The following is a 72,089-nucleotide window of genomic DNA, read 5'->3' as shown; positions in this document are numbered from 1 at the left end:
CGACAGTTTAGGGCCTGGAACCTGCTTTGGATTCTGTGTCTCCATCTCTCTCTGCCTTTCCCTGCTCGTGTTCTGTCTCTGTCTCTCTCTCTATAAAAAATAAATAAACACTAAAAAAATTAAGAAAAAACAGGGTCAGACACTTCACTGACTGAGCCACCCAGGAACCCCAATGGGTCTTCTTTTTAATTTATTCGGTTATTCCATATCTTTTGATTGGAGCATTTATTTCATTGACAATCAAAGTAATTATTGATGGATATCTATTATTGCCATTTTGGTACTTGTTTTGTGGTTGTTTTTGTAGTTTTTCTCTGTTTCTTTCTTTTTTTATTCTCTTCTTTGTGATTTCATGGCTTTCTTTAGTTAATATGCTTGCATTCCTTTCTCTTTATTTTTTGTGTATTACAGCTTTTTGATTTATGGTTACTGTTAGGTTCATCTATAACATCTTATGCATACAGAAGTCTGTATTAAGTTGATGGTCACTTAAGTTTAAATTCATTCTAAAAGCCTTAAAATTTGACATCCCTGCATTTTGTGTATATGATGTTGTACTTTATATCCTTTTATTGTGTGAATCTCTTGACTGATTTCTATAGATATAATTGATTTTACTGATTTTGTGCTTTAACCTCTGTACTAGTTATCTGGGGATGTCTTAATTTCTCCTTCACTTTTGAAGGACAATTTTGCTGCACATAGATTCTTGGTTGACAGTTTTTTTTTTTTTCTTTTTCTATTTTGGAGACTTCTGGCCTCCACAGTTTCTGAGAGAAATCTGTTGATAATCTTCTGTTCTGTTACTTCTCTTGCTGATTTCAAGAGTCTGTCTTTGTCATTGCCTTTTGAAAGTTCTCTATAGTGTCCATATGTGTTGCTGAGTTCATCATCCTTGGAGTTTGTTGAGCTTTGGTTTTTATATTCGTGTCCTTCATCAAATTTGGGAAGTTTTCAGCCATTATTTTTTCAAATATTCTCTCTGCTCCTTTCTCTCTCTCTCCTTCTTCTGGGGTTCCCACAGTGTATATGTTGATTCACTTGATGGTGTCATCCAGGTTCCTTTAGCTCTGTTTATTTTTCTTCAATTTTTTTTTCTTTTTGTTCCTCAGATTCCATGATTTCCACTGTCCTGCCTTCAAACTCGCTGATTCTTTCCTCTAGATTCTCAAAGCTGCCTTAAAATCCCTCTAGGGAATTTTAATTTTAGTTATTGTAATTTTCAGCTCCAGAATTACTTTTCGGTTTCTTTTTAGACTCTCTATCTTTTTATTGACATTTCTATTTTGTTCATACACTGATTTTTTTTGGCTTTTTTTTTTTTTTTTTGCTTCCTCCACGTTTTCCTTTAGTTCTTTGAACTTCTTTAAGACAGTTGTTTTAGGGGCGCCTGGGTGGCGCAGTCGGTTAAGCGTCCGACTTCAGCCAGGTCACGATCTTGCGGTCCGTGAGTTCGAGCCCCATGTCGGGCTCTGGGCTGATGGCTCAGAGCCTGGAGCCTGTTTCCGATTCTGTGTCTCCCTCTGTCTCTGCCCCTCACCCGTTCATGCTCTGTCTCTCTCTGTCCCAAAAATAAATAAAAAACGTTGAAAAAAAACATTAAAAAAAAAAAAGACAGTTGTTTTAGAGTCTTTAGTAGATTTGCTAACATGTCTTTCAGGAACAGTTTCTGTTGATTAATTTTTTTTCTTTGTGCTATTCTTTCCCATTTCTTTGTATGCTTTGTGATTTTTGTTGTTGTTGAAAACTGGACATTTGGATCTAATAACTTGTTAACTCTAGAGATCATATTCTCCTCCTTTCATAGGATTTGCCGGGTTTTTTTTCATTTTTGTTCATTGCTTTTTAAAAAATGCTTTACACTGTCTCTGTGCCAAGGATAATTCTGAGGTGTAAACTTAGGGTCATTTCAGGTGTTTTATGAGCCTGCACCTTTCCCTGGGTGTGTATGCTTACTTTCTAATTTTCCCTGTATATTCAGTTGCTTTTGAATATTCTAGTCTTTAATATCTGGCTCCCAAAAGGGGAAAAAAGAAAAATGAAGAGGGGGAAAAAACATCAGCCTTTTAAATCTCCTGGAAATCACTTCAGCCAGAGGGGAGGGGCTTGCCACATGGGTGGAAGTACGACAACGACTGCCTACCTCTTCATCTGAATCTCAGTGATTAGAAGGAGTAATCAGTGATGAGAGCACTGATCCCTGAAATGAGGAGGACAGGGTCCTTCTTGCCCATCCTGGCTTCTGCAAGCTGTATACAGATTGTTCCATAAAGACATGCACAGCAGCTGCTTTGGAGCTAGGAGTGGGAGACAGATAGTGCAAGAGCTAAAAGTGACTAAATTAACCATAATTTAATATCCAAGCCTTCCCCTGGAAGTTGCGAGCCTTCCACAGACTCCCAAGTTCCAAAATAGTTATATCAAATAGATTCTGCCGGTGCAATTATTGTCTCGGTTAAGAGACACATTCCTGGTGCTTCCTACTCCACTACCTCCTCAGAATGCTCTTCCAAACCCCAAGATTTTACACTTGAAAGTCATATGTTGTATGAAGTGGGAAAAACAAGCAAGATAGAAAACTCTATGTGCAGTATGAACACGTCTACATCAAACAACCACAATACAAACTAAACACACAAAAAGGAGAAGCCAATAAATGTAAATGTGGCAGTCATCTTTGGTTTAAAGAAAAATTTCTTTCTCTTTTACCTTTCTGTATTTTCCATATTTTCTATATTGAAAAATAAGGCAGAATACATTTACATAATAAACATAGTACACGGATGCTATGCCATAAATCTGTTCCTGGGGCACATGGTTCATCTAAAACATGTGCATAGGCTTCCCATGGTGAGACAACTCCACTGTCATTAACTCTGGGCTGGCACAGAGTAGGTGCTCAATAAATATTTGTTGAATGAATGAATGATTACATGTGTGTGTATGTGTGGGTACGACTTGGCTCACAAATAACTGAAAGCCTAGTATAGGTGTGGAGTTTTTAATGGAGTGTTACTGAGAATAAAAAGCCTAGATTCTCCACTCTTGGCCCAGCATCAGTTGTTACTGGCCTCAGTGCATCTTTACAGGAGGAAGGTCTACACTGGGGAGAGATGGTTACCTCTTTCAGTAAGCAGCAGGAACCCTGTGTGCTGTTACTTTATCCTTCTGATACCCAGGAATAGCCGTGGCTAGAAAAGTTCCTGTCATTACGGATCTTCCAGGATGGGAACTGTGGAAAAAATTGCCAGACATATTTACTTTCTGAAAATCTCACCAGACAAGTTAAATGATTGAGAAAGGTCACCTGGCAATATCTTGGATGGGCCAAGAAAATAACCCAACACCTTAAATTCCTTTTAAGAGAGATTAGTAATTTTAGTTTGCTCTTTCACTTTGTTTTTTGGAGGATGGGAGAGGGAAGTGGTTTAAGGAGGAGAGAAAGAGGCATGGCCATTTGTCCACTTAATTTTAAAAGCCTGAAAAATTGAGGTGGTAAAATGTTAGAAGTTGAATTATCTGTTGTGACACCCAACTGGTACTTATAATGGCATTGGGAAAGAGAAATCAAGAGAAATTACTGGACCTGCAGAGAGTGCAGGTTTTCAGTATTATTAAGGTATTGGACTTTGTGAGTTCCTCTAGTTATTTGGTGCTGTGACTCTAAAAGGCTTTTGTGAGTTTTGGAGAAGACTATTTTATAAAAGCTTTGATCATTTCTCATTCTCCTTAATGTCTTTTCTGATGACCAGGCTTTTAAAACTCTTAAAAGAGTTAAGGGGAGGGGTGCCTGGGTGGCTCCGTCGGTTAAGTGTCCGACTCTTGATTTTGGCTCAGGTCATGATCTTATGGTTAGTGAGTTCAAGCCCAACATCAGGTTCTGTGTTGCTGGCGTGGAGCCTGCTTGGGATTTTCTGTCTTCCTCTCTTTGTGCCCCTCCTGCTCACTCACTGTCTTTCAAAATGTGAAAAGGAAATTATTGATAACATATTCTTAAGAAGCCTCCCTCTCAGTCTTACCAACATCTGAGTCCTCTAGTGATATAAAATATGATTCAAAAAATATCTACAAGCACTGTGTTAATTGTCTATATTATATGTTCATTGTGAGCAAGGACCTTGCCTATCTTGTTCTCTGTTTTCTCATTTGTTTTCTGCCATGTCTGTGGTTCTGAGCGTCCAAGAACACTCGGGTCCCCACCATAAGGTAAACAGATAACAACTATCATTATCTCCTAACACCAATGACCTTGCCTCCAGGTGACATGCTTTATTGTGATGGGACATGACACGGATAGAGTGGGTAGGTTAGGTCAGTAGAAGGAGAGCATGGAGGGGCGCCTGGGTGGCTCAGTCGGTTAAGCATCCGACTTCGGCTCAGGTCATGATCTTATGGTTCGTGAGTTCGAGCCCCACATTGGGCTCTGTGCTGACAGCTCAGAGCCTGGAGCCTGCTTCCGATTCTGTGTCTCCCTCTCTCTCTGCCCCTCCCCTGTTCATGCTCTGTCTCTCTCTGTCTCAAACATAAATAAAACATTAAAAAAAATTAAAAAAAAAATAAAGAGAGCATGGAGGCCATCAGCTTTGTCTGAGGAGGTCCAAAAAGTGGCATTTGGGGTGGGTATCAGGGTGGAAATGGTAGTTACTTGTAGTTACGATAAGGAAGTATCAGATATTTCCATTCCAATGACAACATTTAGTGAGAAACCGGCACAGCCAGTCAGGTATGGAAGACAAGAACTGGAAATCAGAAATGTGGTGGTTCTGATGAATTTCAATGATTGTTTTTAGTGGAAAAGCCCTGTGTGTTCTGGATGCCAATGTGGGGACATTTTACTGGCACTATGTGGCTTCTGTGCCCAGGCTAGCCAGAATGGGCATCTGTGTTACTATTCTGGAGGGAGGCCTGTCTGCTGTCCTCTCCACTTTCAGACTTCCCAGGCATATAGCGCTTAACAGATGGGAAAAGAAAAACTCTTCTACCTTGGGGAGAACGGAACTGCACTAAGAAATTCTGTTCCTCCTTCAAGCCTGAGATGCATGCCTTTTAGATTTACCTGAACACTAGCCTTTAGAAGGAGTTCACACTCCTTGTGACTTTAATAACAGGGACCTTTAGAGATTTTGTTTAGAAGGAAGATAGGGAAGTGTTCCCCTGCCATGAAGTCTTAATCCTTAGCCCTATTCCTTGCACTGACTTCTTCTGGTAGTTCTTGTTGGACAACATGTGTCTGAGAATAAGAACTCCTAGAAATCAGGGGCGCCTGGGTGGCGCAGTCGGTTAAGCGTCCGACTTCAGCCAGGTCACGATCTCGCGGTCTGGGAGTTCGAGCCCCGCGTCAGGCTCTGGGCTGATGGCTCGGAGCCTGGAGCCTGTTTCCGATTCTGTGTCTCCCTCTCTCTCTGCCCCTCCCCCGTTCAGATTCTGTGTCTCCCTCTCTCTCTGCCCCTCCCCCGTTCATGCTCTGTCTCTCTCTGTCCCAAAAATAAATAAACGTTGAAAAAAAAAAAAAAAAGAACTCCTAGAAATCAAAGTGTGCTTCAAGTTTACCAGAACTAATGTGTGGGATCCAGGGGCTCTGTAGTGGTCAGAACAGATGCCTGGAGCCTCAGGTACCTTCAGACTACCTGGAAGCAGAGCTACAGACAGGGTGCTATTCTTAGGCACCCATAATCAATGAACTAGTGCTCCCACATGCATGGCCCTAAGTGGGGCTCTGGGCATTCTCCCACATGAGGACTGACCTGTCCCCTACTCCTATTTAGACTCAAGAATTCCTACCTACCAGTAGGATTTGTTCCCATGGGTACACTGCAAAGCCAGCAAGGTCTCTGAACCCTTACTTCAAGGGGACTTTTATTTCAGTTGGTCTCTTGGCCCAGTTGTCCGTTTGGAAACCTTGGCTGGGATGACTGTATCAACATCATCTGGGAAGATTTTAATGACAGATATCTGGGTCCTTCCTTGCAGGTTATAATTTTGTATAAGAAGGTGGAAGATCCGCAATTTGTATTTTTAGAACAGATTCTTACGTGAAACCAGCGTGGAGCCAATGGTCTATTGCCTCTCTTTTGGCACTTGGACGTTTGCCTGGGGAAAGCTGGAGTCAGGTGCTCTCAGCTCTGTTGCCAAGCCGGTGAGGTACCAGGAGCCTCAAAACTCTCCAAATGGTTTGACAAGACTTTTATGTGGGCCATGGTCATCCTTGAGTAATTTCCATGTTCCCTTTCCCCTGGACACTACTCTTATCATGTTTAGCCTTTAAGGGCAGCTCCAACAAGAAGCCCTCTCAATCCCATGTAACTGCTCTCAAGAAAATAAATCAATTCTGTGTGAGAAAGATAGTTTTTTTTAAAAATTTAATTAAAAAAAATTTACATCCAAGTTAGTTAGGATATAGTGCAACAGTGATTTCAGGAGTAGATTCCTTAGTGCCTCTTACCCATTTAGCCCATCCCTGCCCCTGCAACCCCTCTAGTAACCCTCAGTTTGTTCTCCATATTTATGAGCCTTTTATGCTTTGTCCCCTTCCCTGTTTTTATATTATTTTCATTTCCCTTCCCTTATGTTCATCTGTTTTGTCTCCTAAAGTCCTCATAGGAGTGAAGTCCTATGATATTTGTCTTTCTCTGACTGACTAATTTCACTTAGCATAATACCCTTCAGTTCCATCCATTCCATCCATGTAGTTGCAAATGGCAAGATTTCATTCTTTTTGATTGCCGAGTGATGCTCCGGTGTGTGTGTGTGTGTGTGTGTGTGTGTGTGTGTGTGTGTGTGTGTGTATACACCATATCTTCTTCATCCATTCATCCACCGATGGACATTTGGGCTCTTTCCATATTTGGCCATTGTTGATAGTGCTGCTATAAACATGGGGGTGCATATGTCCCTTCAAAACAACACACCTGTATCCCTTGAATAAATACCTAGTAGTGCAGTTGTTGGGCCGTAGGGTAGTTCTATTTTTAGTTTTTTGAGGAAACTCCATACTGTTTTCCAGAGTGGCTGCACCAGCTTGCATTCCCACCAACCATGCAAAAGAGATCCTCTCTCTATGCATTCTTGCCAACATCTGTTGTTGCCTGACTTGTTAATGTTAGCCATTCTGATAGGTGTCAGGTGGTATCTCATTGTGGTTTTGGTTTGTATTTCCCAGGTGATGAGTGATGTTGAGCATTTTTTCATGTGATGGTTGGCCATCTGGCTGTCTTCTTTGGAGAAATGTCTATTCATGTCTTTTGCCCATTTCTTCACTGGATTATTTGTTTTTTGGGTGTTGAGTTGGATAAGTTCTTTATAGATTTTGGCTACTAACCCTTTATCTGATATGTCGTTTGCAAATACCTTTTCCCATTCTGTCAGTTGCCTTTCAGTTTTGCTGATTGTTACCTTCGCTGTGCAGAAGCTTTTTATTTTGATGAGGTCCCAAGAATTCATTTTTGCTTTTTTTTCCCTTGCCTCCAGAGATGTGTTGAGTAAGAAGTTGCTGCGGCCAAGATTAAAGAGGTTTTTGCCTGCTTTCTCCTTGAGGGTTTTGATGGCTTCCTGTCTTACATTTAGGTCTTTCATCCATTTTGAGTTTATTTTGTGTATGGTGTAAGAAAGTGGTCCAGGTTCATTCTTCTGCATGTCGCTGTCCAGTTTTCCCAGTACCACTTGCTGAAGAGACTGTCTTTATTCCATTGGATTTTCTTTCCTGCTTTGTCAAAGATTAGTTGGCCATATGTTTGTGGGTCCATTTCTGGGTTTTCTGTTCTGTTCCATTGATCTGGGTATCTGTTCTTGTGACAGTATCATACTGTCTTGATGATTACAGCTTTGTAGTATAGCTTGAAGTCCGGGAATGTGATGCCTCCTGCTTTGGTTTTGTTTTTCAGGATTGCTTTGGCTATTCGGGGTCTTTTCTGGTTCCATACAAATTTTAGTATTGTTTGTTCTAGCTCTGTGAACAATGCTGGTGTTACTTTGATAGGGATTGCATTGAATATGTAGACTGCTTTGGGTAGTGTCGGCATTTTAACAATATTTGTTCTTCCTATCCAGGAGCATGGAATCTTTCTCCATTTTTTTGGTGTCTTCTTCAATTTCTTTCATAAGATTTCTATAGTTTTCAGTGTATAGATTTTTCACCTCTTTGGTTAGATTTATTCCTAGGTATTTTATGGTTTTTGGTTCAATTATAAATGGGATTGATTCCTTGATTTCTCTTTCTGTTGCTTCATTGTTGGTGTATAGGAATGCGACCGATTTCTGCATTGATTTTTATATCCTGTAACTTTGCTAAATTCATGAATCAGTTCTGGCTGTTTTTTTGGTGGAATCTTTAGGGTTTTCCATACAGAGTATCATGTCATTTGTGAAGAGTGAAAGTTTGACCTCCTCCTGGCTGATTTGGATGCCTTTTATTTCTTTGTGTTGTCTGAATGCAGAGGCTAGGACTTCCCATACTATGTTGAATAACAGTGACAAGAGTGGACATCCCTGTCTTGTTCCTGATCTTAGGAGGGAAAGGTCTCAGTTTTTCCCTGTTGAGGATGCTATTAGCATTGGGTTGTTCATATATGGCTTTTATGATCTCGAGGCATCATCCTTCTATCTCTACTTTATTGAGGGTTTTTATAAAGAAAGGATGATATATTTTGGCAAATGCTTTCTCTGCATCTGTTGAGAGAATCACATGGTTCTTGTCCTTTTCTTTTATTGATGTGATGAATCACTTTAATTGTTTTGTGGATATTGAACCAGCCCTGCATTTCAGGTATAAATCCCACTTGGTTGTGGTGAATAATTTTTTTAATGTATTGTTGGAGCTGGTTGGGTAATATCTTGTTGAGGATTTTTGCATCTGTGTTCATCAGGGAAATTAGTCTGTAGTTCTCCTTTTTAGTGGGGTCTCTGTCTGGTTTTGGAATCAAGGTAATGCCGGCTTCATAGAATGAGTTTGGAAGTTTTCCTTCCATTTCTATTTTTTGGAACAGCTTCAAGAGAATAGGTGTTAACTCTTCCTTAAATGTTTGGTAGAATCCCCTGGAAAGCCATCTGGCCCTGGACTCTTGTTTTTTTGGGAGGAGAAACACAGTTTTTGATTCCTTTATTCCTATCATCAAAATCTACCCCTCCACTACCACTTCCTCTCAGAATGGTGGCCCCCTTGTACTTGTTTCCCATGACCTTGGTGCATGCCAGTGCTTCCCTTTGAGAGCAAAGAGTTGGGGAATGTGAGTCCAAATTCTAAAATTTTGGGGGTGCCTGGGTGGCTCAGTTGGTTAAGTGTCTGACTTCAGCTCAGGTCATGATCTTGTGGTTCGTGAGTTCGAGCCCCACCTTGGGCTCTGTGCTGACAGCTTAGAGCCTGGAACCTGCCTCAGATTCTGTGTTTCCCTTTAAAGAAATAAAGAAATAAATATTAAAAATTTTTTTAAATTTATACTTTTAAAAATATGTTTATTATTGTTTTTTTTTTTTGAGGGAGAGCAGAGGAGGTCAGGGAGAGGGGGAGACATGGTATCTGAAGAAGGTTCCAGGCTCTGAGCTGTCAGCACAGGGCCCAATGTGGGGCTTGAACTCACGAACCATGAGGTCATGACCTGAGCCAAAGTCGGGCGCTTAATCAGCTGAGCTCCTGTGAGTCTGAATTTTAAAATAATGGCTTTCAAGCATTTTTATTTGTGATCTACAGTAAGGAAAAGAAATGCATTTTATATTGTGATTCATTACAAACATAGATACCTAAAAAAAGTTATGTGTAACACTATTAACTCTTACTATATGCATACACTCCATTCTCTATACCCTTCTGTTTAATTAAAATAGACTCGCTTAGGTCTGCAAAGTTATTTTTGTGACCCACCAAGGGGGCCCAACCCAATTTTTTTTGGGAAAAAAAAACTGCTCTAAGGGTCTCCAGACATATGCCTGAAATAATGGTGTGGAGAGCATGAACACTGGAGAATTTAAACTTGTCACAGATTGTCGGCCTAGTTATCTGCTCTTACAGACATGGGACAATTATGCGGATGCAATACGTATTTGTTATAGCATATAGGCAATGCCTAACTCAGCATATCTAGGAACTGCTGGCATGCTAGCCTTGGCTGGGAGCAATGGCTGAATGTTCTGAGGGGGTTCTGCTACTGGAAAGACCATAAAGGAAGAGGCACATGGCAGACTGCAGGGCATGAGCCATCAAAGGCACTTCATTTTCAACAAGAAGAGATTGAGAAATCTTTGTTAAGAATCCGTATTGATTTCAAAAATCATTCCAATGGACTATATTCTGATATGATAGATTCCTTTTAAAAATTGTTTGACTGTCATATGTAAGATGAATCATTAAATTGTCCTCCTGATGAAACCAGGATTACACTATATTGATTATACTATATTGGCTAACTAGGATTTAAATAAAAATTTGAAATGACAAAAAAAATCCTTATGTATTAATTATAGCAATTATAAATAGAATGAAGACATAGAAATCTCCTATAAATACTAACACCTTTTAAAAAAATTGAAAAATAAAAATAGTTTGAATGTAAGTAGGAGTAAAGGCTAATAGTTAAGACCTCAGGCTCAGGAATCAGGTAAACTTTGATTTGGTCCCTGGCTCTACCACTGAGCTTTGTGCTCTTGGGCAAGTTACTTAACTTCTCTGAGTTTCAATTGCTTCATCAGTAAAATGGGGAGAAAAGTAGAATCTGCCTACCAGTAGGGATATTATGAGGATTAAATGAAAGAACATAAAGTGTTCAGCAGGGTGCACGATACAGCAGTAATCATAGTCCAGTGACATTATTTGCCTCCCATCAAATGCCAGATGTAGACTCAGTAGTGGATTTGTTTTTACTGCAGTTAGAACGTGTGGACCTCAGTTTGAGGATGTGTGGACAGTGACCTATCTAAGCTATCAGCATTATGCCATGATATTCTTGAGCAATTGGTCAGGCAGGACAGAGTGGCCAGCAAGACTTGCTTCTCCATGCTCAGTCTGTCAATCCTGGGTTCAAAGATAGGGGGCAGTCTTGTTGAATCCCTGATGAAGCTTCTCCATCTATTTATATCACAGTCTATCAATATCTATCACAGTCTATATATCCCCATCTGTTTATAGCACAGGAGTTAAAACTTTGCTGTCTGCTTGGTGCAGCTGAACCAAGGTGGATGGAGATGGGGTCTGAGTAATATAGGGCCTTGAGGGCAGACTAGCTGCTTCCGTGTCTCCACATTAATCAACCAATGAGGACATTTTCTCCACTGGAACTTGACAAGAATTCTACTCGACAAACATTTAGGGGACATCAGTAATTATTATAGTAATAATATTAGCAACACATCTTTAGCACTTACTGTGTGTTCTAGAAATCTTTACATATATTACCTCATTCAATGAGCACACAACTCATGGGGTAGGTGCTATTATTTTCTCCATTTTGAAGATGAGGAAACTAAGGCATGGAGAGGTGAAGTAATTTTTCCAAGGCTACCCAGGAAGTAAATGGAAGCACAGAACCAGAATCTGTGAGAGCAGACAGCAACAGCATTTAGAGCCGTCTCTTTTGGCTGGTTTTGGGTTTTTGCTGTTTCTTGGTTATGGTGAATGATGATGAGGGATAGCAGCTCTTAAGTGCTCAGCAGAATCGTTAACAACAACAAATAGGGAAGTAGTGATTCTTTGACCTTTACAGTGACGAGACAATCATACAGCTCCCCCTGTACATACCAGAGAAACAAGCAGCTGTCCCCAAGAAATAACACCCCTTGACTTGGCTCTTGCCAGATGGGGAGAAGTGTGAGAGAGAAGGCAGTGTGGTTCAAGGTTTGAGGCTCCAAGGACCCTCAGGGATTCCTGTAGGTGTTTGCTGGGTAACTGTAGAGCGGGCTGACTTAGAAATGTCATGAGCAAGGGAGTGTCCTCTTATGGCCTCCCCATTCCTTGTACTTTTCTTTTCATTGCTGGTCAACCTGTGTTATTTAGTACCTGAGAAGGTTCAGGCTTCTCTAGAGAGAATCCGAATACCTTGCTTTCTGCATTGCATCTAGGAGCTTTCCTTTTTCAAGTGTTGGGCTCAGGAAACCTCTTCATGCAAGATAAAACACAGTGACCTGATTTGTGAAATTGACTGCTTGTGCCGTATTCCCCAAATTTACAGCACGTCACCCTTAAAGCACAGAAAGTCTTCTCAAGCCTGGATTTGAAGAATTGGCCTTCAGAAGAGAAATACACAGGGAAGTGCCCGTGGCTAAGGGCCTCTCTCAGCCTTCCCCTGGCCACAGGGTAGGGTTTCCAGCTGACTGACAGCCTTTGAGGCCTCATGTGGAACACTGCTGCTCATTTCGTCTTGCTGGAGAGAAGCCAGCTGGTGGGAGAAGGGGTGTGTGTGTGGGGGAGCAGCCCTTTCCCCCCACAGTCCTGCTGCTCCCACCTACCTCTCTCTACCACGCCTGGAACTGGGCCTCCTCAGTCCTCAGCTGGGCTTGGCAGTGCTGCTGTGGGCACCAGTCTCCAAGAAGTCTCTCTGCCTCCCCAGCAAGTGGGGCACCCGAAAGGGCAGTGCTGGATAAGTCTCAGTAACACAGACCAGCCCGGGGAGAAGGCTGCTCCATGGGTTTTGGGCGGGCTGACCTGGAATGAGTTGGCAGGCTGTATTCCAGTCTTGAGGGACAGGTACCCACATCAGGAAACCACCATCCTAACTGGCCCCTTTTTTGGCAGTCTGAACTGAGAGGCTAAGAAGGGAAAAGGAGAATGTAGAATTCCACCCCACCTTAAGGGCAGGCATGTGGTTGCTGGGGAGTGGAGGTGGGCAGGCCTGAAGGGCCAGGTGGGGAAGGGGACAGGCGCGAGTCATTGCGTAGCACATGGGCCTTCTGCTGGGCAAGGTCTGTCTTTGTAGATGCTCATCCTGTACCTCTTCGTACACTCAGGAGGGGCACTCAAATGCAACAGAGAATGGATGAAGGAAAATATTTTCTTTCTCCAGCAGTAATTTCCTTCCATGACACTGGTTAGGACCTCCCCCTCTCCCTCTCCCCAGCCCTCCCTCTGGCTCTCGCCAGGAAGGAAAATCCTGCGTACACACCTGGAAGCATAGACCAGACGAAAACACTAAAGCCAGTCACCCGACTGTGCACACATTCTCCAGCTTCCCAGGGAAGCCACGCTGAAATGTCTCTCCTGGACCTACCTGTGACTGCGTGTGGGAGAGCGCTCCTCCACGTCCCCTACCTGCACCTACACACCTCTGCGGTGCCTTTTTGTTATCTCCCTCTGCCCTTGGCCCACCCACCACCATTCATCCTGTTAATGTGGCAGGATGGCAAAAGGGCGGAGGCTTTCTGAAAATAAGTCTGAACCCAAAGTGACGAAGGGGGAAGAGAAGCTTTCTGAATATTGGATTAAGACTGGCTCCAAGAATATTGATATTCCCATAAGAAAGCCGTTAGCTTGCCCACTACTTTAGATCCCCATGAATATTTCATTGGTTGATTTAAGCTCTGAGGTTTGAAAACACACAGACACAGACAAAGCACCTTGTCGGCAACAGGACCCTCATGCCATCCTCCTGAGCCTGGGGCTCAGACACAGCTCTGGGACGGTGCCATGTGGCAGCTTTGAGACAGAGTTATCCATCCACTTAACGGGACAAGCATCTATCTAAATTTATATCTAACCAGGGTCATCTCCTAGTGTGGTCAGAACAAGGTTTCCAGAAGACAAAGAGTGGTTTAACACACATTTGTGACTCACCGAGGAAGCTGACTTCCTCAGCTACCCATTGCTGAGGGGGGACCAGTTGTCAAATTAGCTTATTGTCTGCAGCTGAGTTAATGAAGGGAGCAAATCAGTTCTAGCACTTAGGGGTAAAGGAAAAATTGAGGCTGTGATTTATATTGCTCTGACCCTGGACAAGAATGGATGTTCATAGAAGGATAGGTTTCTTCAAAAAAAGGATAGATTTCTACATATTTCCAATTAATTTCAAAATAAAGAGTTTTTTCCTAGTTCCCTTGGTCAAAATGCCTTGCCACTATAATACTCGGAAATTCTCCTTTCTTCACTATAACAAATTCTCATGCCACAGGGGAAAAAGAGAGCAACCATTCAACACAATTTAGAAAAATCTTTCAGTCACACCGAAATCTACTAGAAAGAGAAATCTTTTTCTTCTTGAAGCTGAATAATGGCAGCCATGAGTGATGCTGCATTCATTAGAATGGAGTTTGATACAATGGAAAGAGCTGTTGTTTAGAGTAAGAAGACGTGGTGGATAGATTCAGCTTGGCCACAGAGACTTTGGGCAAGTCACTTCACCCATCAGTTGTTTTCTACCCTACGATCACTGATTAAATGTTATTATTTTGCTTGTCACTCTTTTGATTGTAAGTGAAGAAAATTAAAATCTAATTGTCATGAACAGAGAAAAAGGAGTTTATCATTTCACATAACTAGAAAGCCTAGGGGTGGTTTCAGGCTAACAAGATCCAAGGGCTCACGCGGATGGCATCAGAATTTGGTTTTTCTGCTCTGCTTTCTCTGCTGGCTCTGTTTTCAGGCTGGCTGTATGATTTGGGCAGCATGGTGACTACCAGCATCTCTGGACTTAGAGCCCGTCTTTTCAGCTTCATGTCCAGTGGGAAAATGATTCCTATTTCCTGGAAGCTCAGGTCGTGATGTGTCTTGGGTACAAATCTCATTGCATCAACTTGGGTTATATATTTATTTATCCAGTCATTGCAACCAAGAGGTCAAGCCTACTCAAAACATGTGTCATGAGAGAGGAGAATGGATGGCTTCTCAAGGAAAATCAGAGCACTGGTACTGTGAACTGGGGGGAAGGTGCCAGGCAGGTAAAACTTACATATACTATTTTCGAGGTTACCAAATGTCCTCCATGTTGTTGAGTCCCCTAGTCAATTCTCTTTCCTCCTCTTACATGATAATCAGCACTGTTTGACATACCGGATCACTCCTGCTTTCTTACAGTGTTTTCTTCGCTTGGATTCCAGGTCCTACCTATCTCTGCAGGAGTCCTTCACTGACTGCTCTTTTGCTGGTTCTGTTTTCTCTCCCTGATTGTATCAGTCAAGACTTAGAAACCACACCAGTGATTTGAACATAAAAAAATATAGTGCAAAGAGTTATTTTGGATTTTTTAAAGTTTATTCATTTTGAGAGACAGAGAGAGGAGGGACACAGAGAGAGGGTGAGAGAGAATCCCATGCAGGTTCCACACTACCAGTGGGGCTTGAACTCATGAGCTGTGAGGTCATGACCTGAGCTGAAATCAAGAGTTGGAGGCCTAACTCACTAAGCCATGCAGGCACCCCAGTAATTATTTTGTATTGATACATTGTTTTGTGCACTAGTAAAAAGTGGGCTAGAGAGGGAGTAAAACAGGACTCTAGGGGATAGACAAGGTACAATCTAGTAGGAATAATTAGACAGGTACAGACACATCTACAGTACAAGGTAGAATGTGATACATACTACATATTGAATTTAGGGAATTGGGAAAGACTTCATGGAGGAGGTAGTATTTGAGTAGTGTCTTAATTCTCCTGGATGGACAGCAAATGGAAAGCTTTCAAATGGAGGAGCCATCATAAGCAAAGGCCTAGGAGTGGGAAAGCACAGAGTATGTTTTGAAATGAGTGAACAGTCCATTTTGGGTGTCTCTATGAGTAGGGGGAGTAGCAGTGGGAGAGGAGAGTGGAAAGACACATCGGGACTAGGTTGTAGTTGGCCTTGCATATCAGGATAAGGAGAGTGTACTTTGAGAGCCACTGAGGGAGAGTGTACTTTGAGAGCCATTGAGGGCTTTTGAAGACGGAGGCTCTAGATGACTTGATCGTGTTTATGGTAAAGGAAAAGGGGCTAAGATGGGGTGTGAGGATAGATTGGAGAAAGAAGTAATACTTGAAGAACCAAGTCTAGAGAAGGTGAAAGGGGATGAGATCAAACACCAGGAGGAAATGACCAAAAGACCTTTCACAGATCCTAAGGAGAGATCCAAAAAATCTACCCCTCACACTAGATAATTTGGTATCAACCATTTAAAGACATGCCTCGGAAAATACGGATGTAGATAATCATTGAGAATCCGCAAAACAAGCAATTTTAAAACGTGGTCCTCAAAGTTAACAGTGTCTGGGTTTTCCAGTCAAGGCCATCTTGATCAAAGTCCATTTTATAGCCATCGTCTAACATGTATCCCTTTGAAAACACGCTCCAGCTCCAGCTCCAGCAGCATTCAGAAAACCGGCAGTTTCCAAACCTCCGTATCTGCCCCCAAGGTTGCCTCATTGGCCAAGGAGTCTTCACTCTTGGAAGAGGTGATGCCCAGCTGCTGTCCTCTGCTGATCCACATGGACCTTGGCTACTATGGCCACGTAGTCAGAATCTAATTGGAGAGCAAGTTAGTGAGTTTCCAAAGCAAAAGTTTTAAACCATGACTAGCAATCCAAGTATGAGAAATCCTAGTGGAAAGCCCTGGGAGCTTTTATTCTTATTTTACATATTTATTACTTCTTCCAGTCCCTGTAACCCTGGTTTTGGACAAGGCACACTGAAACATAAAGGGGTAGGCAAGCCAAATGAGTGGCCGGGGCTGGGGTCAGTAGTCACAGCAAAAACACAGACTATTCCACACACCGCCAATCAGGCTGCTTAGGCTGGGATGGTCCCCCAGGAATTCGTTGTTTTTCCTCAAATAAACATTGATTGAGTGTGAGTATGTTCATGGTCCTTGCTCAGACCCAGTGGGGCCAAAGATCAATAGAAGATAGTTCCTTTTTGAAAGAGGCTCAGAATCAAGGAGGGGTCAGATATATGCGTAACTAACACAAAAGAGACAATAAAAGGGACAGGAGGGAGTAAAAAGAAGGGTACTCGGGTTAAGAATGATGGTATCTAGGCTCTGGGTTCCAAACTGAAACGCTAGTGTTAAGAGGCCACGTCAAAATCCAACTCAAGCAATGAGGTTGATGTGGGAATCTATCCGGGATTTTATCAGGTGAATGGGAAAAATGGAGAGGCCTGCTTTCCATCCTGTTTTGAGGATAAGCAGCGAAAGTATCTTTGAAGATATTAAACCTTCATGTTACTATTCTACTATTTCCCCTTTGTGCGATGCTGTTCTTTCTCCAGATGTCCTGTGTGGCTAGAAAATAGGCCCAGGTCTTTCTCATTCTCCAGGGTAACTAAACTTCTATAGGCATCTTTTTTTGTTTTTGAAAATAAGAATAAATGGTAGAGTTGGTTGAGTCCTAGGCTATTGCTTCTCAGGGATGCTCTAACTTTATCCTATAATATACAAATCAAAATGTGAAGTATAATGAGGGTTGGATATATGAATATATCTACATCAATATACACACAGGGATATATATTCGGTTTATATAATATATACAATTAACTTGGAAATAAATACAGAGGAAAACGTGGCTAAAATATGGGAAATAGGGTTGAAATCCATCTGGAAACAGGGCTTTGGGGTAGAGGACTTAAAGGAGTGACTTTGAAATTGGATTTGGCTCTGAGTGTTTGCCCCCAAGTAGGCGCATGGCCTGGGACCAAGACCCCGAATCTCTGATGTTGTTTCCTCACCTGAATAACTGGGATGATAAAACTATCTACTTTATATATGTATTTGATATGTAAAGTACCTAGCATGGTGCAAGACCTTTAGAAAGCACTTGGTAAATACTACCAATTATCTATATTCTTTTGTGGATGGAACATGGTCGTTCAGACATGGTATGAAGGAAGCCCAGTGCGGCTCCCGTCTACTTGATACAGGGAGACCCAAAGATTCAGCTCTTCCATCCTCATCCTTCCTTTTGTCCTTCCCTCACCTTCTCCTGCCCCTCCCCTCTCCATCAGGACCCCGTGTGCATTGTGATAGGGTGTGGGAAGCACTGAGGTGGGAGTCAGGATGCCAGGTTCTAGTTTTCATACTGCCACTGACAAATTCTCAAACTCTGGACGAGTATTTTCACTTCTCTGGATCTTGGTACCCTCATCTGTATAGTGAGGTTGGCCACATGCTGTCTAGTGCCGTGTTTCTCAAAGTATGGATCACCAGCCACATTTACATGGTGACTCAGTATGCACACACACAAACAAACCTCCACTCTCATGAATGTAACTGAAACATAAGTTTTACAAAACAATAGTTACCGTTACTGTGGGTAATATACTCTGATTTTTTTTTTATTCTGCTATGTTCTATATCATTAAACAATTGATATTGTGTCCAAGCTAATTGATCTCAAGACCAGCAGTGGTTGTGATTGGAGTGTTAGCGTGCTCTTTATATACGGGTTCTAATTAGATGCTTCCCAAGTGCTATAGTTTCCAGAGCTTTGAGTCAAATATCTTTTCTGCATTCTTCATAAAAAGTAGCCCTTATCCAGAAACAACATGCTTGGAGACATTACCATATTGGTCCTCTAGGGTCTCAGGAGAGGCTGGTGACATATCCTAGTTGGTAGGTAAATGCCTAAAACCCATGGAGGTTGTACATCATTTGGGGTCCCGTGGCATCCCCTGCAGATTTGGAGTGAGCTCTCTGATTCCGTAATCCTTTGTGTCTACTCTCCCTGCAGAAGGCCAGATCATGGTAGGCTTATTTGCTTTATAGTCTAGGTTTACTGAATCTCCTTTCAATGGATTTCTTTTTTCTTTTTGGTGCAGAGAAATGAAAGGCTTGAAAAATTGGTGAAACCTCAGGTCCAGTGGCGACCCCCTGAAATTTGAACTTTATTTTATTAATTTTTTTGAAATTTGAACTTTATATTGATCATGGCATTTATAGCGCTATACGGTACTTACTAGCTCATAGAATTGTGTCCCCACTGAACTATAAATTCCTTAACAGCCAGGATTGATTTTTATTCAGCTATATTTATCTCTAGATCATATCAAAGTGCCTAGCATATAGTATTTCTATTTATAGTCAATAAATAGTTGACAAATTGGCTTACTTGAATTTGTGAAACAATTTCAGATAGGGGTGCCTTTTTCCTGACCTCATTCTATTCTAGCTAGAGCAGACTCTAGGAAAAGAGATCTTTGTCATCAGAACATGTGCTGCTTGGGCTGTATTACTTAAGGGTAAGTTCTCTGGAAGTTCGGGGAAGAGGCGAAGTTTCTTTTAGGTGTCCTTTCTTTTTTCTTTGGTTCCTTTTTTCCACTAATGATGGGCCTCTCTTCTGTTGAGGCCCTAGGACCCGTCTGGTCCATCTTCTATATCTGAAAGGAATTGACAAACTTTGCCCTATGGTGAATGTATTATCCTTTCCAGGGGCATTTAATAAAAACAAAAAGCACCAGTTCAAAGGAATTGTACACTTTTAGTGTTGGATCTTCAGTTATCAGTTAGCCTGACAAAGAAGTGTTTTGGGATAGGAAAGTAGGCTGGGGGAAGTGGGAAGGGTCTTTGTGTTATGCCGAAACTCCATATCAAAAATGGTTGTCCTTTCTGTTAGTGTAAAACCATCCCAGATCATATTTTGCGATGCAGATGTAGAATCATAAACCAGGAAATCTGTTGTCTGTTTGGCCTACGTTGGTCCTTGGTTATACATTGCTATGCATTTTCTTCCAAATATTTCATGTGTGTTCATCTTCTGCCCCCAGGGGTGCAAAGTCCATTAGTCCATGCAGATTGCTTGGGGCTTATGTTTGTCTGAAGTGACAGAGGCTCAAAGTAGCCACTACAGGCATCAGGAATTAGCTGGCTCTGTCATGGCTCAGTATTCCTTAGGGCCCTGCATTTTGATGGAGGATAGGAAGGTTCAAAGGACTCAGACCACTTGACTGTCCCACCTTATGGTCACTCCACAGGTCCCAGGGTCTGTCTGAACTGGAAGATTCCCAACATCCCCCAAATAAGGATTGTTTTATTGTTGTTACCAGGTATCTTAGGCCAAACTAGAGACTATCCTACTTACTGCAAAATGTCTGGTGACCAGATACTAGTCTCCCCAGCCTGATCACAAGTACTGGCTCTGCCTGTGGACTCACAAGGGCTGGGCCCCTACTGGCTTTGCAGCCTGAAGGAGAAAAAATGAGAATCTCTTCCATAACCTTATCAAAGGCTGTGAATTTTGAGGAGTTAAGGTAACTTTATTCCTTGATTAGACATTTACTACATGCTAGGTGTCTCTATAGAAAGGCTAGAGACTAAAATAAAATGTGGAGGGATAGGGACATCTGGGTGGTTCAGTTGGTTAAGCATCTGACTCTTGATATTGGCTCATTCCTGATCTCATGGTCATGAGATCGAGCCCCATGTTGGGCCCTGTGCTGAGAGGGGAGCCTGCTTGGGATTTTCTTTCTCCATCTCTCTGTGCCCCTTCCCACTCATGCTCTCTCTCTCAAAATGAATAAACATTAAAAAAAAATAATGGAGGGATAGTCCCTGCCCTCAAGGTGCTGATGGTCTAAGGGGGCCAGAGGGAATAGAACTATGAGGATAACTATGCCCTACACTATCTGTGGGCATATATGGGAGTCCTGAAGTAGAAAAGGCTAGTTTTGCTTGGGGGAGGAGTGGGGAGCTACTTTCACAGAGATAAGGTGACCACTGGGCTGGGCTTGAATGCAAGGGTGGAGTTAGGGGAGGGAGGGAGGAAGACATCTGCATGAACAGAAACATGGAGTTATGATCATGTTTGGGAAATACCAAGGCTTGGTGTAGCTTTAGCATGGGATGAACAGAGTAGGGGGAATGATGGAAAATGAAGTAAAAAATGTAGGTAGAGCCAGATGTGACAGGTGATGAATGTCAAAGGAAGTTATTTGAATTGATAAAAAGTGGACTTGGGAAAAATCAAGGTTGTTGCTTTTTAAATAAATAGTAAAGATCAACATATCAGAAGATCAGTATTGTTATTATTTCTATTTACTTAAAGTCATTTCTAAAATAAAAAAAAACGTCACAGTGGTTATGTATTTTGCTTCCATTAACGTCATTCTGTTTCGGGAAATTCACATATTCCTAAACTTTTACTCACGGCACTTTGACTCTGGTTTCATCTGATCTTACTGAAGCAGGAAAGTAAGACAAGAGAGATGAAATGATTTAGCAAAGGCCACGTGAGAAAGTGGCAGAACCGGAACATGAGCTGAGGCCTTCCATCCCTATGTCTGGCACTTGTCAAATGTAGCAGACCCCAGGCTCTTCTGTTCTTGGCAGGTGTGTGGGTGGATGCCCACAGGATGCTCTTGAACATGGAGCATGGACCCTGGGTCACAATGCCAGTGGGTCAAATGCACAAGATGGGAAATAGCAGGACGTGAGACTTGAGGATGAGAGATGTCTGTAAAAGTAGTAGAGTCAGCGGTGCTTACGGGGCAGGGGCGGTCGAGTCCCGCACTGTGGGTCTCACTGGGTGCTTTGCACGGGTCATGCTTAGGTGGCCGGAGAGCTGGCTCTTTCTCCTCCTTTCCCTGCTCTCTCTCAGCTCAGACAGAGTGTATGTCTCTTCATCAGCACTGCAGTGTCTCCAGTGAGAGTCAGGAGCATCTTCTCCTTGTTTCCAGAATATAAAACAAAAGTCATCATCTTGATGACCATAATGATGTGATATCCTGAGACTCAGGGAAGTGAAATAACTTATCTCAAGTTGTATAGTTGATCAGTGGCAGAGCTAAATTTGGGTCCCAGTCTCTATGACTCCCAAAGTCTGGTTATAACCATTACCCTTCTGCGTAGCCTAAAGGTGCTACCAGATCAGTGCTACCCCTGACTGATCTGGGGCTCTAGCCCACACCCCACATGATATTGGTAGCTTCTTAGAAGAGGTAGGCTGGGGTTGGTAATATGGCTGCTTTCATGTTGAAGTGCTGTACAAAATTGAAGGTCAGCTAGCTTGGACATTTCGATGATGATGATGATGACGATGACGATGAAGTAATCAAAACAAGGTTGTAATGTGGTTTTGGTTTTATGGTTTTGAAGCATTTTCATATCCATACTCTCATTTAGAACTGCTGGGTATTAAAGTTAAGGAAACTCATTGAGGGTTAAGTAGGAAGTTGGAAAAACTGAGTAGATTTCAAACATTTTTGTTACAATCCACAATAAAAATGTGTTTTGTATTGTGATCTAGATTCTAATGGCCTCTGATCTATTCTTTTTATTTCATTTCATTGCATTGATTTCAAGATGTTGGTTACAGTCCAACAAATTGATTTCATGACATGCTAACCAGTTGTAACTCTCAATTTGGAAAACACTGGAGATGATCTGTTGAAGTCTGTCTCACTCTGATGTGTTACTGTTCTATGATATAGTAAGTGTGGAATCATGAACTGTTTACCAAATGTCAAAACAAACTTGAATGTTGAAGGAGAGTGAGGCCAGTGACCTCTTGCCCTACCCCATGTCACTCCTCTTCCCAATCTGATTTTCAAGGGAACCACTTTCAAACTCTTCTTTTTCCCTTGATATTTGCTTCCCTATTTCTTTTTTTTTTTTTTTAAATTGGTGCTTGTCCACCAATGCCCTTTCATGAAAATGTCAAGATGGCCGCTCTGTTGCTTCTGAAGGTTGGACAATGTGGTTTAGGTATGAGGGGTTTGTGAATACCGGTCTCCTGCATATAATAGACTTCATCCTCAGTCACAGTTAATGGTACACCTCCCTTCTCAAGGGCAAAATCTGTGGCCTGGGAGCAGAGCAGCATACATACTCTTTGCAGGCAGGAAGATCCTGAAGAGACAGCTTAGGGTATATTCTGTCGTTGTTTCCAGATTTCCCATTTGTATAATCTCCTTCTCCCCGAACAAGGGGAAGTGAGAAGTGATGAGTGGCCAAGAAGGCTTTTCCAGGTCACGTCATCTGCAAGGAAACTCACGGTGTGGGAGACACACTTAGGCATACATCCATCTAAATTGTAAATAACCGTCCAAGAGAAAGCCTGCTTCTCTGGACCCAAAGCAGGAAACCGTACCCTGAATAGCTGGTTAAAGGAACCAAAAACATTTCTACTCGTAGTTAAGGGATTTTTTTTTTTATGTCATTGGCCTGGCCTTATATTTCTGTTGAATTATGTTTTACCACTCTGAAACTCACTACCAGATGCTCAGGTCTGGGAGATCCAATTGTTAACATCACCACATAAAATTAAATTAAGATTTAAAAAACCACACAAATATTAAGACAAAGCTATGGATATGTCTGAACATAAATTAGACTAAAATGTAAACTGAATACTCTAAGAATGCTAAATCCCCCAATTTCATTACATAATGCTCCAGTCATCTAAGGTGGGGAGTGGAGTCTGTTCGGCACCACCGACTGATTTCAGCATTGTTAAAACCCAAGCCGGGGACGGAATCCTGCAACTGACAATGAATTTGGGCTGTGTGTTAGCCTTTTATCTGAAGCCACAGACAAACTCTTGGACTCATACTTAAAGGTCTTACTGCAGTGGGAGGCCACACACAACTCATAGGCACAATAGTATCAGGGGCTTCCAAGTTAGGCTTGAGAAATTTGGGTCTTGCTTAATTACATGGCCTGTGCAGAAGACGAGATTGCCAACAGAACAGTGTTCTGTTGCATTTTCCTGACCCTTTGGGGTTTAAATTTGCAACCTGCATCAGCAAAACTTTTGGCATTTAATTCTATTAAAATCAAAGAGCCAAATTTCTGCCTTCTGTTACATGAGCACAGTTCTTACTGACGTCAATGAACACTGTGGATGCATAACTGAGGGCAGATTTTGGCCTGGGCTATAGACATATGAGAACTGGCACACCATTCTCACATCAAAACCCCGTCCCCCTCCTCCCCCCACCCGCACCTTCTGATAACACGACCTCCTCATTCGTAGCTCTCTGTCTGCATATTGGGAGCTGGGCCTTAACCCCAAACACAAATTAGAAGCATCATCTAATACAGAAATTTAATTCAGATGCAAATTTAATGTAGATCCGGCTGAAGCCACCTGAGTGGGTAACTGTCTAACCACACATTTCGCAGGCAGATTATGGGTGACCTCCCATTGAAATATACTCAGTGCAGTTTCTGATTTATGCATTTAATTCTATAGGAGAAGGAGGCTTTCACCTCCTTCCACTTTACTGTTTAGTTTTTGTACTAGAGAATGCACTGTCTACACTAACGAAACTCCTGCTGCTGGTTTAGAAAATGCTACAAGCATCCCAGTGCCTGGTGCAGTATCTGGGACAGAGGAAGCCACCTAGTGAGTATCTAGGGGACAAATAGATTCTATAAGGCAAGAGATGATGATGATGATGATGATGATGATGATGATGATAATGATAATAATAATAATAATAATAATAGCTCACAGTTGCACAGAGCTAACTATGTGTTGGGCATTGTCTTATATATATTAGATTATTTGATTTTTACCATACCCTATTTACTGTTTTAGAAAGGAGGACACTCTCCAGAAGTTTAGAGACTTAACAGTTAGTAGGTGGTAGGGCTGGGAATTCAATCCAGGCAGTCTGGCTCCGGAGGTCAGGCTATTATCTGTTCTCCTAGACTGCCTCTCAGTTAAAATGCAGGAATTGTTTATTATTAATTAGTTATTAGTCAAATAATGTATATGATAGCTGGGCAATCCTACTGAGAAAGGCAGAAACATTTTAGTAGTAAGAGCTTGTCAACAACTGTTTGTGTGACCTTAATTGTCTGAAAAAGGTTTTGTTTTGTTTTGTTTTTGCTTCGGCTTTCCTACATACTAGTAGCAATAGTGTAACCTCTCAGACTAAGCATTTTAATCTCATGGCATCTTTGTTATTTTTCAGCAGTAAGGGAAATGAATTTTTCAGTAAATTTTGAAGACAAATTTTATGGGTGCCACATCTAAACAAATTTTAAGGTGACATTTACCATTATGCACTTCAACTAATTTTTCTGCAATCACTTTAGTTTTTAAATTTAAAATTTTTTTGCCGAAGCAGTGACTTTTTTTTTTCAACGTTTTTTATTTATTTTTGGGACAGAGAGAGACAGAGCATGAACGGGGGAGGGGCGGAGAGAGAGGGAGACACAGAATCGGAAACAGGCTCCAGGCTCTGAGCCATCAGCCCAGAGCCTGACGCGGGGCTCGAACTCACGGACCGCGAGATCGTGACCTGGCTGAAGTCGGACGCTTAACCGACTGCGCCACCCAGGTGCCCCAACAGTGACTTTTCTTTTTATTGAAGTTGTGTAGTTGTGTAGTCGACACGCAATGTTACGTTAGTTTCAGGTACAACATTGTGATTGGACAGCTCCATGGATTGTGCTGTGCTCACCATGCTGAAGCGGTGACTTTTGAAGAGGCGGTGTGCTGTGTGGTGACCCAAGATACAATCATTTTAGGCAAAGGGACAGCATGGGCTCTTTTAGAGGGAGAATGAGGGAAGAGTGAAGAGAGTTTGGAAGAAAGCCAGGTGCCAGATCACAAGTGGTCGTACACACCTCACTGAGGGCAGCCGGGTCCCTTGTCCCACTTTCCAAATGGCGGCATGTCGGCCATGCTCCTCTCTTCAGGTTCTTGATCTCCAAAAAGGGTTTATCTTAAAAAAAAAATTGAACATTTGTTCACACTTCTGCCTTCTTTCTGCTCTGAATTTCTCTCTCACTTGTTTTTCCTGAACTGTGCCTAATGTCACCTTTCCACTGCTTTTTATTTTATTTTTTATTAAAAAAATATTTTTAGTGTTTAATTTTGAGAGGGAGAGAGTGCAAGCAGGGGAGGGGCAGAGAGAGAGAGAGAGAGGGACACAACCTGAAGCAAGCTCTAGGCTCCAAGCTGTCAGCACAGAGCCTGACACGGGGCTTGAACTCATGAACAGTGAGTTTGTGACCTGAGCTGAAGTCCCAGGCTTATGCTTCACCGACCGAGCCACCCAGGCACACCTCCTTTCCACTGCTTTAAAGTCAACTGTGTTGCCAGACTCTGCCGGTCTGAACACAGCTGCCCTGCCCCACATTGCCTAGCGTCCCATCACTGCTCACCTCCACATGGTCATTGCATTGCTGTCACCTGCAATAGTCCTGCTCCTGAGAGGCTTCTGCAGTTGCTGTAAAAAAAAAAAAATTAAGTGTGGGGCACCTGGGTGGCTCAGTTGGTTAAGCGTCTGACTCTTGATTTTGGCTTAGGTCATGATCCCAGAGTTGTGGGATCGAGCCCCATATTGGGCTCTGTGCTGAGTGTGGAGCCCGCCTAAGATTCTCTCTCTCCTTCTGCCTGTCTCCCCTGCTCATGCTCGCTCTCTAAAATAAAACTTAAAAAAATGTATCCAGTCTATGCATTGGAATGTTAGAAGTCTAATAACTGCTTTTTAATAAGGATCATCTTTTCCCTCTTAAGAATATATCTAAAGTTCTAATGAAGTTTGATAGATACCTATGATTTGACATATAAATACTTTACCTTGAAGTTTGAGGGAGACAGTTGCCACCAGAAGATGAACGCTTCTCCCTGCCCAAAATCCTATAGGCAAAAAAATGAGAAGAGGTTGGTCCTGCATTAGAACTTATCTGGCCTCTGTAGAGGTAATTTCTGAGCTTTCGTTTGGTTTTTGTAATGCCCAGAATAGACCTTTACTAGTCCTGCGGCTCAATGATAGACCTGCTTTCTTATTCTGGGTACCTCATTGTTTTTGGTTTCAAGTGGAAATTCCTTACCCTGTCCACTATACCAGGAACTTGAATTTCCTTCTTAGTTTATTGTTCATGATGTCATCTTGGAGCCCTCCCTTGTTTTTGTTTTTGTTTTTTAATGTTTATTTTTGAGACAGGGAGAGGTGGGGGGAAGAGAGAGAGGGACAGAGGATCTGAAGCAGGTTCTGTGCTGACAGCGGAGAGCCTGATATGGGGCTCAAACCCACGGACCATGAGATCGTCACTTGAGCTGAAGTTGGATGCTTACCGACTGAGCCACCCAGGTGCCCCTCGGAGACCTCGCGTGTGATAGTGGGCAAATGATAGGCTGCTGGAGTCTAGGAGGAGATTAAATTTTTCTGCTTCCTTTGACATGAGGAAATTAAGAAAGGGAGCTTGAGAAAAAAAGAAAGTGGGAATACTATTTTAGCAGAATTGAATTTGAAATGATGGCAGATCATTCAAGTTGTTGGATGGTGGGGGATGTTACTTGTCCACGGTCATATGACTCATGGAGTAACAGACCAAGGACAAGAATCCAGAACACTTAACCCCCAAAACCACACTTCCCTCATTCCAAACATCCTAAAACATGTCACAGGGCCAGGAAACCTTTTTTTTTCTCTTCTTGGAGCTAGACAGAAAGAGATTTGGATTTATGTCCATTAAAATCCTAACCCATTGCCAGAACATGTATTAAATATGTGTCTTCCGTGTGGTCTTGTCTACACTTAGAAATATTGTGTTATGTTGGCTTTCTCCACTGTCTCTTTCAGCAACGTGTCTAAATCCAAAGTAGGTTCTATAGTCCTCAAATGTTGTCTTCTACTTCCTTAGAATCTCTTTCAGAGAATATTTTCTGATCTTATTTCAAAAATTTCAGAGTCAGTCTGTAGACTTCTTTATGAGCTAGTCAGACCACCTGAATGCAGGATTCATTTCTACAATATTCCTTAATAATGACCATCAGCTTCTATTTAGTGTGTGCTTACTACCTCACAAAGCATCTACTGTATCATGATTGAAGAGTTCTTGTTATTATTGTTATTATTACATATAACTTGTTATATGTAAGTTATGAAGACTAAAAACTTGGCTCTCAAGAACTTTGATCCACTGGTTATAGTTTTACCATCCAGAGCAGACATTTCAAACTGAGGCCCCATGAGGGATCCCTTTCAAAATGGTATTTTGTTTGGCCCACGTGGTATTTTTAAAAAATAACGAGCCAACATTAAAGAAACTGAGAGATTTTATATAAAGATCAGGTTTTCTGGCTCTTATTGAAAAAGAAAGATCTTGCAATATTGCATCTGTATTCCTACAGGGCAACAATGATACGGACCTGAGTGGGGGCTGCTTCCTTAAATGGGGCATAAGTTCTCCAGTCGCATGGAGCCTTCCACTCCCTGTGGGTTTCCACATCCTGTGGCTGTCACTTCCCATTAATTATCACACATGCACTGTTGTTTTTCTAACATCTGGCCAGTTTCATTCCTTTATGTTACCTTTCTGAACCCTGTAGCTTTCTTTGCAACCCCTAGAATTGGGCAGCATAGAGTAAATATGCTCGTTCCCCTGCCTGAAAGAGATGCCTTTTGCCCCCTCCATTTCTTTAGTCCTTTTTGTAAGGTAGTAAGTTTCAGTTCCTTTCACCATACCTTGTAAGGTGCTGCTTCAAATGCCATCACTCCTCTGGACACTCCTTTAATTTGTCCAGGCCTCCTTTAAAACATGGTACCCAAAACTGAACACAGTGGTGGAAAGCTGGAACCACGGACTTCAATTATCCTTTCCGATTCTCAAGTGAGAGGTGTCTCCAGAATCCGTAAATGTTATAGGTTGAATGGGAAGGGTAGACATTTTCTGTTTTGTTTGCACAATATCCTTCTTTCCTCCTCGAGACAGTATTCTCTTCTCTTGGACCTGCTCCTTACCATGCTCTCTTCTGGGAATTGCTAACTGCTTACGAGACTTTGGCCACAGAGGTTCATCTCAGGGAGAGCACCTGTTACCAGCCAGGACAATAAGATTTTTGCTGGGATTTTTCTAACTAGAGCTTGAAATTTTGGTTTCTGAGATTGTAAGGATATAAGTCTGAAGCTACAAGCGGCCCGCCTTCATGCCTATTGGAAATGTTGATCAGAAAGAAACCACCACACAGAGAGAAGCAGAGAGGAGAATCATAAGAAAAAAATACCAGGAAGCATCACTGAAGTCCCTGGTGCCAGGGTACCAGGCACCTCTAAGGCTGTCCTTTCCACATTTTGGTTTTGTAAGCTGGTGTATTCTTTTTCCTTCTCTTTCTCTCTCCATTCCTTCTTTCCTCCCTTTTCCCTCTCTTTCCATCTTTTCTTCCTTCAAATTTTATGTATGTATGTATGTATGTATGTATGTATGTATGTATGTATTTATAAAGAAAAAACACAAGACTATTATACCTGTCACTAAGGGTAGGACTCTGCAGGATGGGGAGTGACTTCTGACAGCGGGGTGGAGGCCTCTATACTTGCCATCAGTGAGTGGGTTCTGTGGGACCGTGATGACTGAGTCTCTTCCCAGGAATGTCTTGGAGATGTAGTGGTCCTTGTTGACTGCCTTGAACTTCTTACCTTTGCTGCTCTTGGGGATCCTGGTCTACATCTCCTTCACATTCCTCAACACTGTGTTGCAGTGCCTGTCAATGGCCTTCACATAGCCCAGGAGCTCCTTGTTTTTGTGACAGTTGATGAGCCCTTAGGTGTTGTTCCCGGCCCACTGCATGAGCACGGAGAGTGGACTCCTATTCAACTCCTCTTCCTTCCACTTCTGTAGCTCCTCCAGGGTCCTCTCATTCTTGGGCTTGTTGGGTAGGCTTATGGTGATGGTGGCTGTATTCTCAGGCCACTTGTGTCTCCTCCGTGTTGTTCTGCTTCTAAAGAGTCTTATGCTAATTTAAAGTACCTTTCTGTAGCTGGCAGCCAAGCTAGAAAATCTTCTTTGGCATATTGGGTGACTCACAGGTGATATGACTGCACGAATGAACAAATGACTGCTTGGCTGAAAGAGAAACTGGCTTCTTGCTAGGGTGGACCATGAAATTCCTGTGACTTCTAGTCCATGGCAATCACTTTGGGACCGCATATTTGGGGAAATAATTATGTACTAAATTGACTTCAATTTTGTCTTATTAATCCTTGTGTTTAAAGAATAGTAAGCTAATAATAAATAATGGTTCAATGTAATGGATGAGAATTTCAGAGTATATGGCGAGTTATGCCACGATCCCAGAATAGACAATAACTTAATCTTTGCATATTCAGGATTCTGCCTCATATTTATTCTGAAGACTACAAAACTCTGCAAGACACACGCATTTTAGGCTAGTGGTTTTGAGTTTTCCCTGGGACTAGGAGAGGTGCATTTAAACACATCTAGTGTAGAAAAAGGACGGGATTGCTTTGAATGTTCTGATCTCTAGTTCTGTGGAGTATTTGTGAGCCCTCAAATTTGACTTCTAGCCCAGATCTGGCTCCCAGCTCGGGAGGGGAGACCATGGTGGACAGCTGTCTCCATCAGCTCTCTTTCATACTGCGCCTCTCTCCAATTCACAAGAAGGAGTTCTGAGGCTGAAAAGACCCACTGTAAAGAGGAAAGTTGCCCAACATTAGCCTTGTCACAATCCTTCCTTTCTGGACAGTCAGCCAACCCATGCTTTAATTTATGTTGTGGATGATAACCTTTTGAGTCTGTGAGAACATTATTGTCCCTGTCCTAGCTCATGGTAACTGAATAAATGCTTGCAACCTTTCCCTTGGTCTGAGTCCGTGATGTGTCTCTCTGTGTGTATGTATGGATGTATTTGGAGAGAGCACCATGTTCTTTCCATAATAAATGAGAACACCGTGCTCTAGGTTTGAAATGTTTTCTCCTTTGCAATTTAATTAGAAAAAAGAATCCTAAGATAAATGAGTATGTGTTTAGATGCACATGGATAAATGTACTCAAGTCAAAGGAAAAGTGACACCATGGAAAAATTTCACATTTAGAAATATGTCTATGTATGCAGAAAGTTGTGAGGTTTTGTTACCTTAATAAAAATAAGATAGTTTTCCAGATTTTTCCCCCAACCCTCCCCATTAGAAAAATTCCCTATGTGTTTTTTCATTTCCAAGTATTGCTGTTTCAAAAATAAGAAAAAAAGTGGTATCAGGAAAAAACCAAATTAAACGTAGTTTAGTTTTACATTCCTAAACAAAAGAAAAAAGTGTCTTTAGATCTGAAAGGAGACAAAAAGAAAAAAATTCAATTCCCTTATATACTTTATTTCCAAAACTTTTTTCACCGTAAGTTGATTTTTAAAGAAAATTCATACCTCTAAATATGTGTTCTTATAGACATAACCAGTTGACTTCGTACCTGATTTATGAGCTTCCATTAGTACCATCTTCCATTAGTAATTGCAATTTATGTCTATTTATCTCAGATTTCTTTTGACCAGCAACGTGAATTTGGAAAATTTCTGGCTTAGATTAGAGGTACATTCTGTAGCCATGCAGTAAATCAAATATAACCAGTTCTTGCTGGGGTTAACTTTTGATAATGACTCAATACCAATTTCCCCTAACCTATGTACACAATAGCATAAATTTAAGCCATGGTTACTGTTGACATCAGCAATATTAATTGGCTAATGTCCTTGAGAAATCATCCTGAAGCAGCTCACTTAAAATATTGACGAATACGTGCTTTACTTTGCTAATAGTCTAAACAAATTGCTTTTCTTTTATAGTACCTGGAAGGCTGTTGGGTTAGCATTAACTGGCTATTGTCAGCCTTACTCATTTCCAAATGTTAGTCATAAAATGATGCCTCAGACAATGTGCATACATACGTTATAAAATATAAAGGAAATAAATACATACCCACTCATAAGACTGATTCCAAAAGCTAAAAGCACAGAAGTAGTAGCAGCAAAGCAAATCCCAGAGTTGATGGAAAAGTCTTTTCTCACAGTTTTATTATCTCTTGAAGGGTAGTTTTAATGTGGCTTCTAATAAATACCTTCCTATATTTGTAGTGATCCCCTTACCTGTTTCTATTAGTTTGAATGGCAATTGCAAACAAACAAGGAGGGACAGAGCTTTGTAAGAAAATCTATTATCGCTGCAAAATTCTTCTGTGTAAAGATGTCCCATCCCTTCCATCCCCATCTCTGTCCCTCAGGCCACTCTTCCCCCCCACCCCCACCCCAGTCATTTCCTCCTCTCTTTCCAAATGGATAAAACACAAAACTACAGGAACTTAAAATGGGAGCAAACAAACTAATAATGAACCATTGTATCCCTTGGCATTTATGAAACCTTTTCTCTCTTGCTAATGTAATTTTCTAACCAGAGATGGGGAAGCCTTTCTCAAGGTTATGTACAAATGGTTGTAAAAGAGCCTAGAGACTCCCATTTCATTCTTTGTAATACAGAAGAGTGATTGCTTCCTTGACTTTGTGGCTCTGATCATTCTTTAAGTGGTTAAGTAAAAAACAACAACATGTCTCTGAAGGAGAGCTTCCTAATGGTTTTTCTGTGGCCCATTGCCCCTGGGGAGCTCACCATCACAGCAGGTCACCATGGTAATGCCATACTCTTCAGCATCCCTCTGAACCTTTTGTGATAGTGACGCCACCATCTCATTTATAAAATTAATGCACTGCGGTTCAGCTTCACAGTTGCTAATAAAAGACCATCTTTTGTGGAATAAATGAGTGAAAAAGTGATGAACGTAGACTAGCATAACGACTAAATTCTGGCGTAAGTTCTCTTTTAAGTCTGGATGTAGCTATTTTAAAAAATAAGCAGGACTAACACTTACTGTTAAATGTAGGGATGACCTATGAAGCAACTACAAAAAAAGTGAGTTTTATTATCCACTTTCCTTCCAACATCTAATTCAAGACATGCTAGCTGTCTGCACCATTCTTTCAGACGAATGGTTTGAGAGCATTAGGACGAAGCAATGATGCCCCAGACAAGGTTCTTGTCCATATTTCTTTACATTTAAATGACATTAGTGAAAGTGGTATTTGATGTGATACAGGCAACTATCATATAGCTGTAAGGATAGAGTTGGATTTCATTGTATTATCAGCCATTCTTACGCACTTACTTGTTCCCTGAAATGGTTAATACAAATGCTGTGATCAATTATTGATCAATTTTTTTTCTTGGAAAACTGTTTTTGTTGTTGAGTGATGCTAAATAATGTGTGTATTCTTTTTTTAAAAATGCTTATTTTTTGAGAGAGAGAGCGAGAAGGCACAAGTGGGGGAGGGACAGAGAGAAAGGAACAGAGGATCTGAAGCGGACTCTCTGCTGACAGCAGAACCATGAACTCACGAACCATGAGATCATGACCTGAGCCAAAGTCGGACACTTAACCGACTGAGCCAGCTAGGCACCCCTCTATTATTCTTAATAGTCTCTACCTCTGCCCCATTCCACCTTCGATGAAATAGATACTGCATCTGGTCAACATTTCAGGTAAAAAAAAAAAATATATATATATATATACATATCTAGTTATGTTTCACGTGGAGTGGCAAAAGTGCTGGGACAGCAGTGTGGTCTCACCAGATAGAAGGTAGAGAAGTCCTGTAGAAGGCTCGTGCAACGGCAGGACTAAGTTGTTTTTCTTACACGCAACTCATTTCACGTCCAACTGAAGCATGATCCATTTTTGGATCCTCCAAAGTTACTTGTGTGGCTTGATTACCAAGCGGACTTTCAACGTTTAGTTGCTTTGAAGAAAAGTGATTCCACTCGATCATGTGTCTGTGGAGTTGGCCAGGTTTCTCTTCCAGGCTTGTCAGTGAAACTGGCTTATGTCCTGAATATGAGACCCCAGTGCTCTATATCATTAAGTGTCGAGGAATAAACATATTGTGTTCGTTTACTATTGCTGCTGTAACAAATGACTGCAAATTTAGTGGCTTCAAACAACACACATTTGTTACCTTCCAGTTCTGTTGTTCAGAAGTCTGATATAGGTCTCACAGAGCTATACTAGTCTAAAATCAAGGTGTTAGCAGGTGCGTTCCTTCTGGAAGCTCTAGGGAGAATTCATGTCCTTATCTTTTCTAGCTTCTAGAGGCTGCCCATGTTCCTTGGTTTGTAGTCCTCTTCCGTATTCAAAGCCAGAAGTGGCCAGTCACGTCTTTCTCATATCACATCACTCTGAAGCTACCTCCTCTTCCGCCTTCACTTCTACTTTTGAGAACTCCTTCATTACCTTGGGCCCACCTGGATAATCCCGTGTAGTCTCCCTATTTTAAGGGCAGCTGATCAGCAACCTTACTTCCACTTGCAGCCTTAAAATAATTTAACATAATTTGTTTCCCTTATTTGTCATGTAATGTGACATTTTCACATATCCAAGGGCTTAGGACATAGGCATCTTGGGTGGACATTCTCTCTCCCATGTGAATAGAGAGAGGATTTCAAGAAATGCTTAGTTAGTATTGGGGAAAAAAAATTTGAAACTTAACTTCCGGACTCTCACGATAAGAAAAAAAGCTTCTTAGTCAATATGTTCATTATTCCAGCGTGGAGTTGACCTTGTTCTTGAGTAAAGGGGACACTATGTCAGTACTGTCAACTGAGAAAGTCTTGTAAAAGTAGTGTCTGTTCATCGTAAGATTTAGGCACAGGCATTCTGAAATGTTATCTCCATGCTTGGGAGGCCAGAGCGGCAGAAAGCCTTTTCAGAGTAGGAGCTGGAGTAACTCATCAATGGCATTTTTTTTTTTTGAAAGACAAAAAGATGGCAAGAAGGGAGTTGCACAAATAAGCATTAAACTGTTTGATTTCTAGGATCATGAACTAAATGTCTCTCATGACGTGGGCTGAAAACCCACAGCATCGATGTCAGGACCTACCTCCTTAGGTCCTGACACTTGGAAGTTTCATTTCCTTTTTCCCTTTTTTTCATTAGTCTGATCTCTGGCAGTTGTGAAGGACTGAGCGTTAAGTTTTGATCTCTGATCTCTGTTCTGGTCACTCTCCATTTACCCTTTATGATGTTCTAAAACATTCCGGGGAAGGTGGTTGACTGATGAAATCTTCAGTGTACATGAAGGAGGGAAGTTTTAAGGAATCATTAAGGAAATAATAAATATACTGAAAAAATTTAAGTGGTACCAAAGGGGATGTGACAGGAATATCTCTCCCAGTCTGGACTCCTATGTTCTGTTCCAGAGACACATTTTCCTGAGTATTACTTTGGAAGCATCTGTTTCCTATGCATTCTTTTAGAATGTTGCCATGCATATACATGCAGATATATAAATATATTCTCCTCTTTACACAAATGAAAGTATATCATAAACACTAGTTTGTAACTTATTTTTGTTCACTTAAAATAGTTTGGAGATCTTCACGTATCAGCAGATATAGATTCCCTTTACTCTTTTAATAGCTCATAGTAGTCCTTTAAGCCTAGACTTTGTGCATTTCCAGGATGGATGCCACATTTAAATGCTTAGCTACATTTCCTGATGCTGTCTAGCTATTTTCTAGGAGCTAATCCAAGACAAAGATGCTATGTAGAGGAATATGGTGGGTTATATTAATATTCGTAAAATGTCTTAATTGTTCCCTATGGTGCCCTCGCTGTGGAAGGATTTTATATCCTAGGCCTGTCAAAGTAGTGCATGGCCACGCGATTGTGCCATTTCAAGGCGGAAGTTGTAGGGGCCATCTTACGGTTTAGCATATATCTCTTCCCTCTTCCATAAAAGCTGTTTATGTCCCAGATGCCTATCACTCCTTCTGCCAGGTTATAGAATAACTATGACATGGACCAGACTGTCATCTATAGCCTATCCAGAATGGATGGGTAGCACGCGTGAGAAATGAAACTTTGTTATCTTAAGTAACTGCTACTGAGAGGTCACTTGGAACTATAGAATGACCTAGCCTATTCTGCCTGATACAGGGAGCAACATAAGGAATCGTCAAAGAATGTGAAAATTTTTAATAAAGTAATCCTTCTGATTGTGAAATGGCTTTCCAGCGATCCTGTCTTTCGTAATTCCTTCCTCCCCAATTCATTAAATCAAATGACCCAAAAGCCCACTAATAAAGAATACAATACTCATTGACACGTATAACATTTTCATTCTATTTATTAACTTTATTGTATTTTCATTCTGTTTCAGCCATCCTTAAGCTATTCTGTCCCCAGATCTAAGTAATCAATATTTTTGTGCTTTTAAAAACAAACAAAAGTTGGGGCGCCTGGGTGGCGCAGTCGGTTAAGCGTCCGACTTCAGCCAGGTCACGATCTCACGGTCCGTTAGTTCGAGCCCCGCGTCAGGCTCTGGGCTGATGGCTCGGAGCCTGGAGCCTGTTTCCGATTCTGTGTCTCCCTCTCTCTCTGCCCCTCCCCCGTTCATGCTCTGTCTCTCTCTGTCCCAAAAAAAATAAATAAACGTTGAAAAAAAAATTTAAAAAAAAAAACAAACAAACAAAAGCATATTGGGAACAAATGTCAGCTTTTGACCGTGATGGAGTCACAGGGTTAAGACTTCCCTTCCCACCATAAATAACTAAAAACCGTTTTGGATATTGGAAAACAGGTAGCACAGGACTGTGATTTCTAAAGTAGAGAAACAAGTGAGGCGGACCTACGATTGCCCAGAGTTGTGCCTGGAGGCCCCTTCCTCACCCTGGTTCTAAGAGGGGGATCCCAAACAGAGCGCTGCAGAATTGCTGAATTGCAGAGATAGATACTTGAGATCAGGAAGGCTGAGGTGGCTGGTACTATCAGGACAGAGTATGGGAAGGCAGGGGGTGTACAGGCAAAGTTTCAGAATTTCATGAGGATTCCCTTGGGTCTATTTTTTGAATACATAACTGTGCACATACAGGGAGAAATGCCTCCAAAACTGGACTGGAAGATACTCATGTTCTGAGCAGCCAGAGCAGAGAGTCCTTGTTGAAAACATGGGCTGTTTGGTGGAGGCCACAGAGGGGTCATGCCTTAATAGTGGGGCTAAACGAGCCATGGAGTAAAGACTACTCAAGATCCGCTTTACAAAGCTTAAAAACAATCTTCAAAAAGATCCAGTTGATCTTTTAGTAATGTAACTCTGTCAGAACAAAGTACAGCACTCTTTATTGTCAAACTGGTTTCCATACAACACCCAGTGCTCATCCCAACAGGTGCCCTCCTCAATGCCCATCACCCACCTTCCGCCCTCCCACCCCCCCATCAACCCCCAGTTTGTTCTCAGTTTTTAAGAGTCTCTTATGTTTTGGCTCCCTCCCTCTTTTTCCTTCCCCTCCCCCATGCTCTCCTGGTAAGTTTCTCAGGATCCACATAAGAGTGAAGACATATGGTATCTGTCTTTCTCTGTATGGCTTATTTCACTTAGCGTAACACTCTCCAGTTCCATCCATGTTGCTACAGAAGGCCACATTTCATTCTTTCTCATTGCCACATAGTACTCCATTGTGTATATAAACCACAATTTCTTTATCCATTCATCAGTTGAGGGACATTTAGGCTCTTTCCATAATTTGACTGCTGTTGAAATTGCTGCTATAAACATTGGGGTACAAGTGCCCCTATGCATCAGCACTCCTGTATCCCTTGGGGAAATTCCTAGCAGTGCTATTGTTGGGTCACAGGGTAGATCTATTTTTAATTTTTTGAGGAACCTCCATACTGTTTTCCAGAGTGGCTGCACCAGTTTGCATTCCCACCAACAGTGTAAGAGGGTTCCCGTTTCTCCACATGCTTGCCAGCATCTATAGTCTCCTGATTTGTTCATTTTGGCCACTCTGACTGGCGTGAGGTGATACCTGAGTGTGGTTTTGATTTGCGTTTCCCTGATGAGGAGCGGTGTTGAGCATCTTTTCATGTGCCTGTTGGCCATCTGGATGTCTTCTATAAAGAAGTGTCTATTCATGTTTTCTGCCCATGTCTTCACTAGGTTATTTGTTTTTCGGGTGTGGAGTTTGGTGAGCTCTTTATAGATTTTGATACTAGCCCTTTGTCCGATATGTCATTTGCAAATATCTTTTCCCATTCCGTTGGTTGCCTTTTAGTTTTGTTGATTGTTTCCTTTGCTGTGCAGAAGCTTTTTATCTTCATGAGGTCCCAATAGTTCATTTTTGCTTTTAATTCCCTTGCCTTTGGGGATGTGTCAAGTAAGAATTGCTGCGGCTGAGGTCAGAGAGGTTGTTGCCTGCTTTCTCCTCTAGGGTTTTGATGGTTTCCTGTTCTCACATTGAGGTCCTTTATCCATTTTGAGTTTATTTTTGTGAATGGTATAAGAAAGTGGTCTAGTTTCATCCTTCTGCATGTTGCTGGCCAGTTCTCCCAGCACCATTTGTTAAAGAGACTGTCTTTTTTCCATTGGATATTCTTTCCTGCTTTGTCAAAGATGAGTTGGCCATAACGTTTGTGGGTCTAGTTGTGGGGTTTCTATTCTATTCCATCGGTCTATGTGTCTGTTTTTGTGCCAATACCATGCTGTCTTGATGATTACGTCTTTGTAGTAGAGGCTAAAGTCTGGGATTGTGATGCCTCCCGCTTTGGTCTTCTTCTTCAAAATTACTTTGGCTGTTCGGGGCCTTTTGTGGTTCCATGTGAATTTTAGGATTGCTTGTTCTAGCTTCGAGAAGAATGCTGGTGCAATTTTGATTGGGATTGCATTGAATGTGTAGATAGCTTTGGGTAGTATTGACATTTTAACTATTTATTCTTCCAATCCATGAGCACAGAATGTTTTTCCATTTCTTTATATCTTCTTCAATTTCCTTCATAAGCTTTCTATAGTTTTCAGGATCAGTTTCTTTATCTGTCTTTCTGTTGCTTCATTATTAGTGTGTAAGAATGCAACTGATTTCTGTACATTGATTTTGTATACTGCAACTTTGCTGAATTCATGTATCAGTTCTAGCAGCCTTTGGTGGAGTCTGTTGGGTTTTCCATGTATAATATCATGTCATCTGCAAAAAGTGAAAGCTTGACTTCATCTTTGCCAATTTTGATGCCTTTGATTTCCTTTTGTTGTCTTATTGCTGATGCTAGCACTTCCAACACTATGTTAAACAACAGCAGTGAGAGTGGACATTCCTGTCGTGTTCCCGATATCAGGGGGAAAGCTCTCAGTTTTTCCCCATTGAAGATGATATCAGCTGTGGGCTTTTCATAAATGGCTTTTATGATGTTTAAGTATGTTCCTTCTATCCTGACTTTCTCAAGGGTTTTTATTAAGAAAGGATGCTGAATTTTGTCAAATGCTTTTTCTGCATCAATTGACAGGATCATATGGTTCTTATCTTTTCTTTTATTAATGTGATGTATCACATTGATTGATTTGCGAATGTTGAACCAGCCCTGCAGCCCAGGAATGAATCCCACTTGATCATGGTGAATAATTCTTTTTATATGCTGTTGAATTCGATTTGCTAGTATCTTATTGAGAGCTTTTATATCCATATTCATCAGGGATATTAGCCTGTAGTTCTCTTTTTTTTGCTGGGTCTCTGTCTGGTTTAGGAATCAAAGTAATGCTGGTTTCATAGAATGAGTCTGGAAGTTTTCCTTCCCTTTCTATTTTTTGGAACAGCTTGAGGATAGGTATTACCTCTACGTTAAATGTCTGGTAGAATTCCCCTGAGAAGCCATCTGGTCCTGGACTCTTATTTGTTGGGAGATTTTTGGTAACTGATTCAGTTTCTTCGCTGGTTATGGGTCTGTTCAAGTTTTCTATTTCTTCCTGTTTGAGTTTTGGAAGTGTGTGGGTGCTTAGGAATTTGTCCATTTCTTCCAGGTTGTCCAGTTTGTTGGCATATAATTTTTCATAGTATTCCCTGATAATTGCTTGTATTGCTGAGGGGTTGGTTGTAATAATTCCATTTTCATTCATGAGTTTATCTATTGGGGTCATCTCCCTTTTCTTTTTGAGAAGCCTGGCTAGAGGTTTATCAATTTTGTTTATTTTTTTAAAAAAACAACTCTTGGTTTCATTGATCTGCTCTACAGTTTTTTTAGATTCTATTTTGTTTATTTCTGCTCTGATCTTTATTATTTCTCTTCTTCTGCTGGGTTTGGGGTGTCTTTGCTGCTCTCCTTCTATTTCCTTTAGGTGTGCTGTTAGATTTTGTATTTGGGATTTTTCTTATTTCTTGAGATAGGCCTGGATTGCAATGTATTTTCCTCTCAGGACTGCCTTCGCTGCATCCTAAAGCATTTGGATTGTTGTATTTTCATTTTCATTTGTTTCCATACATTTTTTAATTTCTTCTCTAATTGCCTGGTTGACCTATTCATTCTTTAATAGGGTGTTCTTTAACCTCCATGCTTTTGGAGGTTTTCCAGACTTTTTCCTGTGGTTGATTTCACGATTCATAGCATTGTGGTCTGAAAGTGTGCATGGTATGATCTCAATTCTTGTATACTTATGAAGGGCTGTTTTGTGACCCAGTATGTGATCTACTTGGAGAATGTTCCATGTGCACTCGAGAAAAAAGTATATTCTGTTGCTTTGGGATGCAGAGTTCTAAATATGTCTGTCAAGTCCATCTGATCCAATATATCATTCAGGGCCCTTGTTTCTTTATTGATCCTGTGTCTAGATGACCTATCCATTGTTGTAAGTGGGGTATTAAAGTCCCTTGCAATTACCATCTTCTTATCAATAAGGTTGCTTATGTTTGTGAGTAATTGTTTTATATATTTGGGGGCTCCCATATTCGGTGCATAGATATTTATAATTGTTAGCTCTTCCTGATGGATAGACCCTGTGATTATTATATAATGCCCTTCTTCATCTCTTGTTACAGCCTTTAATTTAAAGTCTAGTTTGTCTGATATAAGTATGGCTATTCCAGCTTTCTTTTGATTTCCAGTAGCATGATAGATAATTCTCCATTCCTTCACTTTCAATCTGAAGGTGTCCTCAGGTCTAAAATGAGTCTCTTGTAGACAGCAAATAGATGGTTCTTGTTTTTTTTTTTTTATCCATTCTGATACCCTATGTCTTTTGGTTGGCGCATTTAGTCCATTTACATTCAGTGTTATTATGGAAAGATATGGGTTTAGAGTAATTGTGATGTCTGTAGGTTTCATGCTTGTAGTGATGTCTCTGGTACTTTGTGGTCCTTGCAACATTTCACTCACAGAATCCCCCTTAGGATCTCTTGTAGGGCTGGTTTAGTGGTGATGAATTCCTTCAGTTTTTGTTTGTTTGGGAAGACCTTTATCTCTCCTATTCTGAATGACAGACTTGCTGGATAAAGGATTCTCAGCTGCTTATTTTTTCTGTTCATCACATTGAAGATTTCCTGCCATTCCTTTCTGGCCTGCCAAGTTTCAGTAGATAGATCCATCACTAGTCTTATCAGTCCCTTTATATGTTAGAGTGTGTTTATCCCTAGCTGCTTTCAGAATTTTCTCTATATCCTTGTATTTTGCCAGTTTCACTATGATATCTTGTGCGGAAGATCAATTCCAGTTACGTCTGAAGGTAGTTCTCTGTGCCTCTTGGATTTCAATGCCTTTTTCCTTCCCCATATCAGGGAAGTTCTCAGCTATGATTTGTTAAAGTATACCTTCAGCCCCTTTCTCTCTTCCTCTTCTGGAATTCCTATTATACGGCTATTGTTGAGTTTGATTAGTTCTCTAATTCTCCCCTCATACTCCTGGACTTTTTTATCTCTCTTCTTCTCAGCTTCCTCTTTTTCCATAATTTTATCTTCTAATTCACCTATTCTCTCCTCTGCCTCTTCAATCTGTGCTGTGGTTGCCTCCATTTTATTTTGCACCTCATTTATAACATTTTTAAGCTCCTCATGACTATTTCTTAGTCCCTTGATCTGTGTAGCAATAGATTCTCTGCTGTCCTCTATACTTTTTAAAAAAAAATTTTTTTAACGTTTTTTATTTATTTTTGGGACAGAGAGAGACAGAGCATGAACGGGGGAGGGGCAGAGAGAGAGGGAGACACAGAATCGGAAACAGGCTCCAGGCTCCAAGCCATCAGCCCAGAGCCTGATGCGGGGCTCGAACTCACGGACCGCGAGATCATGACCTTGCTGAAGTCGGACGCTTAACCGACTGCGCCACCCAGGCGCCCCTGTCCTCTATACTTTTTACAAGCCCAGCGATTAATTTTATGACTATTATTCTAAATTCTTGTTCCGTTATATTGCTTAAATCGTTTTTGATCAATTTGTTAGCTGTCGCTACTTCCTGGAGTTTCTTTTGAGGAGAATTCCTCAAGTTTCATCATTTTGGATAGTCCCTGGAGTGGCGCAGAACTGCAGGGCTCTTCCTCTGTGCTGTCTGGAGTAACTTGTGTTGGTGGGCGGGACTACAGTCAGACCTGCTGTCTGTCCCCAGCCTACCGCTGGGGCCACAGTCAGACTGGTGTGTACCTTATCTTTCCCTCTCCCAGGGGCAGGACTCACTGTGGAGTGGTGTGGCCCCGTCTGGGCTACTTGCACCCTGCCAGGCTTGTGGTGCTGCTTCGATGGGATCTGGCGTATTAGCCGGGGTGGATCCGCAAGGTGCACAGGGACGGGAGGGGCAGACTCAGCTCTCTTTGCCTTTGGTGGTCCGATTTGGGTGGGGCCCTGCGGCACCGGGAGGGAGGCAGACCCGTCGGAGGGATGGAGCCACAGAAGCCCAGCGTTGGGTGTTGGCGCGGTGCAAGCAAGTTCCGTGACAGAAACTGGTTCCCTTTGGGGTTTCGGCTGGGGGATGGGTGAGGGAGATGGCGCTGGCCTGTGCCTTTGTTCCCTGCCGAGCTGAGCTCTGTCTTCCGGGACTCAACACCTCTCCCTCCTGGTGTCCTCTTGCCCTCCTGCTCTCTGAGCAGAGCTGTTGACTTATAACGTTCCAGATGTTAAGTCCCACTGGCTGTCAGAACTCAAGCAATCTGGCCCCTCTGCTTTTGCAAGTCAGACTCAGGGGTTCCGTCTTGCTGGACGGGCTGCCCCTCCACCACCCTGGCTCCCTCCCGCCAGTCTGTGTAGCGCGCACCACTTCTCTGCCCTTCCTACTACCCTCTTCCGTGGGCCTCTTGTCTACGCTTGGCTCCGGAAAGTCCATTCTGCTAGTCTTCTGGCGGTTTTCTGGGTTATTTAGGCAGATGTGGGTGGAATTTAAGTGATTAGCAGGACACAGTGAGCCCAGCGTCCTCCTACCCATCCATCTTCTCCCAGTACAGCACTCTTAAAAAGAAGACCACAAAATCCATCATTCAACAACATAAAAATAACAAAGTGCAGCATTCACTAAAACTCTACCATCATGTGAAAACCGGACAGTATGATCCATACTCGCTAAAAAATAAGTTGAAAGAAATATATCTGGAAATGATAGAGATGACTGAATTAATATACATAAGGATATTTTTTTTTCTCAATTGCTTTTTTTTTTTATATATATGAAATTTATTGTCAAATTGGTTTCCATACAACACCCAGTGCTCATCCCAAAAGGTGCCCTCCTCAATACCCATCACCCACCCTCCCCTCCCTCCCACCCCCCATCAACCCTCAGTTTGTTCTCAGTTTTTAACAGTCTCTTATGCTTTGGCTCTCTCCCACTCTAACGTCCTTTTTTTTTTTTTTTTTTTTTTCCTTCCCCTCCCCCATGGGTTCCTGTTAAGTTTCTCAGGATCCACATAAGAGTGAAACCATATGGTATCTGTCTTTCTCTGTATGGCTTATTTCACTTAGCATCACACTCTCCAGTTCCATCCACGTTGCTACAAAAGGCCATATTTCATTTTTTCTCATTGCCACGTAGTATTCCATTGTGTATATAAACCACAATTTCTTTATCCATTCATCAGTTGATGGACATTTAGGCTCTTTCCATAATTTGGCTATCGTTGAGAGTGCTGCTATGAACATTGGGGTCCAAGTGCCCCTATGCATCAGTACTCCTGTATCCCTTGGGTAAATTCCTAGCAGTGCTATTGCTGGGTCATAGGGTAGGTCTATTTTTAATTTTCTGAGGAACCTCCACACTGCTTTCCAGAGCGGCTGCACCAATTTGCATTCCCACCAACAGTGCAAGAGGGTTCCCGTTTCTCCACATCCTCTCCAGCATCTATAGTCTCCTGATTTGTTCATTTTGGCCACTCTGACTGGCGTGAGGTGATACCTGAGTGTGGTTTTGATTTGTATTTCCCTGATAAGGAGCGACGCTGAACATCTTTTCATGTGCCTGTTGGCCATCTGGATGTCTTCTTTAGAGAAGTGTCTATTCATGTTTTCTGCCCATTTCTTCACTGGGTTATTTGTTTTTCGGGTGTGGAGTTTGGTGAGCTGTTTATAGATTTTGGATACTAGCCCTTTGTCCGATATGTCATTTGCAAATATCTTTTCCCATTCCGTTGGTTGCCTTTTAGTTTTGTTGGTTGTTTCCTTTGCTGTGCAGAAGCTTTTTATCTTCATAAGGTCCCAGTAATTCACTTTTGCTTTTAATTCCCTTGCCTTTGGGGATGTGTCGAGTAAGAGATTGCTACGGCTGAGGTCAGAGAGGTCTTTTCCTGCTTTCTCCTCTAAGGTTCTGATGGTTTCCTGTCTCACATTTAGGTCCTTTATCCATTTTGAGTTTATTTTTGTAAATGGTGTGAGAAAGTGGTCTAGTTTCAACCTTCTGCATGTTGCTGTCCAGTTCTCCCAGCACCATTTGTTAAAGAGGCTGTCTTTTTTCCATTGGATGTTCTTTCCTGCTTTGTCAAAGATGAGTTGGCCATACGTTTGTGGGTCTAGTTCTGGGGTTTCTATTCTATTCCATTGGTCTGTGTGTCTGTTTTTGTGCCATACATAAGGATATTTAAATAGCTATTATACATGAATAAAGAAAGATATGAATAGAGTGATGAGAAAAATGAAATATAGAGGTAAAGAAAAACTTTCATTTTGAAAAACAGAACATTTGAAATGAAAAATTACTTGGTGGAATTCATGGCTGATCAGACATTTCAGAAGAAGAAAAAACAGTGACTTTGAAAACGTAACTCCAAAATGAAGCATATGGATCAAAAATAAACAGATCCTCAGTAAGTAGTCTAGCATGTATGTAACTGGTGTTCTAGAAGGATGGGGGAAACAGAGAAAAATATTTAAATAAATAATGGCTGAAATATTCTAAATTTTATGAAAACTGTGAGCTCACAGATCTGAAAACTGTAAAGTCACAGATCTGAAAAGCTTAAAGAATTTCACGTATGGTGAACACAAAACCACATTGAGATATATCATATAACCAAATTGGTAAAAACCAGTAATAAAGAGAGAATCTTAAAAAACAAAAAAGAACATGTTATGATAGGGTGATGAAGATACTATAGTTTTCTCATCTGAAGTTGTAAGAACAAGAAGATAATGGAACAGCATCTCTAAAGTGCTGAAACCAGGGGCGCCTGGGTGGGTCAGTCAGTTAAGTGTGTGACTCTTGATTTCAGCTCAGGTCATGTCCTATGACCTCATGGTATGTGAGATGGAGCCCCGTGTTGGGCTCTGCACTGACAGCTGACAGCACAGAGCCTGCTTGGATTCCTTTTCTCCCTCTCTTTGCCCCTCCCTCACTCATGCAGGAGCATGATCTCTTTCTCTCTCTGTCTCTCTCCCTCCCCCCCCTCAATAAATAAACTTTTTTTTTTAATAAAATGCTGAAACCAAAACCAAAAACAGAACAAGAAAAGCAAACAAAGTACCTGTCAAACAAGAATTCTAGATTAAACAAACACTTAAAAATGGAGGTAAAATAGTAAATCTTCAGAGAAACAAAAGTTAAAACAACTTGTATCCAGAAGAGCTGAACTACAAGGAATGTTAAAAAAGACATTCTTGAGTCAGAAATTTAGAGCTATATATAGAAATACAGAGCCCTACAAATTGTAAATATATGGATAAATTTAAGTTATTTTAAAATTTCTTCAAAGGATAATCAACTATGATCATTTGTTTCTTAAATTCCACATATGAGAGGTGTTTGGGTGGCTCAGTTGGTTAAGCATCTAAGTCTCAGGTCATGATCTCACAATTCATGAGTTTGAGCCTCATGTCAGGCTCTCTGCTCTCAACACAGAACCCGTTTCAGATTCTGTGTCCCCCTCTCTCTCTGCCTCTCTGCTCCCTTGCTCTCTCTCAAAAATAAATAAACCTTAAAAAACTTAAAAAGTTCCACATATGAGAGAAATGATACAATATTTTTCTTCTCTGACTGACTTATTTTGCTTAGCATAATACTCTCTAGCTCCATCCATGTTGTTGCAAATGGGAAGATCTCATTCCTTTTTATGGGTGAGTAATCCATCGTGTGTATGCATATGTGTGTGTGTGTATGTGTATATATATATATGTATACACATATATGTAAACATATATACATATTGTTTATTGTGTATGTGTGTGTGTATACACACACACACACACACACATACACACACACACCACACCTTCTTTATCCATTCATCAGTTGATGGGACATTTGGGCTCTTTCCATAATTTGGCTATTGTTGATAATGCTGCTATAAACAATCATAGGGGGGAAAAGAGAGAGATAAACCAGGAAACAGACTCCTAACTATAGAGAACAAACTGATGGTTGCCAGAGGGGAGGGAGATGGGGGTGGGTGGGTGAAACAGTCGATGAGGATTAAGGAGTGCACTTGCTGTGATGAGTACTGGGTGATGTATGGAAGTGATGAATCGCTGAATTCTACTCTTGAAACTAGTATTACACTGTATGTTAACTAACTGGAATTTAAATAAAAACAAAGGAAGGAAGGAAGGAAGGAAGGAAGGAAGGAAGGGAAGGAAAGGAAGAAGGATAAAGATAAAGATAATCAACTGAAGCAAAAATGCTACTACATTTTGAGGTTTATAATGTAGTGTAAACCAGCAGCAGTAAAATATGTACTAGCACGAAGGCGGGGAAGGAGGAAATGGAAGCATACTGACAGAAGTGGTATAATAGCATTTGAAGGTAGACCAGGGTAAGTTAAAAATGTATGTTTTTAATTTTTTTATAGTTTATTTATTTTGAGAGAGAGCAAGCGAGCAGGGTAGGAGTAGAGGAAGAGAGAAAGAATCCCAAGCGGGCTCCATGCTATCAGCGTGGAGTCTGATGGGAGGCTCGATCTCAAGAACTGTGGGATCATGACTTGAGCCAAAATCAAGAGTCAGTGACACTTAACTGACTCAGCCACCCAGGTGCCCCTAAAAATGTTCATTTTAAACCCTAGATGCAGCACACATTCATAGGCACAAATCAAAACCTAAGAAGCACAGAAATGGAGCTGATAAGCCAATAATAGTGATAAAATCTAATCATAAAAGATATTTCTTTAATCCCAAAGAAGGCAGAACAGTAGGGGAACAAAGAAAGAAACAATGGGACAAATAGAAAATGCTATCAGGATAGTCCATTCAAGCCTAATCATATCAGCAATCACATTAGGTGTGAAGTCTAAATACTTCAAAGCACTGACCTTGTCAGAACGGATAAAAAGGGAAGAACTAATTGTTTTGTTCTTTTTATATGTTGTCTACAGATAAATGGATAAAAAGGGAAGAACTAATAAAAAGCGAAGAACTAATTGTTTTGTTATTTTTATATGTTGTCTACAGAAAGTCTCCATTAAATATGAAGTCACAAATAGGTTAAATATAAAAGGATGGAAGAAGATATACCATACAGACACTAACTGAATGAAAGCTCCAACTGCTATTTTAATATCAGAAAAGTAGATTTCAGAACAAGGCGTGTTACCAGGATTATGATACAGAAAAAGCAATTGAAAAAAATGCAACCCCCATTCATCATCAAAACCCCCAACAAACTAGGAATAGAAATACATTTTCTTAACTTGACTTAGGGAACATTTATAAAAAATGACAGTGAACATTTATACCTAATTGGGGAACAGTTGAGTACTTTTCCACCTGAGACTCTGAACAAGTCAAGAACAAGTTTGTTCTTATCACTTCTACCCAACCTGTTATTGATGGTCGTAGCTGGTACAGTAAAGCAGGAAAAAAGAATAGAAGGCATACAGTTGGAAAGGAGGAAGAAAATGCCTTTATTTGTGGATAACTTGTAGTTGTTATGGGCTGAATTGTGCCCCTCAAAATTCATGTGTTGAAGCCCTCACTCCCAGCCTCAGAATGTAAATGTATGTGGAAATAGAGCCTTTAAAGAGTTTAAAGTTTAAAATGAGGCCATTAAGGTAGACCCCCCCAATCTAGCCTGACTGGTGTCCTTATAAGAAGAGGAAATTCAGATGTAGAGAGACCAGGAGCTTGCACACACAAAGAAAACACCACGTGAGGATACAGTGGAAAGGTGCCATCTACAAACCAAGGAGAGAGTCCTCCGAAGAGAACAAATCTGCTGATACCTTAATAGATTGCCAGAACTGTGAGAAATAAATTTCTGTTGTTTAAGCCACCCAGTGTGTGCTTCTTGTTATAATAGACCTAGCAAACCATTACAGTGGTATTCTAGAAAGCCCTGAGTAATATGGGGAAAAAATGTTCTTATAACAAATAAGTAAATGTAGCAAGGCCACAAGATACAAGATGGATAACAATCAGCTGTGATTTTCCATACTAGCTACAAATAATCGTAGAAGTGAAATCAAAATGCAATACCAGTACCATAGCAACAAAAACCATGAAATCATAAAATAAGAATAATTTAGCAAAATATTTTCAGTACTTGTGCAATAAAAACTACAAAGCATTGAGGAGAGAAATTAAAGAATCCTTCAATAAGGTATGTCATGCTCCCTACTTTCATCTGTAGATTCAATGCAATCCCAATCATGGTTCTTCTCTTCAGTAAAAATTGACGTAGTCCTTCTACAATTTATATAGAAATGTAAAAGACCTAGAATAGCCAAAATTCTTTTTTAAAAAGTAAAAAAAAAAAAAGTAGGAAAAGACTTGGCATTATCTGATTTCAACTGTTACTACAGAGTTACAGAATTTAGGACAGTGTAGTATTCATGTAAGGACAGTTCATGAAACAAAATGGAGTTCAGATAAAGATCCCCACATACATAGTCAATTGACTTTGACAAAGGAACCAAGGAAATTCGATGGGAGAAAGGATAATCTTTTAAATAAGTTATGCTGGAACTAATATGCTGGAAAAAAAATCAGCATTTACTCTTACTTTATACCATGAACATTTATATACTTGAAATGGATCATAGGACTTCATAGAAGAAATAAAACTATAAAACTTCCAGAGAAAGACAGGAAAAACATCTTTGCAGCTTGAGATAAAATTTATTTTTGACATATAAAGCATAAGACATAAAAAAGGAATTATGAATTAGACCTTATCAACATTAAAATCTTTTCTCTGAAAGGTAAAGAAAAGTAAAATTCAAGCCACATATTGGGTGAAAATGCTCATAGTTTCTATATCAGGAAAGGACTTATATCTGGGATATATAAAGAACACATATAACTTGATAACATGAATAAAAATGCTCCATTACAAACAAAATATTTCATACCACTTCACAAGAGAGAATACATACATGGCCAATAGCACATGAAAATGTAACTCAGTGTTATTTCTTTTCAAGAAAAGTTATGAAAACCACAAAGACATACCATTACATCTCTCCTCGGACTGAAACTTTAAAAAAATACCACATGAAGTGTTGGGGAGAATGTAGAACAACCAGAGGTTTCACACGTTGTTGATGGGAACACAAAATGTTACAACCAATTTGGAAAACAGTTTGGCAGTTTCTTGTAAAGTTTAACATACATTTATCATATGACTTAATAATCCCATTTCAAGAGAAATGAAAACACGTCCACATGAAGAATGGCACGTGAATGTTCATAGCAACCTAAATCATAAGGCTCAAACTCAGAAGAACCCAAATATCCATCATCGGGTGGCAAATTGTGATACGTACATACAATGAACGCCACTCAGCAACAAAGAGGAACGGGCTACCACTAATATATGCAACAACATAGATGAATCTTGAAAACGTTATGCTAAGTGACAGAAGCCAGACACAAGAAAGTGCATGTGCTATCATTCCATTTATAAGCGGTCGAAGAACAGATAAAACTAATCTTAGGGGAGTGGAAAATAGGTCACTGGTTGGATGGAACTTGACTACAAAGGCTACAAAGGGACAGGAAGGAGCTTTTTAGGGAGATGGAAATATTCTGTATTTTTATTACAGTACCGATTATACTGATACACACACACACACACACACACACACACATATATTTGTCAAGCCTCATTAAACTATACACTTAAAATGGACATTTTAGTTTATGGAAATTATTCTTCAATAGAGTTGATCAAAATAGTTTTAAAACCTTATTAGAACATAACAGGAGGCGCCTGGGTGGCTCAGTCGGTTAAGCGGCTGACTTCGGCTCAGGTCATGATCTTGCGGTCCGTGAGTTCGAGCCCCGCGTCGGGCTCTGTGCTGACAGCTCAGAGCCTGGAGCCTGTTTCAGATTCTGTGTCTCCCTCTCTCTGACCCTCCCCCATTCATGCTCTGTCTCTCTCTGTCTCAAAAATAAATAAACATTAAAACAAAAAAAAGAACATAACAGAACCTTGACATTTTGGCCTCCATGCAAATGAACAAAAGCAACGTGTGAGGTGCCACGCTGAGTCATAAGAACAGTGATTCTGGGCACCAGACTGAGCACAACTCTCACCAGATGTTTTTCAGGAGGCTGATGAATTTTCACAAATTCAAAATTTGGGCATGACCTGATCCTTCTACCAATTGTGAATGATCTTATTTTTTTCTCATATCCTGTAACCTATTGTATAGATTCTTACTGTTTTCTTATAATTTCTAAATTTTCTTTAAAATTTTTAATGTTTATTTTAGAGAGAGAGAGAGATTGTGAGCAGGGGAGGGGCAGAGAGAGGGAGACACAAAATCTGAAGCAGGCTTCAGGCTCTGAGCCGCCAGCACAGAGCCTGACGTGGGGCTCGAACCTATGAACCCTGAGTTCATGACCTGAGCCAAAGTTGGACGCACAACTGACTGAGCCACCTAGGTGTCCCCCCTGCCCCACTTTTCTTTTTAAACTTTAAAAAAAATCTTTATTTATTTTTGAGACAGAGACAGAGTGTGAGTGGGGGAGGAATATGGAGAGAGGGTCAGCCTCTGTTTCATTGCAGTTGAGGCTCATCACCAAAAAGAACGTTTTGACAAAATATAAGACTTAAAAAAAGAGGCATAAAATTATTTTTCCACAGCGTTCTTCATAGGTTGAAACTGTTTCAAGGAAATTTTGGACTTTGCATAAAATCTTAGGTGTGGCTGGGACCAAAAAGGAAGCTCTGTGGGAATATGGTGACAAGGATGACAACAGAGAGCCTTTTCCTCTGATGTGTGTCTGCGGTGGGTTTTGCCCATTTCAGACTGTCCCCACTGGTCAGGTATACTTCTGCATCCCATCAAAGGGATCCTTATTCTGTGTACAAACCTTTGTTGAACTCTTAATATGTATTAAGCATTGCTGAAGAGACAACAATAAATGAGAATATGGGGGCTGTGGAGTCTGACCAGCTTGGTCCTCTGCAACCACGGGCTAGATATTCATGATATTCACTAAACTTCGGTTTCTTTACCAATAAAATGGAGAGAATAAAAAAAAAAATACATCTCCAAGGATTAACCGAGATAGTGCCAGTAAAACATTGAGCATAGTGTTTGGGCTTGGAAGGTTCAGTAGCTGTTAGCAAATATTCTCATCATTAACTGAGGCAGAGAGACCCATAGATGTTAACAGAGCAGGAATGTTCTTTGGGGATGCAAAGTGAGGAATGGTTAGTTCTGACCAGGTTAATGGGGATGGCTTTTCAGAGAAGGGGACACTTGAGCTGCCCTAAAGGACGAGTGGGAGTTTGATAGTTGGAAACTGTACAAGGGCTTTCTGGTTGGATGGGTCAGCAATACAGTCCGTACGTGTTCTCCTCCAGAAGGATACGATCGCTCCAACTTGTAAAAGATAAAAAGCCCCAGCTCACAATGGGAGCGACCATGGTAGGACAATTAAGCTGCAGCCTGTTCGTGGACTTCCTGATGAACCTAAACAGGTTTCTCAGACCAGCGACTCATCAGGAGAACAAACGACATGTACCTGTTGCATAAACCCAGTGCTTTAGGTTTATTTTTATCTTGTTTCCGTAACCCCTCTTTGTTCCATTATTAATACCCAATGTACTGGGCAAGACAGACTTAAATGTGATAAACTCCACTGTGGCTTTTTGCACTTCCTATACATTTTTGTGGCCAAGAGAGTGAGTTCCTCTTCACCCCACCTTTCTTTATTCCTTCTGGAAAAGCAGTCTTCACTACAGCATAGAGTAGCGGCCACTTCTGCCCTTTGTTCCATAGGAGATACACAGCCGGAATTAGTATTTACTGAGCATTACACTGGGCACTTTATTTTATTTTATTTTTTAATTTTTTAATGTTTATTTATTTTGAGACAGAGAGAGACAGAGCCCGAGTGGGGGAGGGGCAGAGGGCGACAGGGACACAGAATCTGAAACAGGCTCCAGGCTCTGAGCTGTCAGCACGGAACCCAATGCGGGGCTTGCGAACCGCAAGATCATGACCTGAGCCGAAGTCGGACGCTTAACCGACTGAGCCACCCAGGCGCCCCAACACTGGGCACTTTAAAGGTGTTTTCTCATTTAGTCCTCAAAACAATCCTCTGAAGGTGATCATTGTTTTCCCATTTTATGGATGAGACTCAGAGTGGTGAAACCACTGGCCAGCGTCAGCCAGCCTGAATGTGAGGGGCTCTTCTCTTGGTGGCTTTCTCTTGGGCTCACCCGCATCATTAGACAATATGTTCTTGGGACACTCAGATGGGGAAGAGCAGCTCTGTGGGGGAGGCAGAGCCCTAAAGCGGTTGCTTTCCTCAGATCTCCCTCAAACTCAGGTGCGTGGCTATCAAACGTTTCATCACAAATGCTGACAAGATTCCCCTTTCTATCCTTTGAAGTCAAGTAGAGAGAGCTATATTCTCTCCTCTGCCTGCTTTCACATATCTGAGAAAAGTTTAATCATTAACACTCTTATCCTCATTCCTTACCATGGCCCGATCTCTCATTTAGGCTATGTTTTTTAAGGCAAAACAGTTTCCATTGGTGAGCTTTGCTGTTTGTTTGTTTGTTTATGTATGTATGTATGTATGTATGTATATATTTATGTGTGTGTGTGTGTGTGTGTGTGAGAGAGAGAGAGAGAGAGAGAGAGACAGAGAGAGAGACAGACAGAGAGACAGAGAGAGAGAGAGAGAGAGAGGCATTAGTAGGTTCCACACTCAAAACTCAGCACAGAGCCTGACCCTGGGCTTGATCTTACAACCCTGAGATCATGACCCGAGCCAAAATCAAGAGCAGGGCATTCAACCGACTGAGTCACCCAGGATCCCCTAAGCTTTGGTGTTGAAGGATGGCAGGACAAAGAAAATCAAGTGACCATGTGACTATATCCAGGAATCAGATTGGCTCTCAAAGGTCCCTAAAGGTAAACCACTTTTCTTTGTTCTTTTCTTTTCTCAGGTACTAAATGGTGATTACTGTCATTGTCACTTTCACTTTATTTTACTTAAAAAAAAATCTGTTACCTACCTCTTCAAATTCCTGTTCTTCTGTGATTTCTGGCATGAATGAAACTTGTTCAGACACTTAAAAATTAATAAATTGAACTCACTTCACTGTGAGCAATTCACCTACAATCCCTGCTCAGCAGTTTCATCCCTACCAAGTTCCTGTATTTATAGAGACCCTTCCTTGACTTTCCTCATGAACCAGAAGAAGATTCCCATTAGTTAAAATGCTTTTTTCCTCATTAAGAAGCCAACACTGCAATGGCATTTTCCCCATTCTTCCCCTGCCTGTTTGCTTTGACTGGTGGTGGGATTAATTGGGCCATGATCAATCTCCTAAAAGACAGCAAATTGGGAATGGCAGGTGGAAGGAGGAAAGCATGAATATTAATTAGCTAAGATTCCAAACAGAAGCCTTTTAATTATATTAAAACGCACAGGCCTGCAGGCAGTGAGATAGTTCCTGTTGTAAATCTGCCGGCAGGCCATTACCTTGGCAATGTCAATGCCTTTTAATGACTGAATATATACATTTCAAGTGGGGGAGAGAAAAATACTTTCCTGTTTATAAATATTAAAAGGAAAACTATCAAATGAGGGGATATCCGTGACAGCTCCTCTCAGGCTGGAGGTGTTTGGGGAAGGCGGGGAAGGCAGTCTCCCTAGACCGCTCATCCCAGGCTGTGAAATCAAAGCCTGTGGCACATACGGGGACAGATGCAATTAGAAACAGGTGACTGGGAGCCACGGTGAGCCAGAGGGCCCCACTTCTCTGGAGGTCAGTGAGTGAGGCATGTAAGGAAGTTACATGAACTTTTCAGGTCACTTCAGAACCATTTGCCGCAGGAAACAAGGAAGTCAGGGGCCTTTGGTACTTGTTAACATGAAGAAAGCATTTGAAGACTGAAGGGTGACCCACCCCTGTGGGGGAAGGGGCTATCAACTGAGAAGTGTTAGAATCCCAGGGCCGTAAAGAAATGAAATTTTAGAAAGCAGATGTGAGCAGATCTAGAATTCCCCTGGGAATATCCGTAGAGGAGGTCAGAAGGGACTACAGACACAATGGTAGTGAAAACGGGAGCGTGGAATGAGAAGGCAGGCTGATGACCTCATAGCTAGGCATGGATTACCTCAGAGACTCAGAGGCCTTCAGCAGAGTGTAGTGACCCACTAGCCCTCAGTTTCAGAGAACTAGAAACAGGCCAGAAGAGAGCAGCGGGTCAACCAGAATGCTGGTTAGTAGGGAGGGGAGTCATCTCAGAATGCTGGTTAGTAGGGAGATGCTGCTTATTTACCCGTCTACTCACCCGCTTGCCTCTTCATCTGCCCACCTACCTCCTTACCTGTCTGTGTGTTCATGTACCATTTCCTTCTAGGAAATACTTGTACGTCTTACATAATCTGAGGATTCTCATCTACATGGCTGTAATAATTCAACCCAAATGCAGAACATCTATAAGGTCCATCCTAATTTTTGGTGATGTCAACAGAAAGACTGTAGAGCCTTTGTGGAATTACCCTTGATTTTGGAAAGCTGGATAGGTTAAAAAAAAAAAAAAAGAAAAGAAAAGAAACTCACCAGAAGATGCCCAAAACCATGTGGGCCTTGAAGTTTGGCATTGGCCAACTTTGACAGAAAGCTAAGCAGAAGATAATTCTTTTGAGTGCAATTAAAAAATAACTCTATGCATTTGAAATCCAATCAAGGGTACTTAGGATTTTGAAAAGCGTTAGGTGGGCTTTTCAAAGAAAAAGTTAGAAATTTTTATTATATGTTTATGAGCCTATGTGTGGGGGAGTGTACATGTAACGGGTTGATGAAGGCAACTCCTCAGTTGGTCTCATCAGGCAGTGGGACAGCATTCCCAAAATGGGACACACATCTCACAGACACCTGCCTTTAGTACAGTAGGAACTCAGAGAGAATGTAGATGACTTCCTACTGGAAAAGCCATTCAGAGATTAAGTCAAGAAAGTAGTAGAAGGGTTGCCCGTGTGGCTCAGTCGGTTAAGCATGTGACTCTTGATTTTGCCTTGGGTCATGATTCTCATGGATCCTGAGTTTGAGCCCTGCATTGGGCTCTGCACTGACAGTGAGGAAACTGCTTGGGATTCTCTATATCCCCCTCTCTCTGCCCCTCCCTTCCTCAAAAAAAAAAAAAAAAAGAATAGGAAAGAGCTGCTGTTGCAATGATGTAAATGTTCACACACCTCATTCTAGAGAGCAGAGGTCAGGTAGGCTCAAAGTTTCTCTGAGATGCATTCAATTCAGCCGTATGAATATGAGACGTAATAATATAATTTATTTGGTAACATTGAGGAGAAGGAAGAGGATGGTGAGTGTCACATAGCAGTAATTCGGTTCAGTGTAGACTCGATACTTTCTATGTGGCAGGGGATTGCGATCTAATGGTGCAAAGCCGAAGAAGACACAGAGCTTTACAGTCTGCTCTTCTCAGGAGACACACGAACAAGTAACTTCAACACACTGCTGTAAGTGCAATAGTGGGGGTGTGCACAGAGAATGAAGGAGCGCAGAGAACAGTGCCTGCCTCATCTGAGGGGTGGGGAGAGGCTTTTAGATAAGATAGAGTCCGAGTCGGATGGGTGAAGAAGAGGGTGGACGATGGAGGGAGACAGGAAGGGGAAAGGACGTGACCTTCAGACCTAGCAGCGGGAGCAGTGGCAGAGAGGTGCACAGTGTGGCACCCGGAGTGCTTCTCCTATTCTACGTGATTTTTCTTATTGGAGGAGAACCTATTTTGCCGTTCCTGCCTCCAGATGAAAGTCCACGTCCGTGTGAGTTAGAAATTTGCCTTTCTATGGGATGATGATAGGAAGAACTAATAACAGAGCAATCAGCAACCCACCATTCACTGTTCTGAGTTGCTCCTGTGTTTCCACCCGGAAGATTATCTGCTGATAATCTCCAGAAAATGGAAATACCGTGAATGTCCACCACCTGCCTCCATAAGGAATTGCAATTAATCAACATAAACCAAACACGGTAATTTATCACAAACTCCCTGCACTTGCTGATAGTGTCATTTTGTTTTTAATATTCATAACCAGTCAGTGAAACTAAAAGTCAGTAGTTGGCTGGAAGCTACAATGGAAAGAAACTTTCTTATTGTCCCTTCAGTTGTTATCAAGTATTCTTGACTGTGTTTCTTCTGTAAGGTGAGTGGGGAGCAGAGCAGTTTGAATGGCGAAGCTTGGACCTGGGAAAGACTTAACCTTCTCTCTGGGTTAATTTGCGTAAACATTAACTGTCCTTGGGTCCCGTTCTTAGCAGCTGGCCAAGGTCAAAGTCTTAATTGCGGATAGTGGGGACTGGAGGAAAAGTTACGCCTTTGAAGCATGAGCAGCTTTATCCTTTCTCTAGACAGGGGACAAGGTGGAATTAGAAATGTAATACTTCTCTTCTTCCTCTTCAACTAATTCCATCTCCTATCTTTTTTCTGTTTTTCTTTTTCCCTACGTCTCTTGCTGGTCTTAGGTCTAGACACAGGCTGGTCAGAGACTGTACCATGATGGGGATTTGTTTTTTTTTTGGGGGGGGGTAGGGGGCGGATTTTTCACCCTCTTTAGCTTCCCAGAACTAAAAGAAAACTCTGGAAGTACACCAGTTCAGTTGAGTTCAGGAACTTGACTCATCGGGAGTTTTTCTAAAGTAGCTGAGGTTCAAGCAGCTAAGCCACACTTTCAGAGAGCAGAATTGCCATGCTGAGTTGGAGTTGGGGAGCTTCCAGTGATTTCCGGCTATCACAACACTTTGAAGATCTTGTCTTCTCTGTGCCAATGCTGGATAAGTAGTAGAGATATTTCATAGTTAACCCCTTATCAAAGATGGCACATGCATATCTTTCTGATTAAGGTGAACTCAGTTTTTTGAGTAAGTCAATGAAATGAAATCTTCAAAAGAACACACAAGTCCTGTGATAAATGGGCTGGTCGTAGAAGGGAGTGTGGGTGACTGAAAGGCAAGGGAGTTGGGGGAGAAAGAGACTGCTTGGCAGGGGAAGGATTAATTCAGTAGACTGGTCCTGTTACCAGACTCTCCTGGACTTGTTTCTAAGGATTTGGGAGCTGCCAGTAGAAATCGACCAAGTGGTTCTCATACAGACTGTGCAAGAGGTTGGAATTAGAGGCTGCTCTGAGATTTAATATAAGCAAGCACAGAACTGGAGTGTGTGTGTGTGTGTGTGTGTGTGTGTGTGTGTGTGTGTGTGAGTCAGAGAGAGAGAGAGAGAGAGTGTGGGGTGATGTGGTAAGTGACTACAACTTTCTTCCTTTGCCATCCTGTCCTTCCCAACAAGAAGTGGAGCATATTTTCCTTCCTTTTGGACTTTACCAATAGAATGTGACAGAGATAGTGCTGTGAGGCCAGGCCTTAAAAGATCTATGGCTTTTTCTTTCACCTTTCTTGGAACTTAGCCAAGAAATAACAGCCTTATTCCACTGTGAGGAATCCTGGGAAGCTATGTGGTGAGATCCACTGGGGGGACACAAAGCCCTTAGCCATCACGAATGAGGCCGTTTTGATCATCCAGTCATCCTACTGCCCCACCTGATGCCATGTGAAGCAGAAGAAATGCTTAGTCCATTCACAGGATGATGGGAAATAATAAGTTGTTTTTTTAAGCCAGTAAGTTTTTGGGTGGTTTGTGACACAGAAACAGATAATCAAAACATGTGGAATCCCCACACTTCGGAGCGGTAATTGACTCCACTGGAGTGCAGCTTTGTTGGGGCAGGGGTGGCCAGCAACTGGAGACAACACAACTGGAGACAACACCTGTGGTAATAAGAGGTAGGCCAGCTGCCAGGGGGAAGGAGGAAAAGCAGTGGTCACTAAGGGATGGCAGGTAGTTCATATTCTGGCATAGGTGGCAACATACATGTCAGAAACTTCTGGAAAGATTTGGGGAGACCTTGATGCAAGTGAAGGTAAGACCTGGAGATTCCACAATAGTGAGTAGACGACTCAGAGAACCCCAGCCGATGCAGATATGTGTTATTAGTCCATAACCTTGTTGTCAGCTGGGTCCTCTCTTCCTGAGATCTAGATGAGGTTGGATCAAACGTGAGTTCCACATCTAGTGAAAGTCCACAAGACTCCCCGGGATCACCGTGAATTTCTAGGGGAATTATTTTCTTCTCCTTTGTCCCGGCTCTACACCCTTGCTTCCTCCGTTTATGGATCATCTCACTGTCCCTTTTATGCTGTTTCTGTGTCACATAATATCAACCTAAACACAAAATTCAGTTCACAAAATATCAACCTAAATGTAAAATGTAAGCCTTCTCTTCCATGCCACAGTTTCTACTCATAAAAGCAATTTTTGTGATGAGTAGATTCTAATAAGGGGTTTGGGAAGGTAAGAAATTGTAGCAATACAGACTTCACACTGAAACTGAGTTTCTCCCCATTCTTCAAATGTCTTGGGTGCCTGTCCACTGGAGGGCTTCACGACCCTGTCATTCCAAGTACTGGCCGAGCTTCACTCTGGGCTGGAAATGCAAACTCCTTTCATCTTCTCCTTGGAACAGCTATCTGTTTATTATGCTCAGTGTCTCACTCTCTGCCCCAAGCTGCTTATCAGGGTATTTACTGAGCAAAGACGGTTGCCCTCGCAAGAGCAGGTATGATGTCAGTTGTTATAGTGATAGCGTTTCATTCTCCCACTTCATACCCTACTAAAATCACATGGTTTCCCGTAAAGGTGCCCAGCGTTGGTCTCTCTACCCTCGCCACCTCCGCAGTGTGTGCGCGCGTGTGTTGAGTGAGAGGAAAATCAAACAATAAACCTGGGCCACACTCAGACTCACTGCCAATCCTTTTTTCCCTTCCTCTTGGAGGGTGGGGTAATGCCCTATTAGGCACCCTGCAGGGTGGTGCTCTCTTTGTAAGTCCTCTGCATTGCCTAGGTGAGGAGGGATGAGTTTCTGAATCTCCTTTCTGGTTTATTGGTACAGGGTCTCCCCCATTCCACACCAGCCTCCCCTCCCCTGGACTAGGGACAGTCAGGCAGGGCAGCCTTGCAGGCTTTGGCAAACAGGGGCATAGGGGAGGCAGTCTCTTAGGAGCAAATACAGCAAAGTCCCAGCTTGACGTGGAGAATCCCTTGCCACCATGCCGAATCCACTAGGTAGGGTTTTCCTGACACCCTGGATGTGCACGACTTCAGGGCGTACCCCCTGGTGTGGTGTGTGCTTATGTCTCTGTGGGCAGGGTGGGCTGAATCTCCATCCTGGCTTTTCAGGACACCTTCTCCAAACCAAATACAAACGATTTTGTGCTTACAGAGCTGTGGAATGGGCTGATGAGCCCGGTCCTCTTTTTGTGAAGTCTAAGCCCATCCAATGTGTAGCTGCTGCTCCGTAGTAACCGGCACCGGCCCCTTCCTGCTTCCCCCACTCCCACCTCACTGTCTCCTCAGAACTTCCAAGCACTCTGTTCTCTGGCCTGGACAAGCCTACTCCTTTGGAGGAACCCTACATTTCCCCTAATTCTTCTCATTCATTAAACTGAATATGGGACCTCCCTGGGAACCTAGAGACTGTCCGATTATCTCTGGATAATCCCTGAAAGTCAGACTGTGAGAAGCGTGAGCCTCTATCCACAGTTCGAGCCTGATTCATCCCCAGCCCAACATTCTTTGTCTTGCTGGTCTCCTCTGGAGAGGCCCTGACACTTGGAAGATTGCTGACAAAAATGATCTGTGCTCAGAACTTGGGAGTTTTTTGTTTTTGTTTTTTTTTTTCCTAAGTGACATGTCGGGGATGATGAGTGGTCTGTTTCATTTAGAAATCCATCCATCCATCCATCCATCCATCCATCCATTCATTCATTCATTTTAATGGCATGACTCTCTTAGTAGAGTCCCTAGGACGTCAAATGTGAACGGGCCACAGAATGTTTTGTTAAAAGAGTTAGTTCACAGTTCAGCAGGATGAAATAGTCATACCTGTCCTGTTTGGCAGGGTTGATGCCCTTTTGGAAATGGGAACTCTGACTCGGAGCTAGAAGAGTTATTTATGGCACAATCCTTGCAGAATTGCAACCTCTCTTTTGTACATTGGCAAATGGCCCCTCTCCACCCTCCAGATTCTCTCAAGTTGTGACCTGCAGTGTTCCTTCGGGCCCATTCATGCAATTGTCCGGCAGCCCTTCAGGAAACGGTGATGTTTTAGGGCCCTCATTATGTCAAAGGACTCCCACTAATCTTTAATCGCCTGCTGACTTTTACCCTGTTTTCTCATCCATGGCCATTTCCCTGAAGAATTCTCCAGCTGCTCCAAAACTTACCTTTCAACATACATCATGTTACTCTTCGTGTATTTCTTTCCAGTACTATAATTTGCAGACCTTTTCTCAGTCATTACATGTCAAAACTGTGGATCTGTACACATAAAACAGATGCCAGAGATAAAGGTTATGTTGGATAAGTCACACCCACTGCAGGGTGGCATGGTAGCGCCCTTTCTGGTGGCCGGCACTTGCAATATGGTGGCCAAGGGTGCAGCCATCAGGCTGCCACGCTTGCTCTCATGGGTGGCACTCAGGTCCTGGGAAAGTGCTAGATGTCTAGCATACTTTAATGGATTTTTCCCCTGAAAATATTTTGAAGAAAACAGCATTCAAACAGGTCAACACTACAAGGGGAGGGAGATGACGTTAAAACAAATATACAAGGATAGGGTGTGACCTAAAACAAATAAAACACATAGGAAACTATTATTTTTGGCTCTGGTGATCTGGAAAGGCTTCCTGGAGGAGGTAGCCTTTGATACAGCATTATATTATTTGCAATGAATAATGAGACCATTCACCATGGAATAAACAAATTAACTCCAGGGAGGTGAAATGTGATTAAGAGAGAAGTATGGCCCTCCCATATGGAGCTGCGTACGCTCCTAATTACAATGTTACAAACTTAACAATTTCAAGTGCATTGTTCCGGGTACTTTCAGGAAGCAAGCTTGGCTATCACTTTTCTTCTTTGCCTTCTTGAAATACAGGAATGATTTCCCATTCATACGTATATTCTTAGAGCCTAGCACACTACCTGGCAAATGGCTCAATAATAATTTGTCAGCTCATGGGCTGAATGGGTGAATGATAAATCACTCAGTCTAGTGGAAGTCTTCTGCTTTCTGAGCAGCCCTATGTCTCCATTCACGCATTTATCTGTCAAATTTAAAGTGTCTATACTTAACATTATGGTGCACTGGCTTGTGTAGTTCAACACTCTGGAAGGTATTATACGCGGTGTTTCGCTTTATTTAACAAATTATATAAAGCAGATAAATAGGTATGTCAAAAAAAGTGTTCAGGATTTCTTTTCATACAGTAGGATAATGGTTCTTAATGAAGTTAATGGAACAGTGCCAGTCTGATTACCTCAGAATTATCCAGGAAACTTAAAGCAGTTCAGATATTTGGGCCTGCCTTCTGTATTTTTGAAAATTTCCTCAGATGGTTCTGATAAATAGCCAGGTTTGAGAACCACTGCCTTAATCTTTTTTTTTAAGTTTATTTATATATTTATATAAAGTTTATTTAGATATATTTATATATTATATACAAATAAATTTATATATTATATATATAAAATTATTTATATATTTTTAAAGTTTATATATTTATATATTATTTATTTATAAGTTATATATTTATATATTATATATATTTTTATATATAAAGTTTATATATTATATATATATTTATGTATATATATTTTTAAAGTTTATTTATATATATTTATTTATATATTTAAAGCGAGAGCGAGAATCCCAAGGAGGCTCCATGCTGTCAGCACAGAGCCTGACATGGGGCTCGATCCCACAAACTGTGAGATCATGACCTGAGCCCAAATCCAGAGTCAGACACTTAACCCACTGACACTTAACCCGTCGGTTGCTTAATTGGGCACCCCTGCTTTAGTCTCTAAAATAAGATTAAAGTTTCAAAACTCCTAGCTGTTGGCAGTTTTCCAGAAATAGGTCAGGCGGTAGAGGGCCACTGGGAGTCCGCCCAGGTAGCTCTTGGAAGGGAAGTACGCTCGCTTTGCAGGCGCTCACCTGTTGCTCCTCTGGTCTTCTCCCAGTGCTGTGTTTCTGGTGTGCTCATGGTCTCCTTCTCTGAATGCAAACTGGTGCCCGTGTACCTTGGGATTTTGAGACAGCATTCATTTCAGATAAGCTTCCTTATTACTCTCATGAGGAGAGACGGACTGCTCGTGTCTATCCTTTTGAGATGTGGTTCTCTGCTCACAGAGATCATACGACCTAAAGCTGGTGAGGGGAGCTCGAGGTCATGTCTGTGTCATGACCCCTCGCTCCGCCTCCTCCGTGACTGGCCCTGGGGCTCTGTGTGCATTCCGCCATCCTCACCACAGTCCTGCAAAGGAAGTGATCTCTGGAGACTTCCATTTTGTGGATGGAGTGTTCCATGAGTTGATCATGTCTGGGACACTGCTGCCATTCAGATCCTGTTGCCCACTCTGGCAAAGACTTCTGGGTGTTCAGTGAACCCCACTGCCTTTTCCTCCTGGACGCTATGTTTCCCAGCATGCCTCGCAGTTAGGTGCGACCATGTGACTGAGTTCTGGCTAATAGAATGTGCGTCCACTTCTGAGCTTAGCCCATTAAGAAGCCCCGGTATAATCCTTTGGGCCCTTTTTCTTTTCTGATGTGCAGGCTGAATGCAGCAGATCACAAAAACCCTAGAAGATTCAGAAAAAGCCCTGAATGATTGTATAGATCCTTGTCAGACAGTCCTACTGGAGAAATAAACTTTTACTGAATCACGACACTGAGGTTTTGGGGAGATTTGTTACAGCAGTGAACCTCCCCTGACTAATACAAGCCACTGTGTCTTCGGTCACAGCCTCTGCAACTGTAACCCTAACCTCTAACCCGAGAGCTCCAGGCCAGGGGGCAAATGGAACAGGTCTTTCAGAGGAACCACCAGAGGGTGATATGACATGGGACAAAAGTACAGGCTTGGAATTGGAAGACGCGGGTTCAAGTTCTCACTTTCTGCCTAACTGTGTAGCCTACACATATTGGCTGTCGTGCCGGAGAGTCTGGGAATTACAAGAGATAACGTGAAAAAGAATGTGGCCATGGAGCCCATGATCCAAAGACTTCCAGAACACAGCAAGACCGTAGCAGAAATTGAAGGAAGCATCAAAGAAAAGCAGTCTGTAGCTTCAAGAAGCAAGTCTGGACAGCCGGGAGCGGCACGCCGGCTCGACAGAGCGGTGTGGCGAGGGCCTTCCACGCATTATCGCATCTGGCGCCACGCCACTTTGCAGATGAGGTAACTGAGGCTCATCGAGATCGAGTGTGCAGCTGGAAACTGCTTTGAGGGATTTCTTCCTGCTTCCTTCTTGTGTCAGAGTAACGACAGAATGCAAGTCCGGTGAGGAGAGGGCTGTTGTCTGTCACCTCCCCACGGCATGCCAAGCACCTAGCACAAGGCTCAGAGTAGGCAGAGTGCAGGCTCAGTGTGTATTTTTTGGCCGAATGCCTGACTGATCTCTGAGAAGAATAAGTGAGTAATTTGTTCCTTTGCTTTTATCCCTACACTTTCCTCCTCTTACCTATGGGTAGAATGGTCAGGCCTGTTTGTTCAGACTTCTGGACTCTTGTGCTTCTGGAGTTGTTTGATGCCTGTTTTGTTTCAAAGCCCAAAACAGAAGTTTCCAGGTATTAAGAAGAAATCCCTCACCCTGGTTGGGGCTTTGGTTTAAAGAAGTAGAATCGGCTCTGAGAGACCGATGGGAGGGTAGTATGAGTCCCATCCTGCTCCCCAGTAGAGCTCTGGGTAGACAGAGCTATCCCATGGGGTGGCATGGGGATGCCATTGGTTTGGACATTGAGTGCCAAGCAGGGTGCCCACGCACCCTATTTCCCTGGTTTTAACACTGAAAGACTTGCTTCCTGGAAACCCTGGCAGCCCCCAGTAAAGCAGTCGGTCACCCTCCACGGCCATGTCTGGGGATCTCTAGTGAAAGATGATCGTGATAAGCTTGGCCTGGAGAAAATGGAGCCTACCACCTCCAGATGGACCATGAAGACTCGCGCATTAAGAACTCGGGTTGCCCGAGACGACCAAAGGACAGAGGCCCTTCCGCATGTTCTCTGGATGCACAAGATTCGTGAACATGCCCATGGAGGGGCAGCTCATCCCCTCACCTTCCCCCACCCCCAAGTACTACAGAGAATACATTTCTTGCCTGCTGGTGAAGATCCAGAGGCACATTTCATCCAACTTGGAAAAAAGAGGACGATGTGATGCTTCTAATACGTCAGAAGGTGAGCTAATTCATACCAACTGCAAAGCTTGCCCAAAGGTCCAGAGCTAAGTAATATTAGAATCACTGCTTGAACACACATCTGTCTGGCCCAGATGTTGGTTTTCTTTCCATTGTACAGAACCTTCGGAGGCACAGTGACACGAAACACTGAATGAAAAGGAAGACAACAGTTTGTCCCTTCAAGGGAACTCTTGGACATGCTCTCATTCACAACTATTTCTTTGTTTCACCTGACTGATTTGATTTAGCCTACAGCCCCTTTCCTTCCTACAGCCCCTTCCCTTTCCTTCCTTCCAGTCTCCTTTCCTTCCGGTCCAGATTTCTCAGTCTGACATTCAAGACTACTAGGTTTAGCCCTGACCCACCTCTTCTGGCTGATAGCCCTTCTTCGTGCACCCTGGGCTTCAGCCGCTCAGGGCCGCTCCATGCTTTCCCGCCTCTGAGCACCTGTCTGCTGCCGTGCCTGCTTCCTGGGATGCTCTTCTCCCACGCTCCCTTATCTCTAGTATTCATGAAGTCATTCTCCATCCGGCCTTTCTGATCTCCTGCAGCTCAGTGCCCCCTGCATTCAGGCTGCAGTAACTCATTGTGCTTACAACAGGGTTCCCTGAGGGCAAGACACATGCCAAGCATTTTTTTTATAGCCTCCAAGATAACCTAGCACAGCAATCTGCACATAGTAGGCACCCTATATTTGTTGAAATCCACTGCAGCGGATTAAAGGCAGGAACGCATCGTTCATTTTTCCCTGGGGTGTGACTTAGAATCGGGACAAAAGCTAATTTGATGCAGTGTGAGGAAAATCAGGTGGGGATACTGAGCGAGGGGCCAGGAGCCCCTTTCGTTCTAAGAGTGCCCCCAAAAGTCTTAGAAAGAGCCCGATACCACTCTTTCTGACCTGCATGAAGGCAGGTGTCAGAACACAGTGCCTGTGGGTGCACGTCCTCTCGGAGGCTCTCCTTCCAGCCTGAGGCTAACCAGTCAGAGGACGCCCTGGGTCTGACTGCTCAACTCACCCAGGTCTGTGCTTGCGGGGGGTGTCCATTCCCTGAGGTTGCAAGGCATCTTCTTGTGTCCTGGGGAGAGGGGAGGGTGTGGTGGGGAGAGCAGGGCAGAAGAGCAGCTATCAGCCCGGAAGGCTGCTGCGGGAGCCGGCGCTCTGCCTTGCCTCGCCACACACATCTCCTCCAAAAGTGCCCTTGATGTTGCGTCCTCCAACCCAAACAAAAAACCTGGAGAAAAAATGATTTTGTGGCTAGCTCTGTTTTCAATACCGTGGAACATTTGCCGGCGTGGTGATCCATCACTGGACTTTTTTTTTTTTTTTTTTTTTAACCCTGCAAGATAGCCACTTAAGCCTTTTCTGTCAGCATGTTTGCATCAGTGTTGCCACTTCTCTGGAGGCCGAGTTTTCTCTTTTATTTTCCTGATTTTTGCCATCCGTGCCGTGTTTCTTTAGGATTTTTCTTCTCTCCTTCCTCCCTTCTTTAGTGCCAGAAGAAGTAATACCAATGGCCTGGAGAGATTCCAAACCCTTGATGCACAGGAACTGGCTAAAAATCTCAACAACATTACTTCACACACATTCTGGAAATTTCTCTCTTTCATGTTTGCAAGTGGGCATGTCACCCACGCTGCAGAAGAAGGTAAGGCTCATGGTCCAGCCCTTCTCAGAGGCCGGCAAGCGACTGCTCTTAGAACGTAGATGAGCAGCTCCCAGGTCCCTGCCGTTGCCCACAGTCTGGAGACTTGATGCCCCCCGTGATTGGCAAAAGGCAGAGGAATCACAGCTTCAGTTAAGAGAAGTCAAACCTTATTCTCCCCTCGGACCTTGAACTGTGTCTCAAGTCAGGAGTATGAAAGCTGTGAAGCTTAATAACCAGCTACATCTGTAGCAGGCTGTGGAAGATTCTCCCTTTCCCCTCAGATTGTCCTGTGGTAGAAAGAGGCTGAGACTGAGATACGAAGATGTCCGCCAAGCAGCTTGTGGTCTTGGACAAGTCACTTAAAATCTCTGGATCTTAATTTCTTTATCTGTGAATTGTTAAGAATTGGAAAATGCATGAGTCTGTACTGGGGGTGCGTATTTCGTGGAATTCTTGTGGATGCTGGGGTTGCCCTGGTGTGAGAAACAGGCCCTAAGAACTGGGGTCCAGAATTCTATAGGGCTAAGGAAGCTTCCCGCCCAACCCCCTTTCCTTCTTCTCTCCACTTTCATGCACTTTGGTGCACTTTCAAGCTTCTTGCTTCCAACCGGGATAATCAATTCTATGACCACATGGAAGTCTCCGTTAGGCCTAGTATCTTAGGCCCCTTTGGTAGTTCATAAAAGGCAACTAAAGTTTTAGCCCTGTCTACATGAGGCTACCAGGCCAAACTGGAACTGAATGTTCTAATTTGTATTGAATTATTTGCCAAGCAAATATGGAGCTCTTTCTCATGTAAACAGGAGTGTTTGCGACAACATGGCTCCTAGCAGCAGGCAGGCCGACTGGGTCCAACTTGGATGCCGCCTGCTTCCAGTAGCTCCGCGCTACTGTTGATACAAGTTAGTCCAACTTGACCCTGGGAGATGTTGAAGGTTCACCATCATTGGTTTTCAGTGTATTGTGTCAAAGGCCACGGCTGCCAGATGCGTGTCTTGCTGAGTAAGGACTGAATCTAAAAAAAGGCTGTCTGGGCATTGGGGTGTTTAGGGTGTTCATAAACATGGTGGGAGGACAGCGGTAAGCCTGGAATTGTGTCTTAGAGCCGATCCGTGTTCATTGAGAACCCATCCCGGGTGCCGGGATGTGGCACGGAGGATGCGCCTGACGGTCATATTTGCCCTTTCCAAGGTTTTCCCACAGAATCTAGATTTTCAATTCCTTTCCTCAAGCATGCTGGTCACTGTTCTCCCTCCGTTAAAGAGACTGAGAAGCTTTCCTTTCCAGCACTTCTGGGAGCTCCTTGCCAGGATGTGCTGAGGTCACTACCAACCCACCGGTATCTGATATTGATCAGAGGTTTTAGGCATCAGTGTTTCCCTTTATACCAGTCCCCAGGACTTCTTTCCAACTGAAGTATGGGTGGGACACAAGTCAGTCATAAGAAAAATCTACAAATACAAAACCTACCCGTATAAAAAGGGTAGTCTCTAGCAGTTTACGGAACTCCTATTGGACATGAGCCGGCCCTCCGGTGCCTTTGGGCGCTGACACAAGTTGATGCTAATGGCAGTTTGTCTGTATCACAGGAACTGGGCTCCCCAGAGACCTCCTGGCTGAGGGCTTCCCGGGCTCTAAACCGGTCCTGACAATTTGGCAGAGGTGCTGAAGAAAAGCTGTCTCTCACTCTGAGGTTTTTCAATCCATAAACCAGCAGCAATTTGGTTGTGGAAGACCCCGGCAGAAACAACACGAGAAATTGAAAGCACATAAGCACATTTGCCGGGTTTAATAGCCCTGCTTTGGCTCTCCACCTCCGGTACCTTAGGCATAAATTGCTGACCTCTATTTAATTTTCTGAACTGCAAGAATTATGGGCCCAAAGTTCAGTGAATTGGAAGAGGTAAGCTTTTATGCCTCTGAGCCAGCTTCCCCATAAGCATTAAGTCTACAAATAAAAGCAACATTTCTATTTATACTTCCTGGGGTTTGCGTGTTAGAGAAGCCAAGCACGTCCCTGCAGCTCCGCGAAGGTGACTGCATGGTCAAATCTCCATCCAGGTAACACGACGGAGCCTTCCAGTGTGGGCCAGAGGAAACAACCGGAGCAGATGGACAAGAGATATTAAAAATAACACACGCAATTTCATTCGGAAAAGGGCACCTGCTCAAACAGTGACTGATTTACTCGCGCTGTGTTTGTTTGATTCTCCTCGTGGCCACTGCTAACAAATGTGTGCTAGGGGAAAGTCTTACGTTCTTACCCTTCCCGGCTGCTCACCTTTAATGATGGCCAAGGGCCCAAAGGGCAACCCGGCTTCCTGTGCCCGCCTGGCTCTGGGTCAACACAGCATCACCCTCCCTCTCCGGACATAGCAAGAGCATAATTCCAGCTGCTGCCACGCGTACAGCAGACTCACACATCCACGTCATGTCTTCTCTGTGGCCTTGACTGACTCTTTCTGCTCTCTGTTCCCTAGTTCCTCTGCCTCTGTGTCTGTCTCCATCTCTGCCTCCCAGCACCGGCATTATCAGTGGATTCCACACGCACGTATTGAATCCCCCCTGCCCCTCCGGGACCCGCCCTGCCCCCGCCCCCGCCAACCCAGACTAGAAGCTTCCCTGCTAGCCCTGGTGACCTCTACACGGGTGGGATTATTCACGGCAGTCACGTAGGTGGTTCGCAGTGAAGCAAACTGAAACAAGATGAAGGTTTGTGGAATTTGCATCGGATTCCTCACTGCTGCCCCTTTCCATGCCCTCCGTCCTCCCTCGGGGCCAGTCTTTGCTCACTTGGTTTCACACCTCAAAACTTTTCCTACTCCTGTCAAAGGATTGGCTTTCTGCTCCTGTCCTCCTGCATGCGTGCTACAAATTCTCACTATGCTGTAGGTAAACCGCGACCTGTACAGGGCACCCTCTTTCCACACGAGCTTTGCACGTGTCTAGGACTTCCTGAAAGTCACACCTCAGTGACTCGAATGGCAGTAAATCGAATGGCAAGGATTTTGGTCACCTTGGCAGGCCTCTGGGGCAGTTACTTTGGGGGAGACAGGGATTCTTTCCTACCTGTTGCCCGTGACTCTGTCCATTGTTTCTGCCTTGGACAAAGGGCTGGGTCGTTTAAGCCATCTCATGAGGCTGGGCCCAGGTCACTGGATGCCAGGGTCTTCAGCTGCTAAGGACGTAACGAGAGCAGTCCTCGGTTCTTCAGACGACCCCACTTGGAGCTGTTTCTTACTCAGCTGTGATGCTGTTTAAATTATTTTTCTCTGAGCATCCAGCCAGAGGAGTGAGGAAACTTTGTACGTCATCCCTGCCACTTCTGTAGTGATGCTAATACCCTGGGAAACACTCACCACATGACATTTACTTCTAAAGGATCCCCACCTTTCCTGCAGCGGCATTTCTCATACTCGAATGTGCCCACCACCTCAAGATCCGGTTAAAACGCCTGTTCTGATTCCATGGCACTGCCCGAGATGCAGCCATTCTCACAAGCCCCCAGATGCTGCTGCTGCTGCTGCTGCTGCTGCTGCTGGTTCCAGACCTCACTGTGAGTGGAGGGTCCAGGCGTGTGTTGTCCGACCCTGTGGTCATTGGCCACGTCGGCTCTTAAGCTCTTGAAACGTGGCTGGTCCAAAGGAGAGACTTGCCAGAGGTGCAAACTACACACCAGATTTTGAAGACCTAGTATGTAAAAAGTCTCATGAGTCTGTTTTTTAAAAATTCTGACTTACATCTTGAAATGACCACATTTTGGATATATTTGATTATATAAAATATAGCACTAAGTTTAAAAAAATTTTTGATGTTTAGTTATCTTTGAGAAAGAGGCAAAGTGTGAGTGGGGGAGAGGCAGACAGAGAGGGAGACACAGAGCACAGAGCCCGACGCAGGGCTCCAACCCACAAGCTGTGAGATCATGACCTGAGCCGAAGTTGGATGCTTAACTTGACTGAGCCACCCAGGTGCCCCTAGCACTAAATTGTAATTCACCTTTCTCTTTTCACTGTTTAGAAAATGTGGCTGCTAGGAAATTTTAAATTGCACATAAAACTTGCAATGCCTTTCTGTTGCCTTCTTGGGCTAGACAACTGTGCCCACGCAAAGTAGCAGAAGACAGACATCCCGCCCATCTGAGCTCTGTCCCTTCCTTCCGTTCCTGCCCTCTTTCCCCAGTCTGTTTGATCATCATTAGCCCCCTGCCTATTCTGCCTGGCTTCTGACGTCAGGGTCTAGGTTGATTGCTGATTACTGGGTGATCTCTGGGCCTGGACTGCTCACTCCCTTCTCTTCCAGTTTAGATGTCCCTCTCAATCTCTGTGATTAATAGCTTCCCACAGCCTTAGCAAGATGGTGGCTCAGACCTGCTCAGATTGGAAGAACCAGTCTGGCTACATAGAATGGGGAAAGGGGCGCCTGGGTTGCTCAGTCGGTTAAGCATCTGACTTCAGCTCAGGTCATGATCTCGCGGTCCCGGAGTTCGAGCCCCGTGTCTGGCTCTGCACTGACAGCTCAGAGCTTGGAGCCTGCTTCGGATTCTGTGTCTCCCTGTGTCTCTGCCCCTCCCCTGCCCCTGCTTGTACTCTGGCTCTCTCTCTCTCTCTCTCTCTCTCTCTCTCTCTCTCAAAAATAAACATTGAAAAAATATTTAAAATAAAGAATGGGGGAAGAATGCATTGTTTCAGGTTGCCTTTAGATAAGAAAAAAATAATAAAACATTTGAAGATCTCTGATGATCTCAACAGATAGAACAGACTCGCAATTAGAAGAAGGTTATTTCACTTAGGATCGTTAACTGCAGGAGGGGCTGTTCTAGCCGGAGCTGGGTGTACCTGAATCTGAACAGATAAGAAGTGTGTGCCCAAGAGAAGCAACCCACACACTTAATTTATCTCTGGGAGTAGCAAGAGCTCACAGATTCAGAGCTGCCTTCTCATGGGTAACCATCCCAAACTGGTAAACTGAGACGTCAGGTGTAGCTTTGGTGAGATTTGGGAAGAAAGAAGGACACAAGGGAGGGTTAGCGAATAGTTGATGTGGAAATCATTTCTTCTTAGTCTGCTCTAATTATGACTAAATCTTCTGCAGATTGCTAAATATCTGGCATATTGGAATGCAAAATTGCTCTTTGCCATGTTCCTTCTGTTCCTGTTTCCATTCTCAAGATGAGAGGGAGATTGCAGAAGATTGTGATAAAAAGTGGAGGGTGGAGAGGGATGAAACAGCTTGCCCCTGGTTGGAGAAAGAGGAGAATGAGGTGAAAAAGAGGTAAAGGTAAAAGAATAAAATAGGAGAAAAAAATGTTCATAGAAGGAAGGACCATCCCTCTTCCCCTTTCCTCCACATTGCTGTCCAGAATATAGATGTGATACCTGTAGCTCAAGCAGCCATGTTGGGCTATGAGGCAGAGGTGCATGTTGATATTTTGGAACAATAAGAGAAAGAACCCAGATTCTTGATGACTGGAGAACCTGTACTTATTAGTTATTATTAATATCATAGCTACTAATACACTATTACTAATAATATAATAATAATAATAATTACTTATTCTTACTATTTTGCAGACCTCCAGCTTTCATTTTCATAAATATTCCATCTGGCTTAGTCTCCTATTCTTTAGGGTTTGCTCTCCCTCACAGTTAAACCAATGCTACTAATATCAGATACATAACATGCAAATGGCTTGGGGAAAGGAACACATTTGCCAAAAGGCACATGAGAGGTCCTAGGGCTAGTATTGTGGTTTCTTCAGAGAGCAAAGTGTGGTGGGGGGGGGGGCGGAGAGCAGACAAGCTCTGGGCCCGACAAGGAGGGCATCTG

The 72,089-nt window shown here is 42.5% G+C and overlaps 1 pseudogene; it reads right to left on the bottom strand.

The window, feature by feature from the left end:
- Nucleotides 1–16,320: 16,320 nt before the first annotated feature.
- LOC124509864 (small nuclear ribonucleoprotein Sm D2-like) lies at nucleotides 16,321–60,670 on the bottom strand (annotated as a pseudogene).
- Nucleotides 60,671–72,089: the final 11,419 nt, after the last annotated feature.

This window comes from Lynx rufus, unplaced genomic scaffold (genome assembly GCF_022079265.1).
Source record: "Lynx rufus isolate CCGP_SWC_20201006 ecotype Redwood Valley unplaced genomic scaffold, mLynRuf1.p SCAF_15, whole genome shotgun sequence".
Classification (NCBI taxonomy): Eukaryota; Metazoa; Chordata; class Mammalia; order Carnivora; family Felidae; genus Lynx; species Lynx rufus.
The sequence above is the reverse complement of the archived record's forward strand: the minus strand, read 5'-3'. Positions and strand labels throughout refer to the sequence as shown.